The following is a 69,811-nucleotide window of genomic DNA, read 5'->3' on the forward strand; positions in this document are numbered from 1 at the left end:
CTTGTCTCAGAAAAAACAAAACAAAACAAAACCAACCAAACAAACAAAAAACAAATAAAGTATTCCTGGTAGTACTTTAGAACTTCCCTAACCCCAGAGTTTGAGAGACAATTATAGCAATACTACAAGTTCAAGGCCAGTCGGGTACATGGTGACAACTAGGCCAGTCTTGGTATAAAGTGAACCCAAGGCTAGCCTGGAGTGATTCAATTATGTCTGAGAAAATTAGTTCATCCTCAGAAGCCATTACTAGTGGGAAAAATAGTTTCAAAATTAGATGTTTGATTTTGTTGAAATGATAATTAAGCTCAGATCTTCTTGATTTCTAAGTGGCATTTTTGAGCATTTGTTATGTATACATTTGTCTGAGCCTTGAGTCCATTTTTTTTGTTGTTTTTTGTTTTTTGTTTTGTTTTGTTTTTCCCGAGACAGGGTTTCTCTGTGTAGCTCTCTCTGTCCTGGAACTCACTCTGTAGACTCATAAATCCTCTCACCTCTGCCTCCCAAGTGCTGGGATTAAAGGCATGTGCCACCACTGCCCTGTTTTGAGTCCATTTTTTTATGGTTTCTCTCTCCTCTCTCCCTTCAGTCCCGTCTGAGCTCAACCTCATATACACTAGACAAACACTACAGATCAGGGACACAGCCTGGGCCCTTTTGTTGCTAAGTTTCTTATGTATGTATGTATGTATGTATGTATGTATGTATGTATGTGTGTATGTATGTATTGAGTACATTTCAGAGGCCTTGGCTGCGTCAGTGTGGTGTTTTAACACTTGAATGGTGGTTCTTCCATCATGGCGTCAGCTGTGGTAAGATCTGGGGCCCTGTTACAAAGCTAATTAGTCTGCTCGTCACCTCACATCTAAATCATTTTATTTCAAAAACATTTAAAATTTCTGTTTGCAATTCTGAAGTAAAAACCATAGTTGTTTTGGTTTTTTTTCCCTTTTCTTTCTTAAACAGGGTCTCATTACATTGCTCTGGCTAGCCTGGAACTCACTATGCAGACCCAATGGCCTTGAACACATACTCTGCTGTTTAGCATCTGCCTCTGTGAGTGCTGGGATTAAAGCCTGAACTGTCATTCCCCCCACAGTAAGGCATTACAAATGTGTAGATGATTGCAAGTGCAATCAGAAGGACTAGCTGATCTGGAGTGATGCCTGGCTTCCAAGGAAGCTCCATCCAGGTAGGGCGGGGGCCTAGGAACCAGGTACTCAGAGGGTGTGGCAGGGAGAAAGGTTGTTGGGAATTGCTGGGTTTCAGAGGAGGAAATCTGCCTTTGACTTTCCTCATGGTGTGCATTGCCTTTATTTGTAGCATCACACACAGGAAAATTCGTTTTCCACCTTCTGCCATGTTGACATGAGCTCTTTGTCCCATCCCCACCTAGAAATGTTTTTTTTTTTTTCATAAAATAAAATGGAAATGGAAATTACCAAAAAGAAACTTCCACTGTTCCTTGGAGTTCAAGCTTGGTACTTAAGGCCAGTAACTAAGACTATTTTTCAATTAAAAAATTGACCTCAAGCTGGACAGTGGTGGCACACACCTGTAATCCCAACACTTGGGAGGCATAGGTAGGTGGATTTCTGAGTTCGAGGCCAGCCTGGTCTACAGAATGAGTTCCAGGACAGCCAGTTCTATACAGAGAAACCCTGTCTTGAAAAAACAAAACAAAACAAGAAAAGGAAAGGAAAGAAAAAAAAATCGGCCTCAAATTTGTATTAAACTGAAGGACGTAATTGATCTGGGAAAATACATCGGTGATTGAGTAATTTCTTGCCTAGCATGCTGGAGGCCAATGGATTTGATCCCCAAACACAGATCAAAAAAGTATTCCTGTGAATATTTTAGAACATCCACAAACCACTGGGAGTCAAGAACAGCAAGATTTTGAGTTCAAGGCCATCCTGCTACATGGTGACAACTAGGCCAGTTCGGATACACAGTGACATCAAGGCTAGCCGGGATTACTTGAATCATGTCTGAGAAAATACGTTCATTCTTACAAGTCATCTCCGGTGCAGAAAAAGCTTTCAGAATTAAATCCTTTGCTTGTGTTGAAAATGATAAACTCAGGCCTGCTTGATTTCTAAATTGCATTTTCAGCATCTGTTATATTTATGTATCTGCAACTTAAAACAATTTTTTAGGCTCCCTCTCTTTCCTTTCTCTCTTCAGTCCCCTCCCTGTCAGACCTCATCCTCACACACACTAGACCAACACTACAGCTCAGGGACAAAGCCTGGGCCCTTCTGTTGGTAGGTTTATTATTACTTACTTACTTAATTTATCAACTATATTTAAGAGGTCTCGGTTAAGTCAGTCTGGTGTCTGTGTACTTGCTATGTATCCCAGATCTTTGATGGGTGAGTGCACTGTACTATTTCATGTGCATCTCCATTGAGTTACCATTTAAATGTTAGATCAATGCAAGTACTATAGATACTGATATCCATTGGTGATATAAGTTAAGTGACAGAAAGAGAGTCCTGTTATGTTTCTCTCTGCCATGGTGAATAAGCATTTTGGAAAATTTCTCTCAAAGGCCTTCCCAAATATGTTCATTTTGTCTTTGGTTTCATAATGACATTCTCTTACATGTCTAAGAGAACACCCCATACTCATACTCACTCATACTCATACTCATACCCTATTTTCCTGTCCTCTTCACTGACTCAATTCATTTTCCTAATTATGTGCCACTGTGCTCTTAGGATCTGAAAATACTTTCAGTATTTCTTTTTCAGAATGTGTGTCATGAAACCAACCAAACTGGCCTAAAACACACTGTGTGGCTGAGGCTAGTCTGGAGCTTCTGGGTGATTTCTCGCCACCTGTCAAGGACCAGAATACTTGTGCCAAGATATTTCTACCTCCAAAGAAGCAGATTCAAGGTGAGCTTTCTCACTTCAAACGATTCAATCAAGAAAAATCCCTCATAGGTGGACTACAGCCCTTGGGTGACCGGGTGCTCCCTGTATCAAACAACACCCACCAGGTGCTCCCTGTATCAAAAATGTTTAACTTCTCATTTTCTCACTCTTTTTTTTTTAAAAAGAAAACAACACCATATAGTTATTTGTGTATGTGCCTGTTAGTGTGCCTTTGTTCATTCATATAACCTGAAGGCATGGAAGAGCTTGGAGAGAAGAGAACACCAGAGTATCTGGACTTGGAGTCACAGGTGGCTAAGAGTTATGTGAATGCTGCAAAATTGTGAGTACTTTTAAGGAAGTGATTCTCAACATTCCTAGTGACTCTTTTATCCAGTTCCTCATGTTGTGGTGACTCCCATCCTGCCCAGACATAAAAGTATTTTCATTGCTACTTCTTAAAATCATTTTAATGTTGTTATTATAACAATGTAAATATCTGATATTCAGGATATCTGATAGGAGATCACCTGGCAAGAGTCATACAAACCCTCAGAAGGGTCGAGAGCCATGACTAGAGAATGGTTGTTCCGATGAGAGGCCAAGTCTTTTAAGTTCAGACTCCATTTTATAGTACCTGACCTAGGTTTGAACTCAAATAAACTAGCAGGCTGGTACCTAGCATTCATTTCTAAGTTGCCCCCACCCTCACCCCCTTACCCAACAAAACCTGAACCTAGCTCCAGTCTCTAGGCTAATCCCCAACAAGACCAGAGTTTCCTGGTTACACCTTCAACAAGACCAGTGTCTCCAGGTTATTCCTCCAACAAACTTGTATTCCCAGGTAACATGCCCACCCCCTGCCTATTGACCACGGATGCAGAGGGGAGTAGAAATTAAGTTTAAGAAATGACTCCCAGCATCAGCCAATTATGTTAGAGGTCAAAGTAGTTTTCCAATTAAATGCTTGCACATGTATCCCCTGCTTGCTGCTTACTCTAAAGCCTTGCTCCAATAGACATCCAGGGCTCCTGATGCAGGTGGTGCATTGGGGCGGGGTATGTTGGAGAGAAGACTGCCCACTCTCTCCTTACCTGATCAATATACTACTGGAAGTCCTAGCCAGAGAAATTAGACAACAAAAGGAGGTCAAAGGGATACAAGCTGGAAAGGAAGAAGTCAAAATATCACTGTTTGCAGATGGTATGATAGTATACTTCAGTGACCCCAAAAATTCCACCAGAGAATTCCTAAACCTGATAAACAACTTCAGCAAAGTGGATATATAAAAAACTATCTCAAACAAATCAGTAGCCTTCCTCTTCTCAAAAAATGAAGAGGCTGAGAAAGAAATTAGGGAAACGACACCCTTCACAATAGACACAAATAATAAAAAATACCGTGGTGTGACTCTAATCAAGCAGGTGAAAGATCTGTATGACAAGAACCTCAAGTCTCTGAAGAAAGAAACTGAAGAAGATCTCAGAAGATGGAAAGAACTCCTGTGCTCATGGATTGGCAGGATTAATACTGTAAAAATGGCCATCTTGCCAACAGCAATCTACAGATTCAATGCATTCCTCATCAAAATTCCAACTCAATTCTTCATAGAGTTAGAAAGAGCAATTTGCAAGTTCATTTGGAATAACAAAAACCCCAGGATAGTGAAAACCATTCTCAACAACAAAAGAACTTCTGGGGGAATCACCATCCATGATGTCAATCTGTATTACAGAGCAATAGTGATAAAAACTGTATGGTATTAGTACAGAGACAGGCAGGAAGGTCAATGGAATAGAACTGAAGACCTAGAAATGAACCCATACACATATGGTCACTTGATCTATGACAAAGGAGTTAAAAACCATTCAGTGGAAAAAGACAGCACTTTCAACAAATGGTGCTGCTTCAACTGGAGGTCAGCATGTAGAAGAATGCAAATTGATCCATTCTTATCTTCTTGTACAAAGCTCGGGTCCAAGTGGATCAAGGATCTCCACATAAAACCAGACACAGTGAAACTAATAGAGGAGAACGTAAGGAAGAGCCTTGAACATGTGGGCAGAGGGGAAAAATTCCTGTACAGAACAGCAATGGCTTCTGCTCTAAGATCAACAATAGACACATGGGACCTCATAAAATTGCAAAACTTCTGTAAGGGAAAGGATACTGTCAATAGGACAAAATGGCAACCAACAGATTAGGAAAAGATTTTTACCAATTCTACATCCAATAGAGGGCTAATAACCAATATATTATTGGATAATATCCAATATACCCGTATTAAAAATAGGGTACAAAGCTAAACAAAGAATTCTCAACTGAGGAATCTCAAATGGCTGAGAAGCAGCTAAAGAAATGCTCCGCATCCTTAGTCATCAGGGAAATGCAAATAAAAACAACCCTGTCATTCCACCCCACACCAGTCAGAATGATAAAGATCAAAAACTCAGGTGACAACAGGTGCTGGCTAGGATGTGGAGAAAGAGGAACACTCCTCCATTGTTGGTGGGATTGCAAACTGGTACAATCACTGTGGAAATCAGTCTAGTCATTCCTCTGAAAATTGGACATAGTATTACCTGAGGACCCAGTTATACCACTCCTGGGCATATACCCAACTGATTCTCCAAAATATAAAGAGGACACATGCTTCAATATGTTCATAGCAACCTGATTTATAATAGCCAGAAGCTGGAAAGAACCGAGGTGTTATTCAACAGAGGAATTGATACAGAAAATGTGGTACATTTATACAACCCAGTATTACTTAGCTATTAAAAACAATGACTTCTTGAAAGTCTTAGGCAAATGGATGCAACTAGAAAATATTTTCCTGAATGAGGTAACCCAGTCACAAAAACACACATGGTATGCACTCACTGATAAGTGGATATTAGCCCAAAAGCTTGGAATATTCAAGATACAATTCACAAACCACACGAAGTTCATGAAGAAGGAAGACCAAAGTGTGGGTGCTACAGTCCTTCTTAGAAAGGAAAACAAAATACTCATGGGAGCAAATATGAAGAGGAGTATGGAGCAGAGACTGAAGGAAAGGCCATCCAGAGACTGCTCCACCTGGGGATCCATCTGATATACAGTCACCAAAGGCAGACCCTATTTTGGATGCCAAGAAGTGCTTGCTGACAGGAGCCTGATATAGCTGTCTCCTGAGAAGCTCTGCCAGAGCCTGACAAATAGAGAGGCAGATGCCAAAGCCAACCATTGGACTGAGCAGGGGGTCCCCAATGGATGATAGAAAGAACTGTAGGAGCTGAAGGGGTTTTCAACCCCTAGGAAGAACAACAATATCAACCAATCAGATCTCCCCCTGCCCCAGAGCTCCTAGGGTCTAAACCACCAACCAAAGTGTATAGATGGAGGGACCCATGGCTCCAGCTCCATATATAGCAGAGGATGGCCTTGTCGGACATCAGAGAGAGGAGAGGCCCTTGGACCTTGGAAGGCTAGATGCCTGAGTGTAGGGGAATGGGAGGATGGGGAGGCAGGAGTGGGTGGTGCAGGAGGGTGTGTGTAGGAGCACCCTCATAGATGCAGGGGGAGAGGGGATTGAATAGGAGTTTTTGAGGAGGGGGGAATTGGGAATGGGCATATCATTTGATATGTAAATAAAGTTAATATCCAATAAAATAATAATTAACCTGCTATAAGTTGAATCAAATTTGCTCTTGTTTGATTTTGGGGGGATCACTAACATTTCCCTGTACCACATTTTGGTGAGTTGATTGGTAAGTTCCCCATGACTAACAGGAATGTGTATCTGTGTAGGGTTCCATAGCTGCCTGCAGCTATTACGAAGTGGGTTTCTGGAACAGAAGCTGAGGAATAAATAGGGAAGAGGGGCGAAAAGAAGTATGGCTAAGACAATATTCACTGATCAAAGCCAGAAACTTTAATGGCGCCAGACTTTTTAACAGTTTGGGCAAACCCTTCCCCCCAGACTCCAGGCTGAGTTCCGGTGGAAGTTGTCTAGCTTCTCTTGGAGGTCTTCGTCTTGACTGCTCCTGTAGCTGGGTGGGCCACCTGCTTAATTCAGGAATTCTTAGACCTGGAGGAACAATGAACTTAACCTTTACTTCGAGCACTCGGCCCTAGGTGGAGCAGGATCCTGGCTATCTGGGAGAAGTTAACCTTGACCAAAGTCAAACTCTGACCACGTGCATGACTGCCCCAATATGGCTCTGTACATGTCCTCCCTTTTTTTATTAATTAGAACACGAGGAGGTAGAAAACAAGTGGATAAATATCCTTCATAAGAAGGCGGGCCTTAACCAGGAGGGGAAGCATTGACTGTAATTCCTCTTAAATTGTATAATGTCTTTTTCAGAGGAGGGGTAATAGGCTCCCTTATTATTTTAAGGACAGCCTCTCGACATTAACCCCTATGTAATTAGGTGTACTTCCTGGGGACTCAGAAGCAGAAATTCACCTCCCCATGTGGTGCTTTGCCTCGCACTTCTCACTGGTACCCATGTTTGTTCTTAAACAAACACACATAGATCTGAGTTCTATGTGGCTCCCTCTTTGGAGATCCACTTGTGTAAGTTTTGAAGCCAGGGGGGTCTACAAGTGTCTTTAACAGACATGTAATCTCTCCATCCAGGTGAGCCTGGGTGGAGACAGCCAGTCTGCTTAACAAACAAGGTCAAGAGTTAAAGGTGGAATAGGATTAACTTGTCTCTGAAGTATCTAATTCAGTTGTAAATTAACAACTTTAAGGACCCAAAGCTTGGCCTCTGGGGTGGGAGAGGTAGCCTTGTGTATCAAGAGATATGCTGTTAGTTCTCAGGAAAAGTGGAGACTATATGTTAAATTAACACAGCTGGCTGAAGATTGTTAGCCATCTTCAAAATTGGAATCTTCAATATTGGAATTATTTCTAGACCAGTCTATGGTTGAGTCAGCTGAACACAATAAGGAGAAGAGTCATTTTAACTCTTCTTTAGATTAATTTTTCCTAAGCTAGCTTAACAGTCTCTATGTTCTGTCCCACAAAGTCTAAAAGCTTGAAGCTAGGCAATTTATCTAACCTGGGGCATTTGACAATTGAGGTAAGTCAAGAACATATATCCAATATAGCTCTTATGTTACCATGGTCTGGGCATTCAGCAAGCACACAGTCAGCATATCTTCTGTAGCATTCTGTGGAAAAAAACATAGGGGACATGCCTTCCCCAATATTAAATCAGGATCATGGCATATGTCAATAAGTGAATTCCTTTATTTCACCTAGACATCAATATGCTTAATTACAAGATGTCATATACATTTAGCAAGGAGTTTCTAGGCATCCACATTTTAAAATTTTCTTAAAAACATGTAAGCATAATATAAATGATATGCACAGGGACACGATTTCCCCTCTCTTCTCTCTTCCAAGAAGATATTGTTTTATTAATTTAAGTTGGAACACAAAGTATAACCCATAACATAGGCAATAACTATGTAATTATATAAAATAAACATAGCATTTTTAGTTGCTTTTTCTGTTAGAGCAGTTGCAACTAGACAGCCTAAAAATGAATCATTAGTCACATGCACATATTTTTTAATCTTCTAAATTAGAAATATGAATATCATTTATCTGTAATAACTAAGTCCTCTAGGATTAACACCATTACGTGGTAGAGGTAGAAATTGAGGACATCAAGAACAAATCTTTATAATTTGATGTGTACAAAATATAAAAATTATTTCAAATACCTAAAGGACAGTCATTTAGAGAACATATCCTTTGTTCTTAGAAATTTGAATCACATTTGTATAAACTGTAAAAATTAAGAATTAGCAGTATTAAAAATGGACCAATTTTAAGCAATCTGTTTTCTTTAAAATCAATGGCAAACACATATTCACAGCACAAGGTTTGTCTGCCAGTTCTCATGTTCAAGTGTATGACAGTGTAACTTATTAAAGAGACATTATTTTAAATCTTAATCTTCATTAAGTCTAATCTCCAGGCCAAGAGTCACATGAAACACCATGTCAATTTAGGAGCATCTTAAAGGCCTGTATTTCCTGAATTGCGTCATGTAACGTGTTGTTTAAAAATGGCGACTACCCTAAACTACCAGCTTTAACCGTCATGTCACGTGTTGTTTAAAAATGGTGACTACCCTAAACTACCAGCTTTAACCTAACTTTTGTTAATAACATTATACCTTTTAAATCATGTCTAGTGACTTAAGCCAATACTCTATAGTCAAGACATGTAAAATATACCTTTAAATCTAATTATAAACAAGAACAAAGCATGAGTTGCGTTAGGCCACGTGTAGCTAGTTAAGATGGCTCCAATACTGAATCACCAGTTTTAAACTAACCTTTTCTTAATAACACTATACCTTTTACATAATAACCAATTAATTTATAACTCTTTAGTCAAGACATGTAAAGCCTTATACCATTAAAACCAATTAGAAACAAGTATAAAGCAACTACATGAATTTCACAAGCCAAACCAAGGTTTTCCCAAATCTTGAGGCTTCTGGGGTTTTAAAAGCGGCTTTTTCCCCAGCCATGCTTGCCTCTTGGGTGAGTGAGCTGCGCTGCTGCGGCGCGGCTTTAAATCAATCCCCACACAAACTGTGGCTGGCTCAAGAGGTTACCAGCAGATGAAATCCTTACCAATTTTCTTTTTAACATGAAACAGTCATTCACACAAAAACACAGAGAGGACATAAACATACACATAGACAAACAGTCGGTGCACCGGGACAAACACGGAAAGATACACAGAAAGTTAAGCGCGCTTGTTAAGCAATTGCATCCATTTTCCTCTTTAAACAGCTCTTAGAGGCTGCGGACATATGCCTATTTTTAAAACCCCTTTCTTTTTCGCCTAAATCAGCTCTTACGAGCTTTGGGCAAATGCCTACCAAATTTCTTCCCCATATTTCCCTATCTTTTCAACCCAAGCGGCCACTGTGCCGGCTCAACACAGTTCGCTTGCAAAATCAGTATCCCTCTGCACTCACAACAATAGAAAAAATTTTTCACTAGCGCTAGTTTTTGACCTCTATGTTGCTTACCGTGCGGATACCATTCCTTATCACCTTTTCTGCGAAGCTTCGCTCGATAGGGTTACCTCAGGAAATTCTCCCGTACCAGGTTGCCCCACGTTGGGCGCCAATATGTAGGGTTCCATAGCTGCCTGCAGCTATTACGAAGTGGGTTTCTGGAACAGAAGCTGAGGAATAAATAGGGAAGAGGGGCGAAAAGAAGTATGGCTAAGACAATATTCACTTATCAAAGCCAGAAACTTTAATGGCGCCAGACCTTTTAACAGTTTGGGCAAACCCTTCCCCCCAGACTCCAGGCTGAGTTCCGGTGGAAGTTGTCTAGCTTCTCTTGGAGGTCTTCGTCTTGATTGCTCCTGTAGCTGGGTGGGTCACCTGCTTAATTCAGGAATTCTTAGACCTGGAGGAACAATGAACTTAACCTTTACTTCGAGCACTCGGCCCTAGGTGGAGCAGGATCCTGGCTATCTGGGAGAAGTTAACCTTGACCAAAGTCAAACTCTGACCATGTGCATGACTGCCCCAATATGGCTCTGTACATATCTGGAGGATCTTGAAGCCAGCAGAACTAGATCAAGTACTTGTGGTTTTACTTTTGTAATACTGTTTTTAACCTCCTGTTCTTGGCTGTCTGAGAGCTGAATTTGAGCTTTCTTCGTGAGATTTGCTGAGTGGAATGGAAGCAAGCTTGTGTAGAGGTAAATTTGGTAACTCTTCTAGCTATGCTGAGATGATCTATTTGTGTGGAACCTGGTGCTCTGCGTTGCCATGGTAGTTCTTCTGGGTTTGAGCCCTGCTTAGGAATTTGACTGTCAGAAGTTTTCTATGAGGTCTGAGCAGGTGAGTGCTTACACCTTGGCTCAAAAGCTTGTGATTTGTGTGTTGGCTATCTTGTCTGAATGTTAGAACCTTTTGAGAGGTCTACAAAGCATAAGGAAAACTTGTGTAAAGATAAATGACTTATGTTACCATGGTGATTTTTCCAGATCTGAGTAAATATTTGTGCATTACTGAGGGTTGTCATGTGTGTATGAATGCCACCTTTTGGTTGGTTCTTGTTACTGAGGGCTGTATCTTTTTATGGATTTGGTAGGTTTTTATTTCTGGCTGTGCCTTTTTCTGTTCATTGATTCTAAATAATACCACATCCTTATGGGAATTTGTTTCTGGGGTTAGGACAGACATGTCTGGGAACTGTGGCCATGGTGGATTCAGGACATGTCCTGAGCTTTTTTTATTTATTTATTTTTTTTGGGTGGGCATGGGCTCAGAAAGCAGAGGCATCCATCTTTCTGGGAATAAAGACTTGAGTTTGTTTCTGTAGTTGGTTAGTGGTTAGGACAGATGTATCTGGAAGCTGTGGTTAAGGCAGGGCCAGGAGACATCCTGAGTCTTAGTCTGAGGTGAGCGTGGGCTAAAGAGAGATAGATACCCACCAATCTGGGTCTTTTCATGTGGGTGTGCGCCAGTTTCTGGTTATTTCTTATTTCTGCCTGATGGAGAGAGCAGGTGAATTTGCGTTTTGGATGTTACAGTGAGGTCTTTTTCATGAGTATTATTTTCTGCTTATTTCTTGTCTCTACTTGGTAGAGAAGGAAGGTTACATTTGCTTTTCTCAAATTCTATTTGTGTTGTTGTTGTTGTTTTTTTGTTACAAATTGACTTTGACAGACATATTAACATGGAACAGACACCTCCAAGCCATTTGGAATTGCTTCTCAGTGACTTGAAGTATTTTAAAAGAATTAGGGAGAATCTCTTGCTCATTATTAAGAAAGATTAATTAACCACATTCTGCAGGTAAGAATGCCCCCCAGAAAGGTCCTCTGATTTGAAATTGGTCCAGGGGATTGGAAAGGTCATTTTTCAGCCCATGTCTGTCCATCCTGACCAAATAACTTATGTGGTGGTTTGTTGAGATCTCATGGAGGACATACCTTCTTGGCTTAAACCTTTTCTACCCAGACAACAAACAGAAGTTCTTATTTTGTCACCAGGAATTCCTAGGATACTAAGGAAAAGATACTAGATCAACCATCCCCTTCTGCAACACCACTCTGGTGCTCCAAGGAGGGACAGTGGAAGATGTTATTTTTCCACCCCCACCTTACTTAACCCTTCAAGTCAAACAGCAGCCACCAGCTGCAACTGGGCAGCATGCAGCCCCATCAAGGCAGTGGGAGGGACCTCTGATGCAGGGACGTGGAGCCATTCTTTGATCCCATGTACCATGTCTGCTTTAGCATCAGCTCCAGACCTTGGTGCTTCTGTGTTATTTTTATGTTGTGATCATGGGCACCCATGAGCTATTCCCTATGGAGCCTTAAAGATAAAAGTTTTCAGAACACACAATTATTGTTTAGTCTTAAACTTTACTAATAAAATTTTATTTCCTTACAAGAAAGGCATCCTCTATAGTGATTGAAATTATCATACAAGTTTGGATTTTTTTTTTCCAGGAGAAATTTTTCTTCTGCCTCTGGTTTTTTTTTTTTTTTTTTTTTTTTTTTTTTTTTTTTTTTTTTTTTTTTTGGTTTTTCAGGACAGGGTTTCTCTGTGTGGCTCTGGCTGTCCTGGAACACACTCTGTAGACCATGCTGGCCTGGAACTCAGAAATGTGCCTGCCTCTGCCTCTGCCTCCCAAGTGCTGGGATTAAAGGTGTGTGGCACCACTGCCAGGCTTTCAGGAGACATTTACATTGTCAAGTTTAAAGTATAAAAGACAATGAAACAGTAAACTAACCACCTTCCACAGGTCTAATGTTTATGTCAGTATGGGAACTGCAGGTCAAAAGGAAGGTCCATCCAGTGCATGATGAAACCAGCTGGTGACAATGTGCATCAAGTCTCACTGGCAGGAGAGGACAAGTGAAGAGCACTCCAGCAGGTGAAGGGATGGCGGAGAAGAAGTATGTCAGCATCATGTATCCAGGGCTGGAACCATCTGTTCCTACTATGGTATTTATCAGTTTCTGCAGAGCCCAGCTTGGACTGTCGAGGACAAGTCTACATTCATCCATGGATGGACACTGGCAGCAAACCCAATGGTTTCTTGTTTCCAGAAAGATGAGAGGTTCTTACCAGGAACTGCCTATGCACATGAGGGGAATATGGAAGAATGTGAGAGAAAGTCTCAAGTTTGACAATCCATCTTCTGGTGTTCAAAGGCAGATTTATTTCAACTTCCAAGGTGCGACTTTGTGTCTCCCTTCTTCTTGAAGTGTGTATGTTCTGTCTGTAGTTTGCAGCAGAGAGCACTGTGTGGACACAGGCTGAACATTATCTTGGTGGGTATGCAGCACAGGAGCTCTGGGATTCCCGGGAAGAGTCCCAGGCGCCCTGTGTTTCTGGAGCAGTCTATTTTTCCTCAAAGACTAGGCGCTTCCTGGCCTTGCATGGAGGGCGAGTAGGTCTCACAGGATTCAGCAGGCACTGTTGTTGGTGGCTTGAAGGAGAAGATGGAGGGGGAGGCTCCAGTGGTGAGTGCAGAAGAAACTCCAGCACCCTGCCTTGGGGGCTCCAGGAAGCCCAGGGAGCATATTCCTCTGCTCTAGGAGAGACAGAAGGAATGAGGCCATCTGGGACTTGACCCTGAAATGAAGAAGATGAGAGATGAAGCTCTGGGACCAGGCCAGATGGAGCCTTCATCCATGGCATCCCTGAGTGAGAGACATTTTGCAGGCCCTTGCAGTCTCTTACCGAAGCACTGAAGGATCCTGGCTGGATGACTATGACTTCCCGCGGCATGTCCAGGAGATCAGAGTCAGGCTGGTCTGAGGGCAAGAACTCAGGATGTCTGGGGCCAGTGGAATCTTGGAGGCTTCCGGGGACCAAGAGGAAGTGTTCTGGGAGGGACACTTCCAGGATCGAGGTGTGCTGAGGTTCCAAGAGCAGGTCGCAGTCATCCAGATTCAGCTGTAAGGCAGAGCCAGGTGGCAGGAACACCAGGGAAGTGAGCCTGTAGCTGGAAGTCTCCATAGGCCCCTCCAGGTCGTGTTGAGCATGGTGGTCTTGTTGGAGTCGAGGGCGCTTGGCAGGATTGGTTACAGGATCAGCGCTGGTGCCCTGGGGCCTCACTCCCTCCATGGTGTGATGATTTGGCAAATTGGGAGTTGGTGCCTAAAGAGGTGCACTGCAGGTGCTAGACCTGTGAGCTATACTTCATGCAGGTAGGACTGTTGTCAGACTGGCTTTTGCAAGAGACTCTGTGCGCCCTCTTGGAGAGAAGAGATTCGGTCAGAAGGACTAGCTGATCTGAAGTGTTGGCTTGGAGAGAACCTGAGTTCTTTATATCTTCCTGGCTTGCAGGAAGCTCCGCCCATGCAGGGCGGGGCCTCAAGCATAGGCAGGGCGGGGCCTTGGGAACAGGCCCTCAAAGAGGGTGGCATGGGTGGGGGAGGATGGGCAGCAGGGGTAAGCAGTGTTGGGAATATTCATAGTCAAGGGAGAGAAAATGGCCCTTGAATGTCCTTGTCATTATCCTTGCCTTCACCTGTGGCATCACACACAGGAACATGGCTTTCCCACCCCAGCCACGTTTTCAGGAACTCTTGGTCCCATCCTAGAAATTCCCTTCATTTGCAAATAAAAACGGAAATGCACATTATCAAAGTGAAACAACACTTGTTCCTTGCAGGTCAGGCTTGCTACTTAAGGACAGAAACTAAAAGCGTTTTAGGTTCCTATTTTTCTATTAGAAAAATGACCTCAAAGTTGTGTTATAATGAAGTACATAATTGATCTGAGACAACCCATCGATGAGTGAATATTCGCCTAGCATGCTGGGGGGCATTGGATTTGATCCCCAGAAACAAATCAGAAAAGTATTCCTGTGAGTACTGTAGAACTTCCCTAACCCCAGCGTTTGAGAGACAGTCACAGCAAGATTATGAATTCAAGGCCAGTCCGGTACATGGTGACAACTAGACTGGTCTTGGTATGTGGTGAGCTCAAGGCTAGCCTGGACTGACTGAATTATGCCTGAGAAAGTTAGTTCATCCTTACGAGCCATTACAAGTGGGGAAAAATAGTTTCAATGTTAGATGCTTTGTTTCTGTTGGATATGATAATGTAGGACAGATCTGTTGATTGATTTATTTACTTTTTTCCCAGACAGGGTTTCTCTGTGTAGCCCTGTCTGTCCTGGAACTCACTCTGTAGACCAGGCTGGCCTCGAACTCAGAAATCCCTGTGCCACTGGCTCCCAAGTGCTGGGATTAAAGGTGTGAGCCACCACTGCCCTAGCAGGCAGTTCTTCAGGAGCACTTAGTGCCCTAAGAGCTCTGCTCTCTCTCACTTCCTAATTGTCCTAATGAGTTTATTTCTTAATGTAAGTAGTGGTTGTACACATTCAGTGATATACAGAGTGGTGCACAAAGTGGTGCTGGGATGTGTCTATAATGAAGAATTAACTGAAGCTGTTTTCTGGTCTTTACAGGAGACTTCTGGCCACACAGAAGCTGACATCACTCTTCCAATCAGCCTGAGTCCGTGGAAGTGGCAAGAAACTGCAGCACTCCACCAGAAGTCTTTTGGTGTTTTTCTCTCTAATATGTCCCAACTGACTGAGCTCAAGTGTGTAATGTTTAAGTCAATATAAGGTCTTTGGAAGCCAGAGCAAGACTGCCTGCATACTCAGGATCCCATCATATTCCCAAGCCTTTCTCAGATTAAACTTGTAATCGCTCTAAGTCCATCTTGCTCTGACATACTTCAGTTTAGAAGAACATTTAGTCGAAACTGAAGAACAGAAGCTAAAAATGTTGTGCCGGGAAGTATTCACTGAACCTCCAAAACACAACCAAGGAGCAAATTCCAATGGAGCCCGATTAGGCTCTCTTTATTCCAGCTGAAGCTTAGAGTTTCTGTTTGTTTGTTTCTTTGTTTGTTTGAGGCAGGTTTTCTCTGAGTAGCCCTGCCATGTTTGGAATTTGATCTCTGGATCAGGCAGGACTCAACAGAGATCCACCTGCCTCTGCCTCCCCAGTCCTCTGGAAGGGTCTTCTTTGTTTGTTTGTTTGTTTGTTTGTTTCTTTCTTTCTTTCTTTTTTTTAAAAGATGTATTTTTTTTTTTAAAAGATGTATTTATTTTTTCTATGCCAGCCGGGGAAGCTCCCTTCAGGCACACCACAGCAGGGTATTGGATACCATTACAGATGGTTGTGATCCACCCTGTGTTTGTTGGGCCCTCTGCAAGATCAATACAGGCTCTTATCTGCTGAGCCATCTCTCCAGCCCCCACCAAAGGCTTCTTAACTGAACATCCTAACAGTATGTGAGCAGGTCCTAATGATACAATGCTTCTTCCTTACTGCAGTTAGTCTGTTAAATTTCTATGCCCTTATCCATCTTGTGGTATAAATGGGGCCTCTGGTATTTGTTTTTCTTCCCTCTTTTATCTCATGGTCCCATAGAGGCCAGGCTGGCCTTGAACTTGCTCTGTAGTTGAGATTCTGTTGTAACTTTTACTCCTTGTGCCTCTCCCTGAAACCTCAGGTAAATAACACCTCAACCAGTACACTTAAGCTTTAGAAATATGCTGGACTCCGTGGCTGGAGAGATAACCAAGTGGTTAAGAGCACTGACTACTCTTCCAAAGATCCTGCGTTCAAATCCCAGTAACCACATGCTGGCTCACAACCATCTGTAATGAGATCTGACGCCCTCTTCCTGTGTGTCTGAAGATAGCTCCAGTGTCCTTATATATAATAATAAATACATAATTTAAAAAGTACATAGACTAGCCTTAAAGGTTTAGTTGGAAAACCATGATAGTGATTCATTTCAGGTTTTTTATGTACAGAACCAATTAATTATCCTATCACACTTTATTTCCAACAGTATATAGTGTCCTATTTTTCTGTGTTTCCCTATTAAAAAATTATGATATTGGTGTGAATTTTGTAAAAGAAGAGGGAGAAGAAGGAAAAGAGAAAAACCAATACCAATCCATCCATTCTTGTATCTCTCTCTGTCTCTCTCTCTGTCTCACTCTCTCTCTGCTTCTGTCTCTGTCTCTCTCTCTTTCTTTCTCTCTCTATCATATCTTATTTCAATGCCTTTTCTATTGGCTGTTCTTAAATGCTTGAACCTACCTTGTAGCCCATAACCCACCAGATGTGTGGAAGAATAGTGAACCTGTTCAGAAATGGTTTTTTGGGACAACCTCCATCAGTGTTGTCTAGAAATTGGTAGTTGAGTTCACTGCTCAGCTGCTGTGGCAGGATCCATAGGATGTCAGTAGCAGCTAGATCCAGTGGCAAACACTTCTCGGGTATAGCCACCCTCCAGTTTGGTAGAGACAGGATAGCAGCAGGTGGCAGGACCTAGCAGGAACATCCAGGCAGAAGGGACTTTGACAAGTAGTGATATCTGGACTTGTGCCTCTCATGAAAGAGCAAGGATCGGGGAAAGAAGAGAGACCAACCAGTGTTTTGCTATGCAAGCAAGCCAAGCTCAGCCCCTTTGCCTGTCTGCCCAGTCCGTTTTCTACTTCCTTCAGACATCAGGTTCCTCCACAGGTGTTGCCTTAAGCCCAAGTCCTGCCTTGCCCCAGCCCCTGTGCCTGTCTCAGCTGACATCACTCTGCCAATCAGCCTGAGTCTGTGAAAGTGGCAAGAAACTGCAGCACTCCACCACAAGTGTTTTGGTGTTTTTCTCTCTAATATGTCCAAACTGAATGAGCTCAAGTATGTAATGTAAGGCAGACACATCCATGGTGGTAGTTAGCGAAGAATCCTTCATCATGTGTCCTTCCACCTGTTGTTTTTAGCAGAACCTTCTTTCTCCTCTGCTTCAGAGAAAAGTTCCTTCACCAGTCTGCCTCAGGAAGCCCTATGCAACAAAACTGACATTCTAAAGTACCCTTTTGTCTCTTTTGTTCTCTTTAGGTTCTTTATATAGATATTTAAATCAACATTGAATTAGTTTATGCAGGGCCTTGGTTTTATGCAACTAAATCTGTAGTCCAGCCTGGCTTTGACTTCGGAGATCCACCTGACTCTGCTTCCCCCGTGATGAGACTGAAGATGTGGGCACCACTGCCAGCCCCAACCCATTCTTTGATCCCATGTACCATGTCTGCTTCAGCATCAGCTCCAGACCTTGGTGCTTCTGTGTTATTTTTATGTTGTGATCATGGGCACCCATGAGCTATTCCCTATGGAGCCTTAAAGATAAAAGTTTTCAGAACACACAATTATTGTTTAGTCTTAAACTTTACTAATAAAAATTTATTTCCTTACAAGAAAGGCATCCTCTATAGTGATTGAAATTATCATACAAGTTTGGATTTTTTTTTTCCAGGAGAAATTTTTTGCTGCCTCTGTTTTTTTTTTGGTTTTTTTTTGGTTTTTCAGGACAGGGTTTCTCTGTGTGGCTCTGGCTGTCCTGGAACACACTCTGTAGACCATGCTGGCCTGGAACTCAGAAATGTGCCTGCCTCTGCCTCTGCCTCTGCCTCCCAAGTGCTGGGATTAAAGGTGTGTGGCACCACTGCCAGGCTTTCAGGAGACATTTACAGTGTCAAGTTGAAAGTATAAAAGACAATGAAACAGTAAACTAACCACCTTCCACAGGTCTAATGTTTATGTCAGTATGGGAACTGCAGGTCAAAAGGAAGGTCCATCCAGTGCATGATGAAACCAGCTGGTGACAATGTGCATCAAGTCTCACTGGCAGGAGAGGACAAGTGAAGAGCACTCCAGCAGGTAAAGGGATGGCGGAGAAGAAGTATGTCAGCATCATGTATCCAGGGCTGGAACCATCTTTTCCTACTATGGTATTTGTGAGTTTCTGCAGAGCCCAGCTTGGACTGACGAGGACAAGTCTGCATTCATCCATGGATGGACACTGGCAGCAAACCCAATGGTTTCTTGTTTCCAGAAAGATGAGAGGTTCTTAGGGTTCTTACCAGGAACTGCCTATGCACATGAGGGGAATATGGAAGAATGTGAGAGAAAGTCTCAAGTTTGACAATCCATCTTCTGGTGTTCAAAGGCAGATTTATTTAAACTTCCAAGGTGCGACTTTGTGTCTCCCTTCTTCTTGAAGTGTGTATGTTCTGTCTGTAGTTTGCAGCAGAGAGCACTGTGTGGACACAGGCTGAACATTATCTTGTTGGGTATGCACAGGAGCTCTGTGATTCCCGGGAAGAGTCCCAGGCGCCGTGTGTTTCTGGAGCAGTCTATTTTTCCTCAAAGACTAGGCGCTTCCTGGCCTTGCATGGAGGGCGAGTAGGTCTCACAGGATTCAGCGGGCACTGTTGTTGGTGGCTTGAAGGAGAAGATGGATGGGGAGGCTCCAGTGGTGAGTGCAGAAGAAACTCCAGCATGCTGCCTTGGGGGCTCCAGTAAGCCCAGGGAGCATATTCCTCTGCTCTAGGAGAGACGAAAGGAATGCGGCCATCTGGGACTTGACCCTGAAATGAAGAAGATGAGAGATGAAGCTCTGGGACCAGGCCAGATGGAGCCTTCATCCATGGCATCCCTGAGTGAGAGACATTTTGCAGGCCCTTGCAGTCTCTTACCGAAGCACTGAAGGATCCTGGCTGGATGACTATGACTTCCCGCGGCATGTCCAGGAGATCAGAGTCAGGCTGGTCTGAGGGCAAGAACTCAGGATGTCTGGGGCCAGTGGAATCTAGGAGGCTTCCGGGGACCAAGAGGAAGTGTTCTGGGAGGGACACTTCCAGGATCGAGGTGTGCTGAGGATCCAAGAGCAGGTCGCAGTCATCCAGGTTCAGCTGTAAGGCAGAGCCAGGTGGCAGGAACACCAGGGAAGTGAGCCTGTAGCTGGAAGTCTCCATAGGCCCCTCCAGGTCGTGTTGAGCAGGGTGGTCTTGTTGGAGTCGAGGGCGCTTGGCAGGATTGGTTACAGGATCAGCGCTGGTGCCCTGGGGCCTCACTCCCTCCATGGTGTGATGATTTGGCAAATTGGGAGTTGGTGCCTAAAGAGGTGCACTGCAGATGCTAGACCTGTGAGCTGTACTTCATGCAGGTATGACTGTTGTCAGACTGGCTTTTGCAAGAGACTCTGCGCGCCCTCTTGAAGAGAAGAGATTCGGTCAGAAGGACTAGCTGATCTGAAGTGTTGGCTTGGAGAGAACCTGTGTTCTTTATATCTTCCTGGCTTGCAGGAAGCTCCGCCCAGGCAGGGCGGGGCCTCAAGCACAGGCAGGGCGGGGCCTTGGGAACAGGCCCTCGAAGGGGGTGGCATGGGTGGAGGAGGATGGGCAGCAGGGGTAAGCAGTGTTGGGAATATTCGTAGTCAAGGGAGAGAAAATGGCCCTTGAATGTCCTTGTCGTTATCCTTGCCTTCACCTGTGGCATCACACACAGGAACATGGCTTTCCCACCCCAGCCACGTTTTCAGGAACTCTTGGTCCCATCCTAGAAATTCCCTTCATTTGCAAATAAAAACGGAAATGCACATTATCAAAGTGAAACAACACTTGTTCCTTGCAGGTCAGGCTTGCTACTTAAGGACAGAAACTAAAAGCGTTTTAGGTTCCTATTTTTCTATTAGAAAAATGACCTCAAAGTTGTATTATAATGAAGTACATAATTGATCTGAGACTACCCATCGATGAGTGAATATTCGCCTAGCATGCTGGGGGGCATTGGATTTGATCTCCAGAAACAAATCAGAAAAGTAGTCCTGTGAGTACTGTAGAACTTCCCTAACCCCAGCGTTTGAGAGACAGTCACAGCAAGATTATGAGTTCAAGGCCAGTCGGGTACATGGTGACAACTAGACTGGTCTTGGTATGTGGTGAGCTCAAGGCTAGCCTGGACTGACTGAATTATGCCTGAGAAAGTTAGTTCATCCTTACGAGCCATTACAAGTGGGGAAAAATAGTTTCAATGTTAGATGCTTTGTTTCTGTTGGATATGATAATGAAGGACAGATCTGTTGATTGATTTATTTACTTTTTTCCCAGACAGGGTTTCTCTGTGTAGCCCTGTCTGTCCTGGAACTCACTCTGTAGACCAGGCTGGCCTCGAACTCAGAAATCCCTGTGCCACTGGCTCCCAAGTGCTGGGATTAAAGGTGTGAGCCACCACTGCCCTAGCAGGCAGTTCTTCAGGAGCACTTAGTGCCCTTGAGAGCTCTGCTCTCTCTCACTTCCTAATTGTCCTAATGAGTTTATTTCTTAATTGTAAGTAGTGGTTGTACACATTCATTGATATACAGAGTGGTGCACAAAGTGGTGCTGCGATGTGTCTATAATGAAGAATTAACTGAAGCTGTTTTCTGGTCTTTACAGGGGACTTTTGGCCACACAGAGCTTTAAGTCAATATAAGGTCTTTAGAAGCCAGAGCAAGACTGCCTGCATACTCAGGATCCCTTTATATTCCCAAGCCTTTCTCAGGTTAAACTGGTAATCACTCTAAGTCCATCTTGCTCTGACATACTTCAGTTAAGAAGAACATTTAGTCAGATCTGAACAACAGAAGCTACAAATGTCGTGCTGGGAAGAATTCACTGAACCTCCAAAACACCACCAAAGAAGAAGTTCCAATGCAGCCCCATTAGGCTCTCTTTATTCCAGCTGAAGCTTAGAGTTTCTGTTTGTTTGTTTCTTTGTTTGTTTGTTTGAGGCAGGTTTTCTCTGAGTAGCCCTGCCATGTTTGGAATTTGATCTCTGGATCAGGCAGGACTCAACAGAGATCCACCTGCCTCTGCCTCCCCAGTCCTCTGGAAGGGTCTTCTTTGTTTGTTTGTTTGTTTCTTTCTTTCTTTCTTTCATTCTTTCTTTCTTTTTTTAAAAGATGTATTTTTTTTTTTTTAAAAAGATGTATTTATTTTTTCTATGCCAGCCGGGGAAGCTCCCTTCAGGCACACCACAGCAGGGTATTGGATACCATTACAGATGGTTGTGATCCACCCTGTGTTTGTTGGGCCCTCTGCAAGATCAATACAGGCTCTTATCTGCTGAGCCATCTCTCCAGCCCCCACCAAAGGCTTCTTAACTGAACATCCTAACAGTATGTGAGCAGGTCCTAATGATGCAAAGCTTCTTCCTTACCGCAGTTAGTCTGTTAAATTTCTATGCCCTTATCCATCTTGTGGTATAAATGGGGCCTCTGGTATTTGTTTTTCTTCCCTCTTTTATCTCATGGTCCCATAGAGGTCAGGCTGGCCTTGAACTTGCTCTGTAGTTGAGATTCTGTTGTAACTTTTACTCCTTGTGCCTCTCCCTGAAACCTCAGGTAAATAACACCTCAACCAGTACACTTAAGCTTTAGAAATATGCTGGACTCCGTGGGTGGAGAGATAACCAAGTGGTTAAGAGCACTGACTACTCTTCCAAAGATCCTGCGTTCAAATCCCAGTAACCACATGCTGGCTCACAACCATCTGTAATGAGATCTGACGCCCTCTTCCGGTGTGTCTGAAGATAGCTCCAGTGTCCTTATATATAATAATAAATACATAATTTAAAAAGTACATAGACTAGCCTTAAAGGTTTAGTTGGAAAACCATGATAGTGATTCATTTCAGGTTTTTTATGTACAGAACCAATTAATTATCCTATCACACTTTATTTCCAACAGTATATAGTGTCCTATTTTTCTGTGTTTCCCTATTAAAAAATTATGATATTGGTGTGAATTTTGTAAAAGAAGAGGGAGAAGAAGGAAAAGAGAAAAACCAATACCAATCCATCCATTCTTGTATCTCTCTCTGTCTCTCTCTCTGTCTCACTCTCTCTCTGCTTCTGTCTCTGTCTCTCTCTCTTTCTTTCTCTCTCTATCATATCTTATTTCAATGCCTTTTCTATTGGCTGTTCTTAAATGCTTGAACCTACCTTTTAGCCCATAACCCACCAGATGTGTGGAAGAATAGTGAAGCTGTTCAGAAATGGTTCTTTGGGACAACCTCCATCAGTGTTGTCTAGAAATTGGGAGTTGAGTTCACTGCTCAGCTGCTGTGGCAGGATCCATAGGATGTCAGTAGCAGCTAGATCCAGTGGCAAACACTTCTCGGGTATAGCCACCCTCCAGTTTGGTAGAGACAGGAGAGCAGCAGGTGGCAGGACCTAGCAGGAACATCCAGGCAGAAGGGACTTTGACAAGTAGTGATATCTGGACTTGTGCCTCTCATGAAAGAGCAAGGATCAGGGAAAGAAGAGAGACCAACCAGTGTTTTGCTATGCAAGCAAGCCAAGCTCAGCCCCTTTGCCTGTCTGCCCAGTCCGTTTTCTTCTTCCTTCAGGCATCAGGTTCCTCCACAGGTGTTGCCTTAAGCCCAAGTCCTGCCTTGCCCCAGCCCCTGTGTCTGTCTCAGCTGACATCACTCTGCCAATCAGCCTGAGTCTGTGAAAGTGGCAAGAAACTGCAGCACTCCACCACAAGTGTTTTGGTGTTTTTCTCTCTAATATGTCCAAACTGAATGAGCTCAAGTATGTAATGTAAGGCAGACACATCCATGGTGGTAGTTAGCGAAGAATCCTTCATCATGTGTCCTTCCACCTGTTGTTTTTAGCAGAACCTTCTTTCTCCTCTGCTTCAGAGAAAAGTTCCTTCACCAGTCTGCCTCAGGAAGCCCTATGCAACAAAACTGACATTCTAAAGTACCCTTTTGTCTCTTCTGTTCTCTTTAGGTTCTTTATATAGATATTTAAATCAACATTGAATTAGTTTATGCTGGGCCTTGGTTTTATGCAACTAAATCTGTAGTCCAGCCTGGCTTTGACTTCGGAGATCCACCTGACTCTGCTTCCCCCGAGTTGAGACTGAAGATGTGGGCACCACTGCCAGCCCCAACCCATTCTTTGATCCCATGTACCATGTCTGCTTCAGCATCAGCTCCAGACCTTGGTGCTTCTGTGTTATTTTTATGTTGTGATCATGGGCACCCATGAGCTATTCCCTATGGAGCCTTAAAGATAAAAGTTTTCAGAACACACAATTATTGTTTAGTCTTAAACTTTACTAATAAAATTTTATTTCCTTACAAGAAAGGCATCCTCTATAGTGATTGAAATTATCATACAAGTTTGGATTTTTTTTTTCCAGGAGAAATTTTTCTTCTGCCTCTGTTTTTTTTTTTTTTTTTTTTTTTTTTTTTTTTTTTTTGGTTTTTCAGGACAGGGTTTCTCTGTGTGGCTCTGGCTGTCCTGGAACACACTCTGTAGACCATGCTGGCCTGGATCTCAGAAATGTGCCTGCCTCTGCCTCTGCCTCCCAAGTGCTGGGATTAAAGGTGTGTGGCACCACTGCCAGGCTTTCAGGAGACATTTACATTGTCAAGTTTAAAGTATAAAAGACAATGAAACAGTAAACTAACCACCTTCCACAGGTCTAATGTTTATGTCAGTATGGGAACTGCAGGTCAAAAGGAAGGTCCATCCAGTGCATGATGAAACCAGCTGGTGACAATGTGCATCAAGTCTCACTGGCAGGAGAGGACAAGTGAAGAGCACTCCAGCAGGTGAAGGGATGGCAGAGAAGAAGTATGTCAGCATCATGTATCCAGGGATGGAACCATCTTTTCCTACTATGGTATTTGTGAGTTTCTGCAGAGCCCAGCTTGGACTGACAAGGACAAGTTTTCTTTCATCCACGGATGGACACTGGCAGCAAACCCAATGGTTTCTTGTTTCCAAAAAGACGAGAGGTTCTTAGGGGTCTTACCAGGAACTGCCTGTGCACATGAGGGGAATATGGAAGAATGTGAGAGAAAGTCTCAAGTTTGACAATCCATCTTCTGGTGTTCAAAGGCAGATTTATTTCAACTTCCAAGGTGCGACTTTGTGTCTCCCTTCTTCTTGAAGTGTGTATGTTGTGTCTGTAGTTTGCAGCAGAGAGCACTGTGTGGACACAGGCTGAACATTATCTTGTTGGGTATGCAGCACAGGAGCTCTGGGATTCCCTGGAAGAGTCCCAGGCACCCTGTGTTTCTGGAGCAGTCTATTTTTCCTCAAAGACTAGGCGCTTCCTGGCCTTGCATGGAGGGCGAGTAGGTCTCACAGGATTCAGCAGGCACTGTTGTTGGTGGCTTGAAGGAGAAGATGGAGGGGGAGGCTCCAGTGGTGAGTGCGGAAGAAACTCCAGCACGCTGCCTTGGGGGCTCCAGGAAGCCCAGGGAGCATATTCCTCTGCTCTAGGAGAGACCAAAGGAATGCGGCCATCTGGGACTTGACCCTGAAATGAAGAAGATGAGAGATGAAGCTCTGGGACCAGGCCAGATGGAGCCTTCATCCATGGCATCCCTGAGTGAGAGACATTTTGCAGGCCCTTGCAGTCTCTTACCGAAGCACTGAAGGATCCTGGCTGGATGACTATGACTTCCTGCGGCATGTCCAGGAGATCAGAGTCAGGCTGGTCTGAGGGCAAGAACTCAGGATGTCTAGGGCCAGTGGAATCTTGGAGGCTTCCGGGGACCAAGAGGATGGTGTGTTCTGGGAGGGACACTTCCAGGATCGAGGTGTGCTGAGGTTCCAAGAGCAGGTCGCAGTCATCGAGATTCAGCTGGAAGGCAGAGCCAGGTGGCAGGAACACCAGGGAAGTGAGCCTGTAGCTGGAAGTCTCCATAGGCCCCTCCAGGTCGTGTTGAGCAGGGTGGTCTTGTTGGAGTCGAGGGCACTTGGCAGGATTGGTTACAAGATCAGCGCTGGTGCCCTGGGGCCTCACTCCCTCCATGGTGTGATGATTTGGCAAACTGGGAGTTGGTGCCTAAAGAGGTGCACTGAGGGTGCTAGACCTGTGAGCTGTACTTCATGCAGGTACGACTGTTGTCGGACTGGCTTTTGCAGGAGACTCTGTGCGCCCTCTTGGAGAGAAGAGATGTGGTCAGAAGAACTAGGTGATCTGAAGTGTTGGCTTGGAGAGAACCTGAGTTCTTTATATCTTCCTGGCTTGCAGGAAGCTCTGCCCAGGCAGGGCGGGGCCTCAAGCACAGGCAGGGCGGGGCCTTGGGAACAGGCCCTCGAAGGGGGTGGCATGGGTGGAGGAGGATGGGCAGCAGGGGTAAGCAGTGTTGGGAACATTCGTAGTCAAAGGAGAGAAAATGGCCCTTGAATGTCCTTGTCGTTATCCTTGCCTTCACCTGTGGCATCACACACAGGAACATGGCTTTCCCACCCCAGCCACGTTTTCAGGAACTCTTGGTCCCATCCTAGAAATTCCCTTCATTTGCAAATAAAAACGGAAATGCACATTATCAAAGTGAAACAACACTTGTTCCTTGCAGGTCAGGCTTGCTACTTAAGGACAGAAACTAAAAGCGTTTTAGGTTCCTATTTTTCTATTAGAAAAATGACCTCAAAGTTGTGTTATAATGAAGTACATAATTGATCTGAGACAACCCATCGATGAGTGAATATTCGCCTAGCATGCTGGGGGGCATTGGATTTGATCTCCAGAAACAAATCAGAAAAGTAGTCCTGTGAGTACTGTAGAACTTCCCTAACCCCAGCGTTTGAGAGACAGTCACAGCAAGATTATGATTTCAAGGCCAGTTGGGTACATGGTGACAACTAGACTGTTCCTGGTATGTGGTGAGCTCAAGGCTAGCCTGGACTGACTGTATTATGCCTGAGAAAGTTAGTTCATCCTCACAAGCCATTTCAAGTGGTGAAAATAGTTTCAATGTTAGATGCTTTGTTTCTGTTGGATATTATAATGAAGGACAGATCTGTTGATTGATTTATTTTCTTTTTTCCCAGACAGGGTTTCTCTGTGTAGCCCTGTCTGTCCTGGAACTCACTCTGTAGACCAGGCTGGCCTCGAACTCAGAAATCCCTGTGCCACTGGCTCCCAAGTGCTGGGATTAAAGGTGTGAGCCACCACTGCCCTAGCAGGCAGTTCTTCAGGAGCACTTAGTGCCCTTAAGAGCTCTGCTCTCTCTCACTTCCTAATTGTCCTAATGAGTTTATTTCTTAATGTAAGTAGTGGTTGTACACATTCATTGATATACAGAGTGGTGCACAAAGTGGTGCTGGGATGTGTCTATAATGAAGAATTAACTGAAGCTGTTTTCTGGTCTTTACAGGAGACTTCTGGCCACACAGAAGCTGACATCACTCTTCCAATCAGCCTGAGTCCGTGGAAGTGGCAAGAAACTGCAGCACTCCACCAGAAGTCTTTTGGTGTTTTTCTCTCTAATATGTCCCAACTGACTGAGCTCAAGTATGTCATGTTTAAGTCAATATAAGGTCTTTGGAAGCCAGAGCAAGACTGCCTGCATACTCAGGATCCCATCATATTCCCAAGCCTTTCTCAGATTAAACTTGTAATCGCTCTAAGTCCATCTTGCTCTGACATACTTCAGTTTAGAAGAACATTTAGTCGAAACTGAAGAACAGAAGCTAAAAATGTTGTGCCGGGAAGTATTCACTGAACCTCCAAAACACAACCAAGGAGCAAATTCCAATGGAGCCCGATTAGGCTCTCTTTATTCCAGCTGAAGCTTAGAGTTTCTGTTTGTTTGTTTCTTTGTTTGTTTGAGGCAGGTTTTCTCTGAGAGGCCTGCCTGTTTTGGAATTTGATCTCTGGATCAGGCAGGGCTCAACAGAGATCGGCCTGCCTCTGCCTCCCCAGTCCTCTGGAAGGGTTCTTCTTTCTTTTTTAAAAAAAGATGTATTTATTTTCTGTATATCAGCCCGGGAAGCTGCCTTCAGGCACACCACAGCAGGGTATTGGATACCATTACAGATGGTTGTGATCCACTCTGTGTTTGTTGGGCCCTCTGCAAGATCAATACAGGCTCTTATCTGCTGAGCCATCTCTCCACTCCCCCCCACCCATCCACCAAAGGCTTCTTAACTGAACATCCTAACAGTATGTGAGCAGGTCCTAATGATGCAAAGCTTCTTTCTTACTGCAGTTAGTCTGTTAAATTTCTATGCCCTTATCCATCTTGTGGTATAAATGGGGCCTCTGGTATTTGTTTTCCTTCCCTCTTTTTTCTCATGTTCCCATAGAGGCCAGGCTGGCCTTGAACTTGCTCTGTAGTTGAGATTCTGTTGTAACTTTTACTCCTTGTGCCTCTCCCTGAAACCTCAGGTAAATAACACCTCAACCAGTACACTTAAGCTTTTGAAATATGCTGGACTCCGTGGGTGGAGAGTTAACCAAGTGGTTAAGAGCACTGACTACTCTTCCGAAGATCCTGCGTTCAAATCCCAGTAACCCCATGAAGGCTCACAACCATCTGTAATGAGATCTGACACCCTCTTCCAGTGTGTCTGAAGACAGTTCCAGTGTCCTTACACATAATAATAAATACATAATTTAAAAAGTACATAGGCTAGCCTTAAAGGTTTAGTTGGTAAATCATGATAGCGATTCATTTCAGGTTTTTTATGTACAGAACCAATTCATTATCCTATCACACTTTATTTCCAACAGTACATAGTGTCCTATTTTTTCTGTGTTTCCCTATTAAAAAATTATGATATTGGTGTGAATTTTATATAAGAAGAGGGAGAAGAAGGAAAAGAGATAAACCAATACCAATCCATCCATTCTTGTATCTCTCTCTGTCTCTCTCTCTGTCTCACTCTCTCTCTGCTTCTGTCTCTGTCTCTCTCTCTTTCTTTCTCTCTCTATCATATCTTATTTCAATGCCTTTTCTATTGGCTGTTCTTAAATGCTTGAACCTACCTTTTAGCCCATAACCCACCAGATGTGTGGAAGAATAGTGAACCTGTTTAGAAATGGTTCTTTGGGACAACTGCCATCAGTGTTGTCTAGAAATTGGTAGTTGAGTTCACTGCTCAGCTGCTGTGGCAGGATCCATAGGATGTCAGTAGCAGCTAGATCCAGTGGCAAACACTTCTCGGGTATAGCCACCCTCCAGTTTGGAAGAGACAGGATAGCAGCAGGTGGCAGGACCTAGCAGGAACATCCAGGCAGAAAGGACTTTGACAAGTAGTGATATCTGGACTTGTGCCTCTCATGACAGAGCAAGGATCAGGAAAGAAGAGAGACCAACCAGTGTTTTGCTATGCAAGCAAGCCCAGCTCAGCCCCTTTCCCTGTCTGCCCAATCCTTTTTCTTCTCCCTTCAGACATCAGGTTTCTCCACAGGTGTTGCCTTAAGCCCAAATCCTGCCTTGCCTCAGTCCCTGTGTCTGTCTCAGCTGACATCACTCTGCCAATCAGCCTGAGTCTGTGAAAGTGGCAAGAAACTGCAGCACTCCATCACAAGTGTTTTGGTGTTTTTCTCTCTAATATGTCCAAACTGAATGAGCTCAAGTATGTAATGTAAGACAGAGCCATCCATGGTGGTAGTTAGCGAAGAATCCTTCATCATGTGTCCTTCCACCTGTTGTTTTAGCAGAACCTTCTTTCTCCTCTGCTTCAGAGAAAAGTTCCTTCACCAGTTTGCCTCAGGAAACCCTATGTAACAAAACTGACATTCTAAAGCACCCTTTTGTCTCTTCTGTTCTCTTTAGGTTCTTTATATAGATATTTAAATCAACATTGAATTAGTTTATGCAGGGCCTTGGTTTTATGCAACTAAATCTGTAGTCCAGCCTGGCTTTGACCTCGGAGATCCACCTGACTCTGCTTCCCCCGTGATGAGACTGAAGATGTGTGCACCACTGCCAACCCAACCCATTCTCTGAGCCCTGTACCATGTCTGCTTCAGCATCAGCTCCAGACCTTGGTGCTTCTGAGTTATTTTTATATTGTGATCATGGGCACCCATGAGCTAGTCCCCATGGTGTGTTAAAGATCAAAGTTTTCAGAACACAAAATTATTGTATAGAATTAAACGTTACAAATAAAATTTTATTTCCTTACATGAAAGGCATCCTCTATAGAGATTGAAATTTTCATACAACTTTTGATTTTTTTTCCAGGAGAATTTTTTTTCTTTTTTCTCTTTTTTCTCTTTTTTCTCTTTTTTTTCTCTTTGGTTTTGTGAGACAGGGTTTCACTATGTAGCTCTGGCTGTCCTGGAACACACTCTGTAGACCATGCTGGCCTGGAACTCAGAAATCTGTCTGCCTCTGCCTCTGCCTCCCAAGTGCTGGGATTAAAGGTGTGTGCCACCACCGCCAGGCATTCAGGAGACATTTTATCATCAAGTTGAAAGTATAAAAGACTATGAAACAGTAAACTAACCTCCTTCCACGAGTCTAATGTTTATGTCAGTATGGGAACTGCAGGTCAAAAGGAAGGTCCATCCAGTGCATGATGAAACCAGCTGGTGACAATGTGCATCAAGTCTCACTGGCAGGAGAGGACAAGTGAAGAGCACTCCAGCAGGTGAAGGGATGGCGGAGAAGAAGTATGTCAGCATCATGTATCCAGGGCTCGAACCATCTTTTCCTACTATGGTATTTGTGAGTTTCTGCAGAGCCCAGCTTGGACTGACGAGGACAAGTCTTCATTCATCCATGGATGGACACTGGCAGCAAACCCAATGGTTTCTTGTTTCCAGAAAGATGAGAGGTTCTTAAGGTTCTTACCAGGAACTGCCTGTGCACATGAGGGGAATATGGAAGAATGTGAGAGAAAGTCTCAAGTTTGACAATCCATCTTCTGGTGTTCAAAGGCAGATTTATTTAAACTTCCAAGGTGCGACTTTGTGTCTCCCTTCTTCTTGAAGTGTGTATGTTCTGTCTGTAGTTTGCAGCAGAGAGCACTGTGTGGACACAGGCTGAACATTATCTTGTTGGGTATGCAGCACAGGAGCTCTGGGATTCCCGGGAAGAGTCCCAGGCGCGCTGTGTTTCCGGAGCAGTTCATTTTCCCTCAAAGAGTAGGCGCTTCCTGGCCTTGCATGGAGGGCGAGTAGGTCTCACAGGATTCATTGGGCACTGTTGTTGGTGGCTTGAAGGAGAAGATGGAGGGGGAGGCTCCAGTGTTGAGTGTGGAAGAAACTCCAGTATGCTGCCTTGGGGGCTCCAGTAAGCCCAGGGAGCATATTCCTCTGCTCTAGGAGAGACCGAAGGAATGCAGCCATCTGGGACTTGACCCTGAAATGAAGAAGATGAGAGATGAAGCTCTGGGACCAGGCCAGATGGAGCCTTCATCCATGGCATCCCTGAGTGAGAGACATTTTGCAGACCCTTGCAGTCTCTTACCGAAGCACTGAAGGATCCTGGCTGGATGACTATGACTTCCCGTGGCATGTCCAGGAGATCAGAGTCAGGCTGGTCGGAGGGCAAGAACTCAGGATGTCTGGGGCCAGTGGAATCTTGGAGGCCTTCGGGGACCAAGAGGATGGAGTGTTCTGGGAGGGACACTTCCAGGATCGAGGTGTGCTGAGGTTCAAGGAGCAGGTCGCAGTCATCCAGGTTCAGCTGTAAGGCAGAGCCAGGTGGCAGGAACGCCACGGAGGTGAGCCAGTCGCTGGAACTCTCCATAGGCCCCTCCAGGGCGTGTTGAGCAGGGTGGTCTTGTTGGAGTCGAGGGCGCTTGGCAGGATTGGTTACAGGATCAGCGCTGGTGCTGTGGGGCCTCACTCCCTCCATGGTGTGATGATTTGGCAAATTGGGAGTTGGTGCCCAAATAGGTGCACTGCAGATGCTGGACTTGTGAGATGTACTTCTTGCAGGTATGACTGTTGTCAGACTGCCTTTTGCAAGAGACTCTGTGCGCCCTCTTGGAGAGAAGAGATGTGGTCAGAAGGACTAGCTGATCAGAAGTGTTGGCTTGGAGAGAACCTGAGTTCTTTATATCTTCCTGGCTTGCAGGAAGCTCCGCCCAGGCAGGGCGGGGCCTCGGCACAGGAACCGGAAGGGGCGGGTGTGGATGTGGGTTGGGGTGGATGGTTCTGCAGCAGTAAGAAGTGTTGGGAATATTCGGGGTCAAGAGAGAGAAATCTGCCCTTGAATGTCCTTACGGTTTGCATTGCCTTCATTTGTGGCATCATACACAGTAACATGGCTTTCCCACCCCAGTCATGTTTTCATGAACTCTTTGTCCCATCTTAAAAATTCTCTTCATTTGCAAAAGAAAATGGAAATGCAAGCTGGGTATGGTGGCTCACGCCTGTAATCCCAGCACTCTGGGAGGCAGAGGCAGGCGGATTTCTGACTTCGAGGCCAGCCTGGTCTACAGAGTGAGTTCCAGGACAGCCAGGAGTATATAGTGAAACCCTGTCTCGAAAAAACCAAATACAAAAAACCAAACCGAAAAAAAAAAAAAAGGAAATGGAAATTATCAAAGTGAAACGTCAGTTGTTCCTTGGAGGTCAAGCTTGGCTCTTAAGGCTAGTAACTAAAATATTTTTAGGTACCTATTTTTCTATTAGAAAAATGACCTCAAATTTGTATTCTATTGTAGTACATCTGGAAAAACCCATCGATGATTGAATATTCGCCTAGCATGCTGGAGGTCAATGGATTTGATCTCCGTAAACAAATCCAAAACTGCGTGGTGGTGGTGCACGCCTTTAATCCCAGCACTTGGGTGGCAGAGGCAGGTAGATTTCTGAGTTTGAGGCCCACCTGGTCTACAGAGTGAGTTCCAGGACAGCCAGGAGTATACAGAGAAACCTTGTCTCAGAAAAAACAAAACAAAACAAAACCAACCAAACAAACAAAAAACAAATAAAGTATTCCTGGTAGTACTTTAGAACTTCCCTAACCCCAGAGTTTGAGAGACAATTATAGCAATACTACAAGTTCAAGGCCAGTCGGGTACATGGTGACAACTAGGCCAGTCTTGGTATAAAGTGAACCCAAGGCTAGCCTGGAGTGATTCAATTATGTCTGAGAAAATTAGTTCATCCTCAGAAGCCATTACTAGTGGGAAAAATAGTTTCAAAATTAGATGTTTGATTTTGTTGAAATGATAATTAAGCTCAGATCTTCTTGATTTCTAAGTGGCATTTTTGAGCATTTGTTATGTATACATTTGTCTGAGCCTTGAGTCCATTTTTTTTGTTGTTTTTTGTTTTTTGTTTTGTTTTGTTTTTCCCGAGACAGGGTTTCTCTGTGTAGCTCTCTCTGTCCTGGAACTCACTCTGTAGACTCATAAATCCTCTCACCTCTGCCTCCCAAGTGCTGGGATTAAAGGCATGTGCCACCACTGCCCTGTTTTGAGTCCATTTTTTTATGGTTTCTCTCTCCTCTCTCCCTTCAGTCCCGTCTGAGCTCAACCTCATATACACTAGACAAACACTACAGATCAGGGACACAGCCTGGGCCCTTTTGTTGCTAAGTTTCTTATGTATGTATGTATGTATGTATGTATGTATGTATGTATGTGTGTATGTATGTATTGAGTACATTTCAGAGGCCTTGGCTGCGTCAGTGTGGTGTTTTAACACTTGAATGGTGGTTCTTCCATCATGGCGTCAGCTGTGGTAAGATCTGGGGCCCTGTTACAAAGCTAATTAGTCTGCTCGTCACCTCACATCTAAATCATTTTATTTCAAAAACATTTAAAATTTCTGTTTGCAATTCTGAAGTAAAAACCATAGTTGTTTTGGTTTTTTTCCCTTTTCTTTCTTAAACAGGGTCTCATTACATTGCTCTGGCTAGCCTGGAACTCACTATGCAGACCCAATGGCCTTGAACACATACTCTGCTGTTTAGCATCTGCCTCTGTGAGTGCTGGGATTAAAGCCTGAACTGTCATTCCCCCCACAGTAAGGCATTACAAATGTGTAGATGATTGCAAGTGCAATCAGAAGGACTAGCTGATCTGGAGTGATGCCTGGCTTCCAAGGAAGCTCCATCCAGGTAGGGCGGGGCCTAGGAACCAGGTACTCAGAGGGTGTGGCAGGGAGAAAGGTTGTTGGGAATTGCTGGGTTTCAGAGGAGGAAATCTGCCTTTGACTTTCCTCATGGTGTGCATTGCCTTTATTTGTAGCATCACACACAGGAAAATTCGTTTTCCACCTTCTGCCATGTTGACATGAGCTCTTTGTCCCATCCCCACCTAGAAATGTTTTTTTTTTTTCATAAAATAAAATGGAAATGGAAATTACCAAAAAGAAACTTCCACTGTTCCTTGGAGTTCAAGCTTGGTACTTAAGGCCAGTAACTAAGACTATTTTTCAATTAAAAAATTGACCTCAAGCTGGACAGTGGTGGCACACACCTGTAATCCCAACACTTGGGAGGCATAGGTAGGTGGATTTCTGAGTTCGAGGCCAGCCTGGTCTACAGAATGAGTTCCAGGACAGCCAGTTCTATACAGAGAAACCCTGTCTTGAAAAAACAAAACAAAACAAGAAAAGGAAAGGAAAGAAAAAAAAAATCGGCCTCAAATTTGTATTAAACTGAAGGACGTAATTGATCTGGGAAAATACATCGGTGATTGAGTAATTTCTTGCCTAGCATGCTGGAGGCCAATGGATTTGATCCCCAAACACAGATCAAAAAAGTATTCCTGTGAATATTTTAGAACATCCACAAACCACTGGGAGTCAAGAACAGCAAGATTTTGAGTTCAAGGCCATCCTGCTACATGGTGACAACTAGGCCAGTTCGGATACACAGTGACATCAAGGCTAGCCGGGATTACTTGAATCATGTCTGAGAAAATACGTTCATTCTTACAAGTCATCTCCGGTGCAGAAAAAGCTTTCAGAATTAAATCCTTTGCTTGTGTTGAAAATGATAAACTCAGGCCTGCTTGATTTCTAAATTGCATTTTCAGCATCTGTTATATTTATGTATCTGCAACTTAAAACAATTTTTTAGGCTCCCTCTCTTTCCTTTCTCTCTTCAGTCCCCTCCCTGTCAGACCTCATCCTCACACACACTAGACCAACACTACAGCTCAGGGACAAAGCCTGGGCCCTTCTGTTGGTAGGTTTATTATTACTTACTTACTTAATTTATCAACTATATTTAAGAGGTCTCGGTTAAGTCAGTCTGGTGTCTGTGTACTTGCTATGTATCCCAGATCTTTGATGGGTGAGTGCACTGTACTATTTCATGTGCATCTCCATTGAGTTACCATTTAAATGTTAGATCAATGCAAGTACTATAGATACTGATATCCATTGGTGATATAAGTTAAGTGACAGAAAGAGAGTCCTGTTATGTTTCTCTCTGCCATGGTGAATAAGCATTTTGGAAAATTTCTCTCAAAGGCCTTCCCAAATATGTTCATTTTGTCTTTGGTTTCATAATGACATTCTCTTACATGTCTAAGAGAACACCCCATACTCATACTCACTCATACTCATACTCATACCCTATTTTCCTGTCCTCTTCACTGACTCAATTCATTTTCCTAATTATGTGCCACTGTGCTCTTAGGATCTGAAAATACTTTCAGTATTTCTTTTTCAGAATGTGTGTCATGAAACCAACCAAACTGGCCTAAAACACACTGTGTGGCTGAGGCTAGTCTGGAGCTTCTGGGTGATTTCTCGCCACCTGTCAAGGACCAGAATACTTGTGCCAAGATATTTCTACCTCCAAAGAAGCAGATTCAAGGTGAGCTTTCTCACTTCAAACGATTCAATCAAGAAAAATCCCTCATAGGTGGACTACAGCCCTTGGGTGACCGGGTGCTCCCTGTATCAAACAACACCCACCAGGTGCTCCCTGTATCAAAAATGTTTAACTTCTCATTTTCTCACTCTTTTTTTTTTAAAAAGAAAACAACACCATATAGTTATTTGTGTATGTGCCTGTTAGTGTGCCTTTGTTCATTCATATAACCTGAAGGCATGGAAGAGCTTGGAGAGAAGAGAACACCAGAGTATCTGGACTTGGAGTCACAGGTGGCTAAGAGTTATGTGAATGCTGCAAAATTGTGAGTACTTTTAAGGAAGTGATTCTCAACATTCCTAGTGACTCTTTTATCCAGTTCCTCATGTTGTGGTGACTCCCATCCTGCCCAGACATAAAAGTATTTTCATTGCTACTTCTTAAAATCATTTTAATGTTGTTATTATAACAATGTAAATATCTGATATTCAGGATATCTGATAGGAGATCACCTGGCAAGAGTCATACAAACCCTCAGAAGGGTCGAGAGCCATGACTAGAGAATGGTTGTTCCGATGAGAGGCCAAGTCTTTTAAGTTCAGACTCCATTTTATAGTACCTGACCTAGGTTTGAACTCAAATAAACTAGCAGGCTGGTACCTAGCATTCATTTCTAAGTTGCCCCCACCCTCACCCCCTTACCCAACAAAACCTGAACCTAGCTCCAGTCTCTAGGCTAATCCCCAACAAGACCAGAGTTTCCTGGTTACACCTTCAACAAGACCAGTGTCTCCAGGTTATTCCTCCAACAAACTTGTATTCCCAGGTAACATGCCCACCCCCTGCCTATTGACCACGGATGCAGAGGGGAGTAGAAATTAAGTTTAAGAAATGACTCCCAGCATCAGCCAATTATGTTAGAGGTCAAAGTAGTTTTCCAATTAAATGCTTGCACATGTATCCCCTGCTTGCTGCTTACTCTAAAGCCTTGCTCCAATAGACATCCAGGGCTCCTGATGCAGGTGGTGCATTGGGGCGGGGTATGTTGGAGAGAAGACTGCCCACTCTCTCCTTACCTGATCAATATACTACTGGAAGTCCTAGCCAGAGAAATTAGACAACAAAAGGAGGTCAAAGGGATACAAGCTGGAAAGGAAGAAGTCAAAATATCACTGTTTGCAGATGGTATGATAGTATACTTCAGTGACCCCAAAAATTCCACCAGAGAATTCCTAAACCTGATAAACAACTTCAGCAAAGTGGATATATAAAAAACTATCTCAAACAAATCAGTAGCCTTCCTCTTCTCAAAAAATGAAGAGGCTGAGAAAGAAATTAGGGAAACGACACCCTTCACAATAGACACAAATAATAAAAAATACCGTGGTGTGACTCTAATCAAGCAGGTGAAAGATCTGTATGACAAGAACCTCAAGTCTCTGAAGAAAGAAACTGAAGAAGATCTCAGAAGATGGAAAGAACTCCTGTGCTCATGGATTGGCAGGATTAATACTGTAAAAATGGCCATCTTGCCAACAGCAATCTACAGATTCAATGCATTCCTCATCAAAATTCCAACTCAATTCTTCATAGAGTTAGAAAGAGCAATTTGCAAGTTCATTTGGAATAACAAAAACCCCAGGATAGTGAAAACCATTCTCAACAACAAAAGAACTTCTGGGGGAATCACCATCCATGATGTCAATCTGTATTACAGAGCAATAGTGATAAAAACTGTATGGTATTAGTACAGAGACAGGCAGGAAGGTCAATGGAATAGAACTGAAGACCTAGAAATGAACCCATACACATATGGTCACTTGATCTATGACAAAGGAGTTAAAAACCATTCAGTGGAAAAAGACAGCACTTTCAACAAATGGTGCTGCTTCAACTGGAGGTCAGCATGTAGAAGAATGCAAATTGATCCATTCTTATCTTCTTGTACAAAGCTCGGGTCCAAGTGGATCAAGGATCTCCACATAAAACCAGACACAGTGAAACTAATAGAGGAGAACGTAAGGAAGAGCCTTGAACATGTGGGCAGAGGGGAAAAATTCCTGTACAGAACAGCAATGGCTTCTGCTCTAAGATCAACAATAGACACATGGGACCTCATAAAATTGCAAAACTTCTGTAAGGGAAAGGATACTGTCAATAGGACAAAATGGCAACCAACAGATTAGGAAAAGATTTTTACCAATTCTACATCCAATAGAGGGCTAATAACCAATATATTATTGGATAATATCCAATATACCCGTATTAAAAATAGGGTACAGAGCTAAACAAAGAATTCTCAACTGAGGAATCTCAAATGGCTGAGAAGCAGCTAAAGAAATGCTCCGCATCCTTAGTCATCAGGGAAATGCAAATAAAAACAACCCTGTCATTCCACCCCACACCAGTCAGAATGATAAAGATCAAAAACTCAGGTGACAACAGGTGCTGGCTAGGATGTGGAGAAAGAGGAACACTCCTCCATTGTTGGTGGGATTGCAAACTGGTACAATCACTGTGGAAATCAGTCTAGTCATTCCTCTGAAAATTGGACATAGTATTACCTGAGGACCCAGTTATACCACTCCTGGGCATATACCCAACTGATTCTCCAAAATATAAAGAGGACACATGCTTCAATATGTTCATAGCAACCTGATTTATAATAGCCAGAAGCTGGAAAGAACCGAGGTGTTATTCAACAGAGGAATTGATACAGAAAATGTGGTACATTTATACAACCCAGTATTACTTAGCTATTAAAAACAATGACTTCTTGAAAGTCTTAGGCAAATGGATGCAACTAGAAAATATTTTCCTGAATGAGGTAACCCAGTCACAAAAACACACATGGTATGCACTCACTGATAAGTGGATATTAGCCCAAAAGCTTGGAATATTCAAGATACAATTCACAAACCACACGAAGTTCATGAAGAAGGAAGACCAAAGTGTGGGTGCTACAGTCCTTCTTAGAAAGGAAAACAAAATACTCATGGGAGCAAATATGAAGAGGAGTATGGAGCAGAGACTGAAGGAAAGGCCATCCAGAGACTGCTCCACCTGGGGATCCATCTGATATACAGTCACCAAAGGCAGACCCTATTTTGGATGCCAAGAAGTGCTTGCTGACAGGAGCCTGATATAGCTGTCTCCTGAGAAGCTCTGCCAGAGCCTGACAAATAGAGAGGCAGATGCCAAAGCCAACCATTGGACTGAGCAGGGGGTCCCCAATGGATGATAGAAAGAACTGTAGGAGCTGAAGGGGTTTTCAACCCCTAGGAAGAACAACAATATCAACCAATCAGACCTCCCCCTGCCCCAGAGCTCCTAGGGTCTAAACCACCAACCAAAGTGTATAGATGGAGGGACCCATGGCTCCAGCTCCATATATAGCAGAGGATGGCTTTGTCGGACATCAGAGAGAGGAGAGGCCCTTGGACCTTGGAAGGCTAGATGCCTGAGTGTAGGGGAATGGGAGGATGGGGAGGCAGGAGTGGGTGGTGCAGGAGGGTGTGTGTAGGAGCACCCTCATAGATGCAGGGGGAGAGGGGATTGAATAGGAGTTTTTGAGGAGGGGGGAATTGGGAATGGGCATATCATTTGATATGTAAATAAAGTTAATATCCAATAAAATAATAATTAACCTGCTATAAGTTGAATCAAATTTGCTCTTGTTTGATTTTGGGGGGATCACTAACATTTCCCTGTACCACATTTTGGTGAGTTGATTGGTAAGTTCCCCATGACTAACAGGAATGTGTATCTGTGTAGGGTTCCATAGCTGCCTGCAGCTATTACGAAGTGGGTTTCTGGAACAGAAGCTGAGGAATAAATAGGGAAGAGGGGCGAAAAGAAGTATGGCTAAGACAATATTCACTGATCAAAGCCAGAAACTTTAATGGCGCCAGACTTTTTAACAGTTTGGGCAAACCCTTCCCCCCAGACTCCAGGCTGAGTTCCGGTGGAAGTTGTCTAGCTTCTCTTGGAGGTCTTCGTCTTGACTGCTCCTGTAGCTGGGTGGGCCACCTGCTTAATTCAGGAATTCTTAGACCTGGAGGAACAATGAACTTAACCTTTACTTCGAGCACTCGGCCCTAGGTGGAGCAGGATCCTGGCTATCTGGGAGAAGTTAACCTTGACCAAAGTCAAACTCTGACCACGTGCATGACTGCCCCAATATGGCTCTGTACATGTCCTCCCTTTTTTTATTAATTAGAACACGAGGAGGTAGAAAACAAGTGGATAAATATCCTTCATAAGAAGGCGGGCCTTAACCAGGAGGGGAAGCATTGACTGTAATTCCTCTTAAATTGTATAATGTCTTTTTCAGAGGAGGGGTAATAGGCTCCCTTATTATTTTAAGGACAGCCTCTCGACATTAACCCCTATGTAATTAGGTGTACTTCCTGGGGACTCAGAAGCAGAAATTCACCTCCCCATGTGGTGCTTTGCCTCGCACTTCTCACTGGTACCCATGTTTGTTCTTAAACAAACACACATAGATCTGAGTTCTATGTGGCTCCCTCTTTGGAGATCCACTTGTGTAAGTTTTGAAGCCAGGGGGGTCTGCAAGTGTCTTTAACAGACATGTAATCTCTCCATCCAGGTGAGCCTGGGTGGAGACAGCCAGTCTGCTTAACAAACAAGGTCAAGAGTTAAAGGTGGAATAGGATTAACTTGTCTCTGAAGTATCTAATTCAGTTGTAAATTAACAACTTTAAGGACCCAAAGCTTGGCCTCTGGGGTGGGAGAGGTAGCCTTGTGTATCAAGAGATATGCTGTTAGTTCTCAGGAAAAGTGGAGACTATATGTTAAATTAACACAGCTGGCTGAAGATTGTTAGCCATCTTCAAAATTGGAATCTTCAATATTGGAATTATTTCTAGACCAGTCTATGGTTGAGTCAGCTGAACACAATAAGGAGAAGAGTCATTTTAACTCTTCTTTAGATTAATTTTTCCTAAGCTAGCTTAACAGTCTCTATGTTCTGTCCCACAAAGTCTAAAAGCTTGAAGCTAGGCAATTTATCTAACCTGGGGCATTTGACAATTGAGGTAAGTCAAGAACATATATCCAATATAGCTCTTATGTTACCATGGTCTGGGCATTCAGCAAGCACACAGTCAGCATATCTTCTGTAGCATTCTGTGGAAAAAAACATAGGGGACATGCCTTCCCCAATATTAAATCAGGATCATGGCATATGTCAATAAGTGAATTCCTTTATTTCACCTAGACATCAATATGCTTAATTACAAGATGTCATATACATTTAGCAAGGAGTTTCTAGGCATCCACATTTTAAAATTTTCTTAAAAACATGTAAGCATAATATAAATGATATGCACAGGGACACGATTTCCCCTCTCTTCTCTCTTCCAAGAAGATATTGTTTTATTAATTTAAGTTGGAACACAAAGTATAACCCATAACATAGGCAATAACTATGTAATTATATAAAATAAACATAGCATTTTTAGTTGCTTTTTCTGTTAGAGCAGTTGCAACTAGACAGCCTAAAAATGAATCATTAGTCACATGCACATATTTTTTAATCTTCTAAATTAGAAATATGAATATCATTTATCTGTAATAACTAAGTCCTCTAGGATTAACACCATTACGTGGTAGAGGTAGAAATTGAGGACATCAAGAACAAATCTTTATAATTTGATGTGTACAAAATATAAAAATTATTTCAAATACCTAAAGGACAGTCATTTAGAGAACATATCCTTTGTTCTTAGAAATTTGAATCACATTTGTATAAACTGTAAAAATTAAGAATTAGCAGTATTAAAAATGGACCAATTTTAAGCAATCTGTTTTCTTTAAAATCAATGGCAAACACATATTCACAGCACAAGGTTTGTCTGCCAGTTCTCATGTTCAAGTGTATGACAGTGTAACTTATTAAAGAGACATTATTTTAAATCTTAATCTTCATTAAGTCTAATCTCCAGGCCAAGAGTCACATGAAACACCATGTCAATTTAGGAGCATCTTAAAGGCCTGTATTTCCTGAATTGCGTCATGTAACGTGTTGTTTAAAAATGGCGACTACCCTAAACTACCAGCTTTAACCGTCATGTCACGTGTTGTTTAAAAATGGTGACTACCCTAAACTACCAGCTTTAACCTAACTTTTGTTAATAACATTATACCTTTTAAATCATGTCTAGTGACTTAAGCCAATACTCTATAGTCAAGACATGTAAAATATACCTTTAAATCTAATTATAAACAAGAACAAAGCATGAGTTGCGTTAGGCCACGTGTAGCTAGTTAAGATGGCTCCAATACTGAATCACCAGTTTTAAACTAACCTTTTCTTAATAACACTATACCTTTTACATAATAACCAATTAATTTATAACTCTTTAGTCAAGACATGTAAAGCCTTATACCATTAAAACCAATTAGAAACAAGTATAAAGCAACTACATGAATTTCACAAGCCAAACCAAGGTTTTCCCAAATCTTGAGGCTTCTGGGGTTTTAAAAGCGGCTTTTTCCCCAGCCATGCTTGCCTCTTGGGTGAGTGAGCTGCGCTGCTGCGGCGCGGCTTTAAATCAATCCCCACACAAACTGTGGCTGGCTCAAGAGGTTACCAGCAGATGAAATCCTTACCAATTTTCTTTTTAACATGAAACAGTCATTCACACAAAAACACAGAGAGGACATAAACATACACATAGACAAACAGTCGGTGCACCGGGACAAACACGGAAAGATACACAGAAAGTTAAGCGCGCTTGTTAAGCAATTGCATCCATTTTCCTCTTTAAACAGCTCTTAGAGGCTGCGGACATATGCCTATTTTTAAAACCCCTTTCTTTTTCGCCTAAATCAGCTCTTACGAGCTTTGGGCAAATGCCTACCAAATTTCTTCCCCATATTTCCCTATCTTTTCAACCCAAGCGGCCACTGTGCCGGCTCAACACAGTTCGCTTGCAAAATCAGTATCCCTCTGCACTCACAACAATAGAAAAAATTTTTCACTAGCGCTAGTTTTTGACCTCTATGTTGCTTACCGTGCGGATACCATTCCTTATCACCTTTTCTGCGAAGCTTCGCTCGATAGGGTTACCTCAGGAAATTCTCCCGTACCAGGTTGCCCCACGTTGGGCGCCAATATGTAGGGTTCCATAGCTGCCTGCAGCTATTACGAAGTGGGTTTCTGGAACAGAAGCTGAGGAATAAATAGGGAAGAGGGGCGAAAAGAAGTATGGCTAAGACAATATTCACTTATCAAAGCCAGAAACTTTAATGGCGCCAGACCTTTTAACAGTTTGGGCAAACCCTTCCCCCCAGACTCCAGGCTGAGTTCCGGTGGAAGTTGTCTAGCTTCTCTTGGAGGTCTTCGTCTTGATTGCTCCTGTAGCTGGGTGGGTCACCTGCTTAATTCAGGAATTCTTAGACCTGGAGGAACAATGAACTTAACCTTTACTTCGAGCACTCGGCCCTAGGTGGAGCAGGATCCTGGCTATCTGGGAGAAGTTAACCTTGACCAAAGTCAAACTCTGACCATGTGCATGACTGCCCCAATATGGCTCTGTACATATCTGGAGGATCTTGAAGCCAGCAGAACTAGATCAAGTACTTGTGGTTTTACTTTTGTAATACTGTTTTTAACCTCCTGTTCTTGGCTGTCTGAGAGCTGAATTTGAGCTTTCTTCGTGAGATTTGCTGAGTGGAATGGAAGCAAGCTTGTGTAGAGGTAAATTTGGTAACTCTTCTAGCTATGCTGAGATGATCTATTTGTGTGGAACCTGGTGCTCTGCGTTGCCATGGTAGTTCTTCTGGGTTTGAGCCCTGCTTAGGAATTTGACTGTCAGAAGTTTTCTATGAGGTCTGAGCAGGTGAGTGCTTACACCTTGGCTCAAAAGCTTGTGATTTGTGTGTTGGCTATCTTGTCTGAATGTTAGAACCTTTTGAGAGGTCTACAAAGCATAAGGAAAACTTGTGTAAAGATAAATGACTTATGTTACCATGGTGATTTTTCCAGATCTGAGTAAATATTTGTGCATTACTGAGGGTTGTCATGTGTGTATGAATGCCACCTTTTGGTTGGTTCTTGTTACTGAGGGCTGTATCTTTTTATGGATTTGGTAGGTTTTTATTTCTGGCTGTGCCTTTTTCTGTTCATTGATTCTAAATAATACCACATCCTTATGGGAATTTGTTTCTGGGGTTAGGACAGACATGTCTGGGAACTGTGGCCATGGTGGATTCAGGACATGTCCTGAGCTTTTTTTATTTATTTATTTTTTTTGGGTGGGCATGGGCTCAGAAAGCAGAGGCATCCATCTTTCTGGGAATAAAGACTTGAGTTTGTTTCTGTGGTTGGTTAGTGGTTAGGACAGATGTATCTGGAAGCTGTGGTTAAGGCAGGGCCAGGAGACATCCTGAGTCTTAGTCTGAGGTGAGCGTGGGCTAAAGAGAGATAGATACCCACCAATCTGGGTCTTTTCATGTGGGTGTGCGCCAGTTTCTGGTTATTTCTTATTTCTGCCTGATGGAGAGAGCAGGTGAATTTGCGTTTTGGATGTTACAGTGAGGTCTTTTTCATGAGTATTATTTTCTGCTTATTTCTTGTCTCTACTTGGTAGAGAAGGAAGGTTACATTTGCTTTTCTCAAATTCTATTTGTGTTGTTGTTGTTGTTTTTTTGTTACAAATTGACTTTGACAGACATATTAACATGGAACAGACACCTCCAAGCCATTTGGAATTGCTTCTCAGTGACTTGAAGTATTTTAAAAGAATTAGGGAGAATCTCTTGCTCATTATTAAGAAAGATTAATTAACCACATTCTGCAGGTAAGAATGCCCCCCAGAAAGGTCCTCTGATTTGAAATTGGTCCAGGGGATTGGAAAGGTCATTTTTCAGCCCATGTCTGTCCATCCTGACCAAATAACTTATGTGGTGGTTTGTTGAGATCTCATGGAGGACATACCTTCTTGGCTTAAACCTTTTCTACCCAGACAACAAACAGAAGTTCTTATTTTGTCACCAGGAATTCCTAGGATACTAAGGAAAAGATACTAGATCAACCATCCCCTTCTGCAACACCACTCTGGTGCTCCAAGGAGGGACAGTGGAAGATGTTATTTTTCCACCCCCACCTTACTTAACCCTTCAAGTCAAACAGCAGCCACCAGCTGCAACTGGGCAGCATGCAGCCCCATCAAGGCAGTGGGAGGGACCTCTGATGCAGGGACGTGGAGCCATTCTTTGATCCCATGTACCATGTCTGCTTTAGCATCAGCTCCAGACCTTGGTGCTTCTGTGTTATTTTTATGTTGTGATCATGGGCACCCATGAGCTATTCCCTATGGAGCCTTAAAGATAAAAGTTTTCAGAACACACAATTATTGTTTAGTCTTAAATTTTACTAATAAAATTTTATTTCCTTACAAGAAAGGCATCCTCTATAGTGATTGAAATTATCATACAAGTTTGGATTTTTTTTTTCCAGGAGAAATTTTTCTTCTGCCTCTGGTTTTTTTTTTTTTTTTTTTTTTTTTTGGTTTTTCAGGACAGGGTTGCTCTGTGTGGCTCTGGCTGTCCTGGAACACACTCTGTAGACCATGCTGGCCTGGAACTCAGAAATGTGCCTGCCTCTGCCTCTGCCTCCCAAGTGCTGGGATTAAAGGTGTGTGGCACCACTGCCAGGCTTTCAGGAGACATTTACATTGTCAAGTTTAAAGTATAAAAGACAATGAAACAGTAAACTAACCACCTTCCACAGGTCTAATGTTTATGTCAGTATGGGAACTGCAGGTCAAAAGGAAGGTCCATCCAGTGCATGATGAAACCAGCTGGTGACAATGTGCATCAAGTCTCACTGGCAGGAGAGGACAAGTGAAGAGCACTCCAGCAGGTGAAGGGATGGCGGAGAAGAAGTATGTCAGCATCATGTATCCAGGGCTGGAACCATCTGTTCCTACTATGGTATTTATCAGTTTCTGCAGAGCCCAGCTTGGACTGTCGAGGACAAGTCTACATTCATCCATGGATGGACACTGGCAGCAAACCCAATGGTTTCTTGTTTCCAGAAAGATGAGAGGTTCTTACCAGGAACTGCCTATGCACATGAGGGGAATATGGAAGAATGTGAGAGAAAGTCTCAAGTTTGACAATCCATCTTCTGGTGTTCAAAGGCAGATTTATTTCAACTTCCAAGGTGCGACTTTGTGTCTCCCTTCTTCTTGAAGTGTGTATGTTCTGTCTGTAGTTTGCAGCAGAGAGCACTGTGTGGACACAGGCTGAACATTATCTTGGTGGGTATGCAGCACAGGAGCTCTGGGATTCCCGGGAAGAGTCCCAGGCGCCCTGTGTTTCTGGAGCAGTCTATTTTTCCTCAAAGACTAGGCGCTTCCTGGCCTTGCATGGAGGGCGAGTAGGTCTCACAGGATTCAGCAGGCACTGTTGTTGGTGGCTTGAAGGAGAAGATGGAGGGGGAGGCTCCAGTGGTGAGTGCAGAAGAAACTCCAGCACCCTGCCTTGGGGGCTCCAGGAAGCCCAGGGAGCATATTCCTCTGCTCTAGGAGAGACAGAAGGAATGAGGCCATCTGGGACTTGACCCTGAAATGAAGAAGATGAGAGATGAAGCTCTGGGACCAGGCCAGATGGAGCCTTCATCCATGGCATCCCTGAGTGAGAGACATTTTGCAGGCCCTTGCAGTCTCTTACCGAAGCACTGAAGGATCCTGGCTGGATGACTATGACTTCCCGCGGCATGTCCAGGAGATCAGAGTCAGGCTGGTCTGAGGGCAAGAACTCAGGATGTCTGGGGCCAGTGGAATCTTGGAGGCTTCCGGGGACCAAGAGGAAGTGTTCTGGGAGGGACACTTCCAGGATCGAGGTGTGCTGAGGTTCCAAGAGCAGGTCGCAGTCATCCAGATTCAGCTGTAAGGCAGAGCCAGGTGGCAGGAACACCAGGGAAGTGAGCCTGTAGCTGGAAGTCTCCATAGGCCCCTCCAGGTCGTGTTGAGCATGGTGGTCTTGTTGGAGTCGAGGGCGCTTGGCAGGATTGGTTACAGGATCAGCGCTGGTGCCCTGGGGCCTCACTCCCTCCATGGTGTGATGATTTGGCAAATTGGGAGTTGGTGCCTAAAGAGGTGCACTGCAGGTGCTAGACCTGTGAGCTATACTTCATGCAGGTAGGACTGTTGTCAGACTGGCTTTTGCAAGAGACTCTGTGCGCCCTCTTGGAGAGAAGAGATTCGGTCAGAAGGACTAGCTGATCTGAAGTGTTGGCTTGGAGAGAACCTGAGTTCTTTATATCTTCCTGGCTTGCAGGAAGCTCCGCCCATGATGGGCGGGGCCTCAAGCATAGGCAGGGCGGGGCCTTGGGAACAGGCCCTCAAAGAGGGTGGCATGGGTGGGGGAGGATGGGCAGCAGGGGTAAGCAGTGTTGGGAATATTCATAGTCAAGGGAGAGAAAATGGCCCTTGAATGTCCTTGTCGTTATCCTTGCCTTCACCTGTGGCATCACACACAGGAACATGGCTTTCCCACCCCAGCCACGTTTTCAGGAACTCTTGGTCCCATCCTAGAAATTCCCTTCATTTGCAAATAAAAACGGAAATGCACATTATCAAAGTGAAACAACACTTGTTCCTTGCAGGTCAGGCTTGCTACTTAAGGACAGAAACTAAAAGCGTTTTAGGTTCCTATTTTTCTATTAGAAAAATGACCTCAAATTTGTGTTATAATTAAGTACATAATTGATCTGAGACAACCCATCGATGAGTGAATATTCGCCTAGCATGCTGGGGGGCATTGGATTTGATCCCCAGAAACAAATCAGAAAAGTATTCCTGTGAGTACTGTAGAACTTCCCTAACCCCAGCGTTTGAGAGACAGTCACAGCAAGATTATGAATTCAAGGCCAGTCCGGTACATGGTGACAACTAGACTGGTCTTGGTATGTGGTGAGCTCAAGGCTAGCCTGGACTGACTGAATTATGCCTGAGAAAGTTAGTTCATCCTTACGAGCCATTACAAGTGGGGAAAAATAGTTTCAATGTTAGATGCTTTGTTTCTGTTGGATATGATAATGTAGGACAGATCTGTTGATTGATTTATTTACTTTTTTCCCAGACAGGGTTTCTCTGTGTAGCCCTGTCTGTCCTGGAACTCACTCTGTAGACCAGGCTGGCCTCGAACTCAGAAATCCCTGTGCCACTGGCTCCCAAGTGCTGGGATTAAAGGTGTGAGCCACCACTGCCCTAGCAGGCAGTTCTTCAGGAGCACTTAGTGCCCTAAGAGCTCTGCTCTCTCTCACTTCCTAATTGTCCTAATGAGTTTATTTCTTAATGTAAGTAGTGGTTGTACACATTCAGTGATATACAGAGTGGTGCACAAAGTGGTGCTGGGATGTGTCTATAATGAAGAATTAACTGAAGCTGTTTTCTGGTCTTTACAGGAGACTTCTGGCCACACAGAAGCTGACATCACTCTTCCAATCAGCCTGAGTCCGTGGAAGTGGCAAGAAACTGCAGCACTCCACCAGAAGTCTTTTGGTGTTTTTCTCTCTAATATGTCCCAACTGACTGAGCTCAAGTGTGTAATGTTTAAGTCAATATAAGGTCTTTGGAAGCCAGAGCAAGACTGCCTGCATACTCAGGATCCCATCATATTCCCAAGCCTTTCTCAGATTAAACTTGTAATCGCTCTAAGTCCATCTTGCTCTGACATACTTCAGTTTAGAAGAACATTTAGTCGAAACTGAAGAACAGAAGCTAAAAATGTTGTGCCGGGAAGTATTCACTGAACCTCCAAAACACAACTAAGGAGCAAATTCCAATGGAGCCCGATTAGGCTCTCTTTATTCCAGCTGAAGCTTAGAGTTTCTGTTTGTTTGTTTCTTTGTTTGTTTGAGGCAGGTTTTCTCTGAGTAGCCCTGCCATGTTTGGAATTTGATCTCTGGATCAGGCAGGACTCAACAGAGATCCACCTGCCTCTGCCTCCCCAGTCCTCTGGAAGGGTCTTCTTTGTTTGTTTGTTTGTTTGTTTGTTTGTTTCTTTCTTTCTTTTTTTTAAAAGATGTATTTTTTTTTTTTAAAAGATGTATTTATTTTTTCTATGCCAGCCGGGGAAGCTCCCTTCAGGCACACCACAGCAGGGTATTGGATACCATTACAGATGGTTGTGATCCACCCTGTGTTTGTTGGGCCCTCTGCAAGATCAATACAGGCTCTTATCTGCTGAGCCATCTCTCCAGCCCCCACCAAAGGCTTCTTAACTGAACATCCTAACAGTATGTGAGCAGGTCCTAATGATGCAATGCTTCTTCCTTACTGCAGTTAGTCTGTTAAATTTCTATGCCCTTATCCATCTTGTGGTATAAATGGGGCCTCTGGTATTTGTTTTTCTTCCCTCTTTTATCTCATGGTCCCATAGAGGCCAGGCTGGCCTTGAACTTGCTCTGTAGTTGAGATTCTGTTGTAACTTTTACTCCTTGTGCCTCTCCCTGAAACCTCAGGTAAATAACACCTCAACCAGTACACTTAAGCTTTAGAAATATGCTGGACTCCGTGGCTGGAGAGATAACCAAGTGGTTAAGAGCACTGACTACTCTTCCAAAGATCCTGCGTTCAAATCCCAGTAACCACATGCTGGCTCACAACCATCTGTAATGAGATCTGACGCCCTCTTCCGGTGTGTCTGAAGATAGCTCCAGTGTCCTTATATATAATAATAAATACATAATTTAAAAAGTACATAGACTAGCCTTAAAGGTTTAGTTGGAAAACCATGATAGTGATTCATTTCAGGTTTTTTATGTACAGAACCAATTAATTATCCTATCACACTTTATTTCCAACAGTATATAGTGTCCTATTTTTCTGTGTTTCCCTATTAAAAAATTATGATATTGGTGTGAATTTTGTAAACGAAGAGGGAGAAGAAGGAAAAGAGAAAAACCAATACCAATCCATCCATTCTTGTATCTCTCTCTGTCTCTCTCTCTGTCTCACTCTCTCTCTGCTTCTGTCTCTGTCTCTCTCTCTTTCTTTCTCTCTCTATCATATCTTATTTCAATGCCTTTTCTATTGGCTGTTCTTAAATGCTTGAACCTACCTTGTAGCCCATAACCCACCAGATGTGTGGAAGAATAGTGAACCTGTTCAGAAATGGTTCTTTGGGACAACCTCCATCAGTGTTGTCTAGAAATTGGTAGTTGAGTTCACTGCTCAGCTGCTGTGGCAGGATCCATAGGATGTCAGTAGCAGCTAGATCCAGTGGCAAACACTTCTCGGGTATAGCCACCCTCCAGTTTGGTAGAGACAGGATAGCAGCAGGTGGCAGGACCTAGCAGGAACATCCAGGCAGAAGGGACTTTGACAAGTAGTGATATCTGGACTTGTGCCTCTCATGAAAGAGCAAGGATCGGGGAAAGAAGAGAGACCAACCAGTGTTTTGCTATGCAAGCAAGCCAAGCTCAGCCCCTTTGCCTGTCTGCCCAGTCCGTTTTCTACTTCCTTCAGACATCAGGTTCCTCCACAGGTGTTGCCTTAAGCCCAAGTCCTGCCTTGCCCCAGCCCCTGTGCCTGTCTCAGCTGACATCACTCTGCCAATCAGCCTGAGTCTGTGAAAGTGGCAAGAAACTGCAGCACTCCACCACAAGTGTTTTGGTGTTTTTCTCTCTAATATGTCCAAACTGAATGAGCTCAAGTATGTAATGTAAGGCAGACACATCCATGGTGGTAGTTAGCGAAGAATCCTTCATCATGTGTCCTTCCACCTGTTGTTTTTAGCAGAACCTTCTTTCTTCTCTGCTTCAGAGAAAAGTTCCTTCACCAGTCTGCCTCAGGAAGCCCTATGCAACAAAACTGACATTCTAAAGTACCCTTTTGTCTCTTTTGTTCTCTTTAGGTTCTTTATATAGATATTTAAATCAACATTGAATTAGTTTATGCAGGGCCTTGGTTTTATGCAACTAAATCTGTAGTCCAGCCTGGCTTTGACTTCGGAGATCCACCTGACTCTGCTTCCCCCGTGATGAGACTGAAGATGTGGGCACCACTGCCAGCCCCAACCCATTCTTTGATCCCATGTACCATGTCTGCTTCAGCATCAGCTCCAGACCTTGGTGCTTCTGTGTTATTTTTATGTTGTGATCATGGGCACCCATGAGCTATTCCCTATGGAGCCTTAAAGATAAAAGTTTTCAGAACACACAATTATTGTTTAGTCTTAAACTTTACTAATAAAAATTTATTTCCTTACAAGAAAGGCATCCTCTATAGTGATTGAAATTATCATACAAGTTTGGATTTTTTTTTTCCAGGAGAAATTTTTTGCTGCCTCTGGTTTTTTTTTGGTTTTTTTTTGGTTTTTCAGGACAGGGTTTCTCTGTGTGGCTCTGGCTGTTCTGGAACACACTCTGTAGACCATGCTGGCCTGGAACTCAGAAATGTGCCTGCCTCTGCCTCTGCCTCTGCCTCCCAAGTGCTGGGATTAAAGGTGTGTGGCACCACTGCCAGGCTTTCAGGAGACATTTACATTGTCAAGTTGAAAGTATAAAAGACAATGAAACAGTAAACTAACCACCTTCCACAGGTCTAATGTTTATGTCAGTATGGGAACTGCAGGTCAAAAGGAAGGTCCATCCAGTGCATGATGAAACCAGCTGGTGACAATGTGCATCAAGTCTCACTGGCAGGAGAGGACAAGTGAAGAGCACTCCAGCAGGTGAAGGGATGGCGGAGAAGAAGTATGTCAGCATCATGTATCCAGGGCTGGAACCATCTTTTCCTACTATGGTATTTGTGAGTTTCTGCAGAGCCCAGCTTGGACTGACGAGGACAAGTCTGCATTCATCCATGGATGGACACTGGCAGCAAACCCAATGGTTTCTTGTTTCCAGAAAGATGAGAGGTTCTTAGGGTTCTTACCAGGAACTGCCTATGCACATGAGGGGAATATGGAAGAATGTGAGAGAAAGTCTCAAGTTTGACAATCCATCTTCTGGTGTTCAAAGGCAGATTTATTTAAACTTCCAAGGTGCGACTTTGTGTCTCCCTTCTTCTTGAAGTGTGTATGTTCTGTCTGTAGTTTGCAGCAGAGAGCACTGTGTGGACACAGGCTGAACATTATCTTGTTGGGTATGCACAGGAGCTCTGTGATTCCCGGGAAGAGTCCCAGGCGCCGTGTGTTTCTGGAGCAGTCTATTTTTCCTCAAAGACTAGGCGCTTCCTGGCCTTGCATGGAGGGCGAGTAGGTCTCACAGGATTCAGCGGGCACTGTTGTTGGTGGCTTGAAGGAGAAGATGGATGGGGAGGCTCCAGTGGTGAGTGCAGAAGAAACTCCAGCATGCTGCCTTGGGGGCTCCAGTAAGCCCAGGGAGCATATTCCTCTGCTCTAGGAGAGACGAAAGGAATGCGGCCATCTGGGACTTGACCCTGAAATGAAGAAGATGAGAGATGAAGCTCTGGGACCAGGCCAGATGGAGCCTTCATCCATGGCATCCCTGAGTGAGAGACATTTTGCAGGCCCTTGCAGTCTCTTACCGAAGCACTGAAGGATCCTGGCTGGATGACTATGACTTCCCGCGGCATGTCCAGGAGATCAGAGTCAGGCTGGTCTGAGGGCAAGAACTCAGGATGTCTGGGGCCAGTGGAATCTAGGAGGCTTCCGGGGACCAAGAGGAAGTGTTCTGGGAGGGACACTTCCAGGATCGAGGTGTGCTGAGGATCCAAGAGCAGGTCGCAGTCATCCAGGTTCAGCTGTAAGGCAGAGCCAGGTGGCAGGAACACCAGGGAAGTGAGCCTGTAGCTGGAAGTCTCCATAGGCCCCTCCAGGTCGTGTTGAGCAGGGTGGTCTTGTTGGAGTCGAGGGCGCTTGGCAGGATTGGTTACAGGATCAGCGCTGGTGCCCTGGGGCCTCACTCCCTCCATGGTGTGATGATTTGGCAAATTGGGAGTTGGTGCCTAAAGAGGTGCACTGCAGATGCTAGACCTGTGAGCTGTACTTCATGCAGGTATGACTGTTGTCAGACTGGCTTTTGCAAGAGACTCTGCGCGCCCTCTTGAAGAGAAGAGATTCGGTCAGAAGGACTAGCTGATCTGAAGTGTTGGCTTGGAGAGAACCTGTGTTCTTTATATCTTCCTGGCTTGCAGGAAGCTCCGCCCAGGCAGGGCGGGGCCTCAAGCACAGGCAGGGCGGGGCCTTGGGAACAGGCCCTCGAAGGGGGTGGCAGGGGTGGAGGAGGATGGGCAGCAGGGGTAAGCAGTGTTGGGAATATTCGTAGTCAAGGGAGAGAAAATGGCCCTTGAATGTCCTTGTCGTTATCCTTGCCTTCACCTGTGGCATCACACACAGGAACATGGCTTTCCCACCCCAGCCACGTTTTCAGGAACTCTTGGTCCCATCCTAGAAATTCCCTTCATTTGCAAATAAAAACGGAAATGCACATTATCAAAGTGAAACAACACTTGTTCCTTGCAGGTCAGGCTTGCTACTTAAGGACAGAAACTAAAAGCGTTTTAGGTTCCTATTTTTCTATTAGAAAAATGACCTCAAAGTTGTATTATAATGAAGTACATAATTGATCTGAGACTACCCATCGATGAGTGAATATTCGCCTAGCATGCTGGGGGGCATTGGATTTGATCTCCAGAAACAAATCAGAAAAGTAGTCCTGTGAGTACTGTAGAACTTCCCTAACCCCAGCGTTTGAGAGACAGTCACAGCAAGATTATGAGTTCAAGGCCAGTCGGGTACATGGTGACAACTAGACTGGTCTTGGTATGTGGTGAGCTCAAGGCTAGCCTGGACTGACTGAATTATGCCTGAGAAAGTTAGTTCATCCTTACGAGCCATTACAAGTGGGGAAAAATAGTTTCAATGTTAGATGCTTTGTTTCTGTTGGATATGATAATGAAGGACAGATCTGTTGATTGATTTATTTACTTTTTTCCCAGACAGGGTTTCTCTGTGTAGCCCTGTCTGTCCTGGAACTCACTCTGTAGACCAGGCTGGCCTCGAACTCAGAAATCCCTGTGCCACTGGCTCCCAAGTGCTGGGATTAAAGGTGTGAGCCACCACTGCCCTAGCAGGCAGTTCTTCAGGAGCACTTAGTGCCCTTGAGAGCTCTGCTCTCTCTCACTTCCTAATTGTCCTAATGAGTTTATTTCTTAATTGTAAGTAGTGGTTGTACACATTCATTGATATACAGAGTGGTGCACAAAGTGGTGCTGCGATGTGTCTATAATGAAGAATTAACTGAAGCTGTTTTCTGGTCTTTACAGGAGACTTCTGGCCACACAGAAGCTGACATCACTCTTCCAATCAGCTTGAGTCCGTGGAAGTGGCAAGAAACTGCAGCACTCCACCAGAAGTCTTTTGGTGTTTTTCTCTCTAATATGTCCCAACTGACTGAGCTCAAGTATGTCATGTTTAAGTCAATATAAGGTCTTTGGAAGCCAGAGCAAGACTGCCTGCATACTCAGGATCCCATCATATTCCCAAGCCTTTCTCAGATTAAACTTGTAATCGCTCTAAGTCCATCTTGCTCTGACATACTTCAGTTTAGAAGAACATTTAGTCGAAACTGAAGAACAGAAGCTAAAAATGTTGTGCCGGGAAGTATTCACTGAACCTCCAAAACACAACCAAGGAGCAAATTCCAATGGAGCCCGATTAGGCTCTCTTTATTCCAGCTGAAGCTTAGAGTTTCTGTTTGTTTGTTTCTTTGTTTGTTTGAGGCAGGTTTTCTCTGAGTAGCCCTGCCATGTTTGGAATTTGATCTCTGGATCAGGCAGGACTCAACAGAGATCGGCCTGCCTCTGCCTCCCCAGTCCTCTGGAAGGGTCTTCTTTGTTTGTTTGTTTGTTTGTTTCTTTCTTTCTTTCTTTCTTTCTTTTTTTTAAAAGATGTATTTTTTTTTTTTAAAAAGATGTATTTATTTTTTCTATGCCAGCCGGGGAAGCTCCCTTCAGGCACACCACAGCAGGGTATTGGATACCATTACAGATGGTTGTGATCCACCCTGTGTTTGTTGGGCCCTCTGCAAGATCAATACAGGCTCTTATCTGCTGAGCCATCTCTCCAGCCCCCACCAAAGGCTTCTTAACTGAACATCCTAACAGTATGTGAGCAGGTCCTAATGATGCAAAGCTTCTTCCTTACCGCAGTTAGTCTGTTAAATTTCTATGCCCTTATCCATCTTGTGGTATAAATGGGGCCTCTGGTATTTGTTTTTCTTCCCTCTTTTATCTCATGGTCCCATAGAGGCCAGGCTGGCCTTGAACTTGCTCTGTAGTTGAGATTCTGTTGTAACTTTTACTCCTTGTGCCTCTCCCTGAAACCTCAGGTAAATAACACCTCAACCAGTACACTTAAGCTTTAGAAATATGCTGGACTCCGTGGCTGGAGAGATAACCAAGTGGTTAAGAGCACTGACTACTCTTCCAAAGATCCTGCGTTCAAATCCCAGTAACCACATGCTGGCTCACAACCATCTGTAATGAGATCTGACGCCCTCTTCCGGTGTGTCTGAAGATAGCTCCAGTGTCCTTATATATAATAATAAATACATAATTTAAAAAGTACATAGACTAGCCTTAAAGGTTTAGTTGGAAAACCATGATAGTGATTCATTTCAGGTTTTTTATGTACAGAACCAATTAATTATCCTATCACACTTTATTTCCAACAGTATATAGTGTCCTATTTTTCTGTGTTTCCCTATTAAAAAATTATGATATTGGTGTGAATTTTGTAAAAGAAGAGGGAGAAGAAGGAAAAGAGAAAAACCAACACCAATCCATCCCTTCTTGTATCTCTCTCTGTCTCTCTCTCTGTCTCACTCTCTCTCTGCTTCTGTCTCTGTCTCTCTCTCTTTCTTTCTCTCTCTATCATATCTTATTTCAATGCCTTTTCTATTGGCTGTTCTTAAATGCTTGAACCTACCTTGTAGCCCATAACCCACCAGATGTGTGGAAGAATAGTGAACCTGTTCAGAAATGGTTCTTTGGGACAACCGCCATCAGTGTTGTCTAGAAATTGGTAGTTGAGTACACTGCTCAGCTGCTGTGGCAGGATCCATAGGATGTCAGTAGCAGCTAGATCCAGTGGCAAACACTTCTCGGGTATAGCCACCCTCCAGTTTGGTAGAGACAGGATAGCAGCAGGTGGCAGGACCTAGCAGGAACATCCAGGCAGAAGGGACTTTGACAAGTAGTGATATCTGGACTTGTGCCTCTCATGAAAGAGCAAGGATCGGGGAAAGAAGAGAGACCAACCAGTGTTTTGCTATGCAAGCAAGCCAAGCTCAGCCCCTTTGCCTGTCTGCCCAGTCCGTTTTCTACTTCCTTCAGACATCAGGTTCCTCCACAGGTGTTGCCTTAAACCCAAGTCCTGCCTTGCCCCAGCCCCTGTGTCTGTCTCAGCTGACATCACTCTGCCAATCAGCCTGAGTCTCTGAAAGTGGCAAGAAACTGCAGCACTCCACCACAAGTGTTTTGGTGTTTTTCTCTCTAATATGTCCAAACTGAATGAGCTCAAGTATGTAATGTAAGGCAGACACATCCATGGTGGTAGTTAGCGAAGAATCCTTCATCATGTGTCCTTCCACCTGTTGTTTTTAGCAGAACCTTCTTTCTCCTCTGCTTCAGAGAAAAGTTCCTTCACCAGTCTGCCTCAGGAAGCCCTATGCAACAAAACTGACATTCTAAAGTACGCTTTTGTCTCTTTTGTTCTCTTTAGGTTCTTTATATAGATATTTAAATCCACATTGAATTAGTTTATGCAGGGCCTTGGTTTTATGCAACTAAATCTGTAGTCCAGCCTGGCTTTGACTTCGGAGATCCACCTGACTCTGCTTCCCCCGTGATGAGACTGAAGATGTGGGCACCACTGCCAGCCCCAACCCATTCTTTGATCCCATGTACCATGTCTGCTTCAGCATCAGCTCCAGACCTTGGTGCTTCTGTGTTATTTTTATGTTGTGATCATGGGCACCCATGAGCTATTCCCTATGGAGCCTTAAAGATAAAAGTTTTCAGAACAGACAATTATTGTTTAGTCTTAAACTTTACTAATAAAATTTTATTTCCTTACAAGAAAGGCATCCTCTATAGTGATTGAAATTATCATACAAGTTGGATTTTTTTTTTTCCAGGAGAAATTTTTCTTCTGCCTCTGTTTTTTTTTTTTTTTTTTTTTTTTTTGGTTTTGCAGGACAGGGTTTCTCTGTGTGGCTCTGGCTGTCCTGGAACACACTCTGTAGACCATGCTGGCCTGGAACTCAGAAATGTGCCTGCCTCTGCCTCTGCCTCCCAAGTGCTGGGATTAAAGGTGTGTGGCACCACTGCCAGGCTTTCAGGAGACATTTACATTGTCAAGTTTAAAGTATAAAAGACAATGAAACAGTAAACTAACCACCTTCCACAGGTCTAATGTTTATGTCAGTATGGGAACTGCAGGTCAAAAGGAAGGTCCATCCAGTGCATGATGAAACCAGCTGGTGACAATGTGCATCAAGTCTCACTGGCAGGAGAGGACAAGTGAAGAGCACTCCAGCAGGTGAAGGGATGGCGGAGAAGAAGTATGTCTGCATCATGTATCCAGGGCTGGAACCATCTTTTCCTACTATGGTATTTGTGAGTTTCTGCAGAGCCCAGCTTGGACTGACGAGGACAAGTCTGCATTCATCCATGGATGGACACTGGCAGCAAACCCAATGGTTTCTTGTTTCCAGAAAGATGAGAGGTTCTTAGGGTTCTTACCAGGAACTGCCTATGCACATGAGGGGAATATGGAAGAATGTGAGAGAAAGTCTCAAGTTTGACAATCCATCTTCTGGTGTTCAAAGGCAGATTTATTTAAACTTCCAAGGTGCGACTTTGTGTCTCCCTTCTTCTTGAAGTGTGTATGTTCTGTCTGTAGTTTGCAGCAGAGAGCATTGTGTGGACACAGGCTGAACATTATCTTGTTGGGTATGCACAGGAGCTCTGTGATTCCCAGGAAGAGTCCCAGGCGCCGTGTGTTTCTGGAGCAGTCTATTTTTCCTCAAAGACTAGGCGCTTCCTGGCCTTGCATGGAGGGCGAGTAGGTCTCACAGGATTCAGCGGGCACTGTTGTTGGTGGCTTGAAGGAGAAGATGGATGGGGAGGCTCCAGTGGTGAGTGCAGAAGAAACTCCCGCATGCTGCCTTGGGGGCTCCAGTAAGCCCACGGAGCATATTCCTCTGCTCTAGGAGAGACGGAAGGAATGCGGCCATCTGGGACTTGAACCTGAAATAAAGAAGATGAGAGATGAAGCTCTGGGACCAGGCCAGATGGAGCCTTCATCCATGGCATCCCTGAGTGAGAGACATTTTGCAGGCCCTTGCTGTCTCTTACCGAAGCACTGAAGGATCCTGGCTGGATGACTATGACTTCCCGCGGCATATCCAGGAGATCAGAGTCAGGCTGGTCTGAGGGCAAGAACTCAGGATGTCTGGGGCCAGTGGAATCTAGGAGGCTTCCGGGGACCAAGAGGAAGTGTTCTGGGAGGGACACTTCCAGGATCGAGGTGTGCTGAGGTTCCAAGAGCAGGTCGCAGTCATCCAGGTTCAGCTGTAAGGCAGAGCCAGGTGGCAGGAACACCAGGGAAGTGAGCCTGTAGCTGGAAGTCTCCATAGGCCCCTCCAGGTCGTGTTGAGCATGGTGGTCTTGTTGGAGTCGAGGGCGCTTGGCAGGATTGGTTACATTATCAGCGCTGGTGCCCTGGGGCCTCACTCCCTCCATGGTGTGATGATTTGGCAAATTGGGAGTTGGTGCCTAAAGAGGTGCACTGCAGATGCTAGACCTGTGAGCTGTACTTCATGCAGGTATGACTGTTGTCAGACTGGCTTTTGCAAGAGACTCTGTGCGGCCTCTTGGAGAGAAGAGATTCGGTCAGAAGGACTAGCTGATCTGAAGTGTTGGCTTGGAGAGAACCTGAGTTCTTTATATCTTCCTGGCTTGCAGGAAGCTCCGCACAGGCAGGGCGGGGCCTCAAGCACAGGCAGGGCGGGGCCTTGGGAACAGGCCCTCGAAGGGGGTGGCATGGGTGGAGGAGGATGGGCAGCAGGGGTAAGCAGTGTTGGGAATATTCGTAGTCAAGGGAGAGAAAATGGCCCTTGAATGTCCTTGTCGTTATCCTTGCCTTCACCTGTGGCATCACACACAGGAACATGGCTTTCCCACCCCAGCCACGTTTTCAGGAACTCTTGGTCCCATCCTAGAAATTCCCTTCATTTGCAAATAAAAACGGAAATGCACATTATCAAAGTGAAACAACACTTGTTCCTTGCAGGTCAGGCTTGCTACTTAAGGACAGAAAATAAAAGAGTTTTAGGTTCCTATTTTTCTATTAGAAAAATGACCTCAAAGTTGTGTTATAATGAAGTACATAATTGCTCTGAGACAACCCATCGATGAGTGAATATTCGCCTAGCATGTTGGGGGGCATTGGATTTGATCTCCAGAAACAAATCAGAAAAGTAGTCCTGTGAGTACTGTAGAACTTCCCTAACCCCAGCGTTTGAGAGACAGTCACAGCAAGATTATGATTTCAAGGCCAGTTGGGTACATGGTGACAACTAGACTGGTCTTGGTATGTGGTGAGCTCAAGGCTAGCCTGGACTGACTGAATTATGCCTGAGAAAGTTAGTTCATCCTTACGAGCCATTACAAGTGGGGAAAAATAGTTTCAATGTTAGATGCTTTGTTTCTGTTGGATATGATAATGAAGGACAGATCTGTTGATTGATTTATTTACTTTTTTCCCAGACAGGGTTTCTCTGTGTAGCCCTGTCTGTCCTGGAACTCACTCTGTAGACCAGGCTGGCCTTGAACTCAGAAATCCCTGTGCCACTGGCTCCCAAGTGCTGGGATTAAAGGTGTGAGCCACCACTGCCCTAGCAGGCAGTTCTTCAGGAGCACTTAGTGCCCTTGAGAGCTCTGCTCTCTCTCACTTCCTAATTGTCCTAATGAGTTTATTTCTTAATTGTAAGTAGTGGTTGTACACATTCATTGATATACAGAGTGGTGCACAAAGTGGTGCTGGGATGTGTCTATAATGAAGAATTAACTGAAGCTGTTTTCTGGTCTTTACAGGAGACTTCTGGCCACACAGAAGCTGACATCACTCTTCCAATCAGCCTGAGTCCGTGGAAGTGGCAAGAAACTGCAGCACTCCACCAGAAGTCTTTTGGTGTTTTTCTCTCTAATATGTCCCAACTGACTGAGCTCAAGTATGTCATGTTTAAGTCAATATAAGGTCTTTGGAAGCCAGAGCAAGACTGCCTGCATACTCAGGATCCCATCATATTCCCAAGCCTTTCTCAGATTAAACTTGTAATCGCTCTAAGTCCATCTTGCTCTGACATACTTCAGTTTAGAAGAACATTTAGTCGAAACTGAAGAACAGAAGCTAAAAATGTTGTGCCGGGAAGTATTCACTGAACCTCCAAAACACAACCAAGGAGCAAATTCCAATGGAGCCCGATTAGGCTCTCTTTATTCCAGCTGAAGCTTAGAGTTTCTGTTTGTTTGTTTCTTTGTTTGTTTGAGGCAGGTTTTCTCTGAGTAGCCCTGCCATGTTTGGAATTTGATCTCTGGATCAGGCAGGACTCAACAGAGATCCACCTGCCTCTGCCTCCCCAGTCCTCTGGAAGGGTCTTCTTTGTTTGTTTGTTTGTTTGTTTGTTTGTTTCTTTCTTTCTTTCTTTCTTTTTTTTAAAAGATGTATTTTTTTTTTTAAAAAGATGTATTTATTTTTTCTATGCCAGCCGGGGAAGCTCCCTTCAGGCACACCACAGCAGGGTATTGGATACCATTACAGATGGTTGTGATCCACCCTGTGTTTGTTGGGCCCTCTGCAAGATCAATACAGGCTCTTATCTGCTGAGCCATCTCTCCAGCCCCCACCAAAGGCTTCTTAACTGAACATCCTAACAGTATGTGAGCAGGTCCTAATGATGCAAAGCTTCTTCCTTACCGCAGTTAGTCTGTTAAATTTCTATGCCCTTATCCATCTTGTGGTATAAATGGGGCCTCTGGTATTTGTTTTTCTTCCCTCTTTTATCTCATGGTCCCATAGAGGCCAGGCTGGCCTTGAACTTGCTCTGTAGTTGAGATTCTGTTGTAACTTTTACTCCTTGTGCCTCTCCCTGAAACCTCAGGTAAATAACACCTCAACCAGTACACTTAAGCTTTAGAAATATGCTGGACTCCGTGGGTGGAGAGATAACCAAGTGGTTAAGAGCACTGACTACTCTTCCAAAGATCCTGCGTTCAAATCCCAGTAACCACATGCTGGCTCACAACCATCTGTAATGAGATCTGACGCCCTCTTCCGGTGTGTCTGAAGATAGCTCCAGTGTCCTTATATATAATAATAAATACATAATTTAAAAAGTACATAGACTAGCCTTAAAGGTTTAGTTGGAAAACCATGATAGTGATTCATTTCAGGTTTTTTATGTACAGAACCAATTAATTATCCTATCACACTTTATTTCCAACAGTATATAGTGTCCTATTTTTCTGTGTTTCCCTATTAAAAAATTATGATATTGGTGTGAATTGTGTAAAAGAAGAGGGAGAAGAAGGAAAAGAGAAAAACCAATACCAATCCATCCATTCTTGTATCTCTCTCTGTCTCTCTCTCTGTCTCACTCTCTCTCTGCTTCTGTCTCTGTCTCTCTCTCTTTCTTTCTCTCTCTATCATATCTTATTTCAATGCCTTTTCTATTGGCTGTTCTTAAATGCTTGAAACTACCTTGTAGCCCATAACCCACCAGATGTGTGGAAGAATAGTGAACCTGTTCAGAAATGGTTCTTTGGGACAACCTCCATCAGTGTTGTCTAGAAATTGGTAGTTGAGTTCACTGCTCAGCTGCTGTGGCAGGATCCATAGGATGTCAGTAGCAGCTAGATCCAGTGGCAAACACTTCTCGGGTATAGCCACCCTCCAGTTTGGTAGAAACAGGATAGCAGCAGGTGGCAGGACCTAGCAGGAACATCCAGGCAGAAGGGACTTTGACAAGTAGTGATATCTGGACTTGTGCCTCTCATGAAAGAGCAAGGATCGGGGAAAGAAGAGAGACCAACCAGTGTTTTGCTATGCAAGCAAGCCAAGCTCAGCCCCTTTGCCTGTCTGCCCAGTCCGTTTTCTACTTCCTTCAGACATCAGGTTCCTCCACAGGTGTTGCCTTAAGCCCAAGTCCTGCCTTGCCCCAGCCCCTGTGTCTGTCTCAGCTGACATCACTCTGCCAATCAGCCTGAGTCTGTGAAAGTGGCAAGAAACTGCAGCACTCCACCACAAGTGTTTTGGTGTTTTTCTCTCTAATATGTCCAAACTGAATGAGCTCAAGTATGTAATGTAAGGCAGACACATCCATGGTGGTAGTTAGCGAAGAATCCTTCATCATGTGTCCTTCCACCTGTTGTTTTTAGCAGAACCTTCTTTCTCCTCTGCTTCAGAGAAAAGTTCCTTCACCAGTCTGCCTCAGGAAGCCCTATGCAACAAAACTGACATTCTAAAGTACCCTTTTGTCTCTTTTGTTCTCTTTAGGTTCTTTATATAGATATTTAAATCAACATTGAATTAGTTTATGCAGGGCCTTGGTTTTATGCAACTAAATCTGTAGTCCAGCCTGGCTTTGACTTCGGAGATCCACCTGACTCTGCTTCCCCCGTGATGAGACTGAAGATGTGGGCACCACTGCCAGCCCCAACCCATTCTTTGATCCCATGTACCATGTCTGCTTCAGCATCAGCTCCAGACCTTGGTGCTTCTGTGTTATTTTTATGTTGTGATCATGGGCACCCATGAGCTATTCCCTATGGAGCCTTAAAGATAAAAGTTTTCAGAACACACAATTATTGTTTAGTCTTAAACTTTACTAATAAAATTTTATTTCCTTACAAGAAAGGCATCCTCTATAGTGATTGAAATTATCATACAAGTTGGATTTTTTTTTTCCCCAGGAGAAATTTTTCTTCTGCCTCTGTTTTTTTTTTTTTTTTTTTTTTTTTTTTTTTTTTTGGTTTTGCAGGACAGGGTTTCTCTGTGTGGCTCTGGCTGTCCTGGAACACACTCTGTAGACCATGCTGGCCTGGAACTCAGAAATGTGCCTGCCTCTGCCTCTGCCTCCCAAGTGCTGGGATTAAAGGTGTGTGGCACCACTGCCAGGCTTTCAGGAGACATTTACATTGTCAAGTTTAAAGTATAAAAGACAATGAAACAGTAAACTAACCACCTTCCACAGGTCTAATGTTTATGTCAGTATGGGAACTGCAGGTCAAAAGGAAGGTCCATCCAGTGCATGATGAAACCAGCTGGTGACAATGTGCATCAAGTCTCACTGGCAGGAGAGGACAAGTGAAGAGCACTCCAGCAGGTGAAGGGATGGTGGAGAAGAAGTATGTCAGCATCATGTATCCAGGGCTGGAACCATCTTTTCCTACTATGGTATTTGTGAGTTTCTGCAGAGCCCAGCTTGGACTGACGAGGACAAGTCTGCATTCATCCATGGATGGACACTGGCAGCAAACCCAATGGTTTCTTGTTTCCAGAAAGATGAGAGGTTCTTAGGGTTCTTACCAGGAACTGCCTATGCACATGAGGGGAATATGGAAGAATGTGAGAGAAAGTCTCAAGTTTGACAATCCATCTTCTGGTGCTCAAAGGCAGATTTATTTAAACTTCCAAGGTGCGACTTTGTGTCTCCCTTCTTCTTGAAGTGTGTATGTTCTGTCTGTAGTTTGCAGCAGAGAGCATTGTGTGGACACAGGCTGAACATTATCTTGTTGGGTATGCACAGGAGCTCTGTGATTCCCAGGAAGAGACCCAGGCGCCGTGTGTTTCTGGAGCAGTCTATTTTTCCTCAAAGACTAGGCGCTTCCTGGCCTTGCATGGAGGGCGAGTAGGTCTCACAGGATTCAGCGGGCACTGTTGTTGGTGGCTTGAAGGAGAAGATGGATGGGGAGGCTCCAGTGGTGAGTGCAGAAGAAACTCCCGCATGCTGCCTTGGGGGCTCCAGTAAGCCCAGGGAGCATATTCCTCTGCTCTAGGAGAGACGGAAGGAATGCGGCCATCTGGGACTTGAACCTGAAATAAAGAAGATGAGAGATGAAGCTCTGGGACCAGGCCAGATGGAGCCTTCATCCATGGCATCCCTGAGTGAGAGACATTTTGCAGGCCCTTGCAGTCTCTTACCGAAGCACTGAAGGATCCTGGCTGGATGACTATGACTTCCCGCGGCATGTCCAGGAGATCAGAGTCAGGCTGGTCTGAGGGCAAGAACTCAGGATGTCTGGGGCCAGTGGAATCTAGGAGGCTTCCGGGGACCAAGAGGAAGTGTTCTGGGAGGGACACTTCCAGGATCGAGGTGTGCTGAGGATCCAAGAGCAGGTCGCAGTCATCCAGGTTCAGCTGTAAGGCAGAGCCAGGTGGCAGGAACACCAGGGAAGTGAGCCTGTAGCTGGAAGTCTCCATAGGCCCCTCCAGGTCGTGTTGAGCATGGTGGTCTTGTTGGAGTCGAGGGCGCTTGGCAGGATTGGTTACAGGATCAGCGCTGGTGCCCTGGGGCCTCACTCCCTCCATGGTGTGATGATTTGGCAAATTGGGAGTTGGTGCCTAAAGAGGTGCACTGCAGATGCTAGACCTGTGAGCTGTACTTCATGCAGGTATGACTGTTGTCAGACTGGCTTTTGCAAAAGACTCTGTGCGCCCTCTTGGAGAGAAGAGATTCGGTCAGAAGGACTAGCTGATCTGAAGTGTTGGCTTGGAGAGAACCTGAGTTCTTTATATCTTCCTGGCTTGCAGGAAGCTCCGCACAGGCAGGGCGGGGCCTCAAGCACAGGCAGGGCGGGGCCTTGGGAACAGGCCCTCGAAGGGGGTGGCATGGGTGGAGGAGGATGGGCAGCAGGGGTAAGCAGTGTTGGGAATATTCGTAGTCAAGGGAGAGAAAATGGCCCTTGAATGTCCTTGTCGTTATCCTTGCCTTCACCTGTGGCATCACACACAGGAACATGGCTTTCCCACCCCAGCCACGTTTTCAGGAACTCTTGGTCCCATCCTAGAAATTCCCTTCATTTGCAAATAAAACCGGAAATGCACATTATCAAAGTGAAACAACACTTGTTCCTTGCAGGTCAGGCTTGCTACTTAAGGACAGAAACTAAAAGCGTTTTAGGTTCCTATTTTTCTATTAGAAAAATGACCTCAAAATTGTATTATAATGAAGTACATAATTGATCTAAGACAACCCATCGATGAGTGAATATTCGCCTAGCATGCTGGGGGGCATTGGATTTGATCTCCAGAAACAAATGAGAAAAGTAGTCCTGTGAGTACTGTAGAACTTCCCTAACCCCAGCGTTTGAGAGACAGTCACAGCAAGATTATGAGTTCAAGGCCAGTCGGGTACATGGTGACAACTTGACTGGTCTTGGTATGTGGTGAGCTCAAGGCTCTCCTGGACTGACTGAATTATGCCTGAGAAAGTTAGTTCATCCTCACGAGCCATTACGAGTGGGGAAAAATAGTTTCAATGTTAGATGCTTTGTTTCTGTTGGATATGATAATGAAGGACAGATCTGTTGATTGATTTATTTACTTTTTTCCCAGACAGGGTTTCTCTGTGTAGCCCTGTCTGTCCTGGAACTCACTCTGTAGACCAGGCTGGCCTCGAACTCAGAAATCCCTGTGCCACTGGCTCCCAAGTGCTGGGATTAAAGGTGTGAGCCACCACTGCCCTAGCAGGCAGTTCTTCAGGAGCACTTAGTGCCCTAAGAGCTCTGCTCTCTCTCACTTCCTAATTGTCCTAATGAGTTTATTTCTTAATTGTAAGTAGTGGTTGTACACATTCATTGATATACAGAGTGGTGCACAAAGTGGTGCTGTGATGTGTCTATCATGAAGCATTAATTATTTACTGAAGCTGTTTTCTGGTCTTTACAGGGGACTTTTGGCCACACAGAACTTTAAGTCAATATAAGTTCTTTAGAAGCCAGAGCAAGACTGCCTGCATACTCAGGATCCCTTTATATTCCCAAGCCTTTCTCAGGTTAAACTGGTAATCACTCTAAGTCCATCTTGCTCTGACATACTTCAGTTAAGAAGAACATTTAGTCAGATCTGAACAACAGAAGCTACAAATGTTGTGCTGGGAAGAATTCACTGAACCTCCAAAACACCACCAAGGAACAGGTTCCAATGCAGCCCCATTAGGCTCTCTTTATTCCAGCTGAAGCTTAGAGTTTCTGTTTGTTTGTTTCTTTGTTTGTTTGTTTGAGGCAGGTTTTCTCTGTGTAGCCCTGCCATGTTTGGAATTTGATCTCTGGATCAGGCAGGACTCAACAGAGATCCACCTGCCTCTGCCTCCCCAGTCCTCTGGAAGGGTCTTCTTTGTTTGTTTGTTTGTTTGTTTGTTTCTTTCTTTCTTTCTTTCTTTCTTTCTTTTTTTTAAAAGATGTATTTTTTTTTTTTTAAAAAGATGTATTTATTTTTTCTATGCCAGCCGGGGAAGCTACCTTCAGGCACACCACAGCAGGGTATTGGATACCATTACAGATGGTTGTGATCCACCCTGTGTTTGTTGGGCCCTCTGCAAGATCAATACAGGCTCTTATCTGCTGAGCCATCTCTCCAGCCCCCACCAAAGGCTTCTTAACTGAACATCCTAACAGTATGTGAGCAGGTCCTAATGATGCAAAGCTTCTTCCTTACCGCAGTTAGTCTGTTAAATTTCTATGCCCTTATCCATCTTGTGGTATAAATGGGGCCTCTGGTATTTGTTTTTCTTCCCTCTTTTATCTCATGGTCCCATAGAGGCCAGGCTGGCCTTGAACTTGCTCTGTAGTTGAGATTCTGTTGTAACTTTTACTCCTTGTGCCTCTCCCTGAAACCTCAGGTAAATAACACCTCAACCAGTACACTTAAGCTTTAGAAATATGCTGGACTCCGTGGCTGGAGAGATAACCAAGTGGTTAAGAGCACTGACTACTCTTCCAAAGATCCTGCGTTCAAATCCCAGTAACCACATGCTGGCTCACAACCATCTGTAATGAGATCTGACGCCCTCTTCCGGTGTGTCTGAAGATAGCTCCAGTGTCCTTATATATAATAATAAATACATAATTTAAAAAGTACATAGACTAGCCTTAAAGGTTTAGTTGGAAAACCATGATAGTGATTCATTTCAGGTTTTTTATGTACAGAACCAATTAATTATCCTATCACACTTTATTTCCAACAGTATATAGTGTCCTATTTTTCTGTGTTTCCCTATTAAAAAATTATGATATTGGTGTGAATTTTGTAAAAGAAGAGGGAGAAGAAGGAAAAGAGAAAAACCAATACCAATCCATCCATTCTTGTATCTCTCTCTGTCTCTCTCTCTGTCTCACTCTCTCTCTGCTTCTGTCTCTGTCTCTCTCTCTTTCTTTCTCTCTCTATCATATCTTATTTCAATGCCTTTTCTATTGGCTGTTCTTAAATGCTTGAACCTACCTTGTAGCCCATAACCCACCAGATGTGTGGAAGAATAGTGAACCTGTTCAGAAATGGTTCTTTGGGACAACCTCCATCAGTGTTGTCTAGAAATTGGTAGTTGAGTTCACTGCTCAGCTGCTGTGGCAGGATCCATAGGATGTCAGTAGCAGCTAGATCCAGTGGCAAACACTTCTCGGGTATAGCCACCCTCCAGTTTGGTAGAGACAGGATAGCAGCAGGTGGCAGGACCTAGCAGGAACATCCAGGCAGAAGGGACTTTGACAAGTAGTGATATCTGGACTTGTGCCTCTCATGAAAGAGCAAGGATCGGGGAAAGAAGAGAGACCAACCAGTGTTTTGCTATGCAAGCAAGCCAAGCTCAGCCCCTTTGCCTGTCTGCCCAGTCCGTTTTCTACTTCCTTCAGACATCAGGTTCCTCCACAGGTGTTGCCTTAAGCCCAAGTCCTGCCTTGCCCCAGCCCCTGTGCCTGTCTCAGCTGACATCACTCTGCCAATCAGCCTGAGTCTGTGAAAGTGGCAAGAAACTGCAGCACTCCACCACAAGTGTTTTGGTGTTTTTCTCTCTAATATGTCCAAACTGAATGAGCTCAAGTATGTAATGTAAGGCAGACACATCCATGGTGGTAGTTAGCGAAGAATCCTTCATCATGTGTCCTTCCACCTGTTGTTTTTAGCAGAACCTTCTTTCTCCTCTGCTTCAGAGAAAAGTTCCTTCACCAGTCTGCCTCAGGAAGCCCTATGCAACAAAACTGACATTCTAAAGTACCCTTTTGTCTCTTTTGTTCTCTTTAGGTTCTTTATATAGATATTTAAATCAACATTGAATTAGTTTATGCAGGGCCTTGGTTTTATGCAACTAAATCTGTAGTCCAGCCTGGCTTTGACTTCGGAGATCCACCTGACTCTGCTTCCCCCGTGATGAGACTGAAGATGTGGGCACCACTGCCAGCCCCAACCCATTCTTTGATCCCATGTACCATGTCTGCTTCAGCATCAGCTCCAGACCTTGGTGCTTTTGTGTTATTTTTATGTTGTGATCATGGGCACCCATGAGCTATTCCCTATGGAGCCTTAAAGATAAAAGTTTTCAGAACACACAATTATTGTTTAGTCTTAAACTTTACTAATAAAATTTTATTTCCTTACAAGAAAGGCATCCTCTATAGTGATTGAAATTATCATACAAGTTTGGATTTTTTTTTTCCAGGAGAAATTTTTCTTTTGCCTCTGTTTTTTTTTTTTTTTTTTTTTTTTTTTTTTTGGTTTTTCAGGACAGGGTTTCTCTGTGTGGCTCTGGCTGTCCTGGAACACACTCTGTAGACCATGCTGGCCTGGAACTCAGAAATGTGCCTTCCTCTGCCTCTGCCTCCCAAGTACTGGGATTAAAGGTGTGTGGCACCACTGCCAGGCTTTCAGGAGACATTTTATTGTCAAGTTGAAAGTATAAAAGACAATGAAACAGTAAACAAACCACCTTCCACAGGTCTAATGTTTATGTCAGTATGGGAACTGCAGGTCAAAAGGAAGGTCCATCCAGTGCATGATGAAACCAGCTGGTGAAAATGTGCATCAAGTCTCACTGGCAGGAGAGGACAAGTGAAGAGCACTCCAGCAGGTGAAGGGATGGCGGAGAAGAAGTATGTCAGCATCATGTATCCAGGGCTGGAACCATCTTTTCCTACTATGGTATTTGTGAGTTTCTGCAGAGCCCAGCTTGGACTGACGAGGACAAGTCTGCATTCATCCATGGATGGACACTGGCAGCAAACCCAATGGTTTCTTGTTTCCAGAAAGATGAGAGGTTCTTAGGGTTCTTACCAGGAACTGCCTATGCACATGAGGGGAATATGGAAGAATGTGAGAGAAAGTCTCAAGTTTGACAATCCATCTTCTGGTGTTCAAAGGCAGATTTATTTAAACTTCCAAGGTGCGACTTTGTGTCTCCCTTCTTCTTGAAGTGTGTATGTTCTGTCTGTAGTTTGCAGCAGAGAGCACTGTGTGGACACAGGCTGAACATTATCTTGTTGGGTATGCACAGGAGCTCTGTGATTCCCGGGAAGAGTCCCAGGCGCCGTGTGTTTCTGGAGCAGTCTATATTTCCTCAAAGACTAGGCGCTTCCTGGCCTTGCATGGAGGGCGAGTAGGTCTCACAGGATTCAGCGGGCACTGTTGTTGGTGGCTTGAAGGAGAAGATGGATGGGGAGGCTCCAGTGGTGAGTGCAGAAGAAACTCCAGCATGCTGCCTTGGGGGCTCCAGTAAGCCCAGGGAGCATATTCCTCTGCTCTAGGAGAGACGAAAGGAATGCGGCCATCTGGGACTTGACCCTGAAATGAAGAAGATGAGAGATGAAGCTCTGGGACCAGGCCAGATGGAGCCTTCATCCATGGCATCCCTGAGTGAGAGACATTTTGCAGGCCCTTGCAGTCTCTTACCGAAGCACTGAAGGATCCTGGCTGGATGACTATGACTTCCCGCGGCATGTCCAGGAGATCAGAGTCAGGCTGGTCTGAGGGCAAGAACTCAGGATGTCTGGGGCCAGTGGAATCTAGGAGGCTTCCGGGGACCAAGAGGAAGTGTTCTGGGAGGGACACTTCCAGGATCGAGGTGTGCTGAGGTTCCAAGAGCAGGTCGCAGTCATCCAGGTTCAGCTGTAAGGCAGAGCCAGGTGGCAGGAACACCAGGGAAGTGAGCCTGTAGCTGGAAGTCTCCATAGGCCCCTACAGGTCGTGTTGAGCATGGTGGTGTTGTTGGAGTCGAGGGCGCTTGGCAGGATTCGTTACAGGATCAGCACTGGTGCCCTGGGGCCTCACTCCCTCCATGGTGTGATGATTTGGCAAATTGGGAGTTGGTGCCTAAAGAGGTGCACTGCAGATGCTAGACCTGTGAGCTGTACTTCATGCAGGTATGACTGTTGTCAGACTGGCTTTTGCAAGAGACTCTGTGCGCCCTCTTGAAGAGAAGAGATTCGGTCAGAAGGACTAGCTGATCTGAAGTGTTGGCTTGGAGAGAACCT

The 69,811-nt window shown here is 44.2% G+C and overlaps 8 protein-coding genes and 1 pseudogene across 8 annotated transcripts; all 9 read right to left on the reverse strand.

Annotated features, from left to right (window-relative positions):
* Positions 1–13,282: 13,282 nt before the first annotated feature.
* Positions 13,283–14,011, reverse strand: LOC127689547 (proline-rich protein 23A3-like). The gene has a single exon (XM_052189242.1). The coding sequence runs from the start codon at positions 14,009–14,011 to the stop codon at positions 13,283–13,285; it is 729 nt and encodes a 242-aa protein (XP_052045202.1).
* A 5,027-nt stretch (positions 14,012–19,038) lies between these two features.
* On the reverse strand, positions 19,039–19,838 carry LOC127688314 (proline-rich protein 23A3-like). Its single transcript, XM_052186823.1, has one exon. The coding sequence runs from the start codon at positions 19,836–19,838 to the stop codon at positions 19,110–19,112; it is 729 nt and encodes a 242-aa protein (XP_052042783.1). The 3' UTR covers positions 19,039–19,109.
* A 5,003-nt stretch (positions 19,839–24,841) lies between these two features.
* Positions 24,842–25,573, reverse strand: LOC127689549 (proline-rich protein 23A3-like). The gene has a single exon (XM_052189243.1). The coding sequence runs from the start codon at positions 25,571–25,573 to the stop codon at positions 24,842–24,844; it is 732 nt and encodes a 243-aa protein (XP_052045203.1).
* A 5,056-nt stretch (positions 25,574–30,629) lies between these two features.
* On the reverse strand, positions 30,630–31,361 carry LOC127689550 (proline-rich protein 23A3-like). Its single transcript, XM_052189244.1, has one exon. The coding sequence runs from the start codon at positions 31,359–31,361 to the stop codon at positions 30,630–30,632; it is 732 nt and encodes a 243-aa protein (XP_052045204.1).
* A 14,283-nt stretch (positions 31,362–45,644) lies between these two features.
* Positions 45,645–46,373, reverse strand: LOC127689551 (proline-rich protein 23A3-like). The gene has a single exon (XM_052189245.1). The coding sequence runs from the start codon at positions 46,371–46,373 to the stop codon at positions 45,645–45,647; it is 729 nt and encodes a 242-aa protein (XP_052045205.1).
* A 5,058-nt stretch (positions 46,374–51,431) lies between these two features.
* Positions 51,432–52,201, reverse strand: LOC127688317 (proline-rich protein 23A3-like). Its single transcript, XM_052186825.1, has one exon. It carries the CDS (start codon positions 52,199–52,201, stop codon positions 51,473–51,475), a length of 729 nt encoding a protein of 242 aa, XP_052042785.1. The 3' UTR covers positions 51,432–51,472.
* A 5,106-nt stretch (positions 52,202–57,307) lies between these two features.
* Positions 57,308–58,036, reverse strand: LOC127689552 (proline-rich protein 23A3-like). The gene has a single exon (XM_052189247.1). The coding sequence runs from the start codon at positions 58,034–58,036 to the stop codon at positions 57,308–57,310; it is 729 nt and encodes a 242-aa protein (XP_052045207.1).
* A 5,119-nt stretch (positions 58,037–63,155) lies between these two features.
* Positions 63,156–63,906, reverse strand: LOC127689553 (proline-rich protein 23A3-like). Its single transcript, XM_052189248.1, has one exon. It carries the CDS (start codon positions 63,882–63,884, stop codon positions 63,156–63,158), a length of 729 nt encoding a protein of 242 aa, XP_052045208.1. The 5' UTR covers positions 63,885–63,906.
* Positions 63,907–68,882: 4,976 nt separating this feature from the next.
* Positions 68,883–69,617, reverse strand: LOC127688581 (proline-rich protein 23A3-like; annotated as a pseudogene).
* Between the last annotated feature and the right edge of the window lie 194 nt (positions 69,618–69,811).

The sequence above is a fragment of the Apodemus sylvaticus genome, chromosome 7, assembly GCF_947179515.1.
Source record: "Apodemus sylvaticus chromosome 7, mApoSyl1.1, whole genome shotgun sequence".
NCBI lineage: Eukaryota > Metazoa > Chordata > Mammalia > Rodentia > Muridae > Apodemus > Apodemus sylvaticus.

Excerpts from the sequence above, each read along its gene's own strand:
- LOC127689547 (XM_052189242.1), bottom strand. The coding sequence starts at position 14,011 with ATGGAGGGAGTGAGGCCCCAGGGCACCAGCGCTGATCCTGTAACCAAT.
- LOC127688314 (XM_052186823.1), bottom strand. The coding sequence starts at position 19,838 with ATGGAGGGAGTGAGGCCCCAGGGCACCAGCGCTGATCCTGTAACCAAT.
- LOC127689549 (XM_052189243.1), bottom strand. The coding sequence starts at position 25,573 with ATGGAGGGAGTGAGGCCCCAGGGCACCAGCGCTGATCTTGTAACCAAT.
- LOC127689550 (XM_052189244.1), bottom strand. The coding sequence starts at position 31,361 with ATGGAGGGAGTGAGGCCCCACAGCACCAGCGCTGATCCTGTAACCAAT.
- LOC127689551 (XM_052189245.1), bottom strand. The coding sequence starts at position 46,373 with ATGGAGGGAGTGAGGCCCCAGGGCACCAGCGCTGATCCTGTAACCAAT.
- LOC127688317 (XM_052186825.1), bottom strand. The coding sequence starts at position 52,201 with ATGGAGGGAGTGAGGCCCCAGGGCACCAGCGCTGATCCTGTAACCAAT.
- LOC127689552 (XM_052189247.1), bottom strand. The coding sequence starts at position 58,036 with ATGGAGGGAGTGAGGCCCCAGGGCACCAGCGCTGATAATGTAACCAAT.
- LOC127689553 (XM_052189248.1), bottom strand. The coding sequence starts at position 63,884 with ATGGAGGGAGTGAGGCCCCAGGGCACCAGCGCTGATCCTGTAACCAAT.